Source organism: Dipteris shenzhenensis, chromosome 6, assembly GCF_047967505.1.
Source record: "Dipteris shenzhenensis isolate YYH24624 ecotype China chromosome 6, Dip_SZ_1.0, whole genome shotgun sequence".
NCBI lineage: Eukaryota > Viridiplantae > Streptophyta > Polypodiopsida > Gleicheniales > Dipteridaceae > Dipteris > Dipteris shenzhenensis.
In genome coordinates this window covers 25601321-25667101 of record NC_141601.1, presented here as the reverse complement: position 1 = coordinate 25667101, position 65781 = coordinate 25601321, and the positions used below count along the sequence as shown (strand labels likewise).

Here is a 65781-nt window from a genome sequence, read left to right as displayed (position 1 = left end):
TTACACCTAGGAAATGCAAATGAAGTACCTCTTAATGCAAAAAAAGCTATGGAAGACTATTAAGGAAGAAATACAAAATGCAACAAGTGAAATTTGCAAAGAGAAAGATGAAAAAGCATAATCACTCATTAAGCTACACTTGGGTGCTAACCTAATCCATCAAATAAAGTCTAAAGAACATGCTAAAGATGCATGGAATGAGTTGAATACTCTCTTTGGAGATAAAGCAAAAAATCATGAAATACTTCTCAAAATTGAGTTTTATAGGCTTCAAATGAACTTCAATGAATCCTTGGCACAAGTTGTGAACAGGATAAAAAGTATCATGACCCAAGTCAAAGGCATGGATTCAAAGTTAGGAGGAAAAATTGAACTTGTGATTCTCCTAAAGACCCATTGTTGGCTCGTCCAAATCATGACCTTGCTTAATAGTGCTTCGGTTTGTCTTGTTGTGGATCACCTTTGCTCCACCTTTGCTTTTGCTCTAGGTATATGAGGCAGTAGAAAGAAGAGAATATAAACACATAATGGAATTAAGGTTCTTGCATTATATGCCAAATTGGTAGTCAAGATACAAACATCACTTAAGCTACGCTCAGTGCATAGACGTTGCTCTAGAAACAAGACAAACGTCCTAGGACTCTAGGATCTTATACACATGAGCTTTTACATTTGTGGTGGGTACTACCCACATGCATTTACAATCATTCACACCTATCTATCCGATGGGTAGGTGCCATTACATCATACTCATACTGGATTTGACAGTTATGACTTCATGGAATCTATCCAACTCCTAGACATGTCTCTTAGATTTCATATGTGTACATCTCATAGCTCTTTATGTTGCATAGGCTAGTGCCAACGATGTCTTTGATGCCCATTGAATATTTTGATAGTTGTGTCTGCCTATCGTCTTGCCCTTGTAGTTAGTGCAAGAATGGCTACCCCAGATTTGGCACAATAAAGACCATGTTGACTTGTGGAAAGAATTTTATTCCCTCCCATTTTGCTTACTCTTTGCTTGCACTGGTTGTTCACTCCTCCACCTATTTGCTTTTTGCTTCCTACCCATTCATCCTTGCACTTAGATAAAATCCCCAAAATGTTGAATTAGGTGTTCAACATTCAGGCCAACTATTGCTCATGCCCCTGTAGTTAGTGCAAGAATGGCTACCCCAGATTTGGCACAATAAAGACCATGTTGACTTATGGAAAGAATTTTCTTCCCTCCCATTCTAGGCACTAGTGTGTACAACATGCTACTCGGAATTGTGAAAGTGTATCTAGTAGTGATGTCTTGCGAGTCATTGCCATCTTACTAATCTCTTAGCCTTCTTGATGCTCAGGTTTATGGCCCTCCTTTGTCACACCTGCTCGGTGTTCAATGGGAAGGTGAGGGAGATCAGGTAATCTAGTCCCCTCATCTGGACTTTGCTCTATTTTGACCAATAAGAAGCAAGTTTGTTGGCAGATCTTTGATAGTGTGGGTGGCAGCTAAAACTCAATGGGATCTCTTTTCTTTGTCACTCCTGCCCTCCACCTTGACAATTTCTTGTACTTGGTATTTTGTTGGCAGTAGTGGCCTTCAATGAAGTTACTTGTGCCATTGATGTAAACACCTTTGTTGTTATTTTCACCTCATTCACCTGAGATTATGTTCTTTTTGAGGTTTTAGGTTGGCAGCCTCTGTCGCTCGAGCAATGGTTGTAAGAGATCTTCTACCTCCACATGTGGTTTTTCTTGTTGGTGTTGAATCCCCTGAAAGATGATTGATCCTTTAGTCAGTAATAATTATTGGACCTCCATCAATTTTTATTTAGAGATTGGGATCTTGTCCAAGGTTGTATCGATTTGTGCTTCTAACATGCCACTCAAGTTTTCACTTTGATGTTCTCTTGCTCTCCTTGATAATGCTACTTTGGAACTATTGCTTCAGCACTTGCTCTCATTTTAATCTTTTTAATCTCCTCTAGAGTTTTGGGCTCCTTCCTCACTCTTTTTCCTTTGCAAATAGCTATGGCACACTTCTTGACTACCCTTTCTACTTCCATCTTCCATTGCTTTAGATCATCCTTATTAGGAGGTGCATGTTGCATGCAGCCACTCGTTCTCCTTGATCATTCACCATGCCTTGTGTGCTACCACTCTAGAAAGGAGGAATGCTTCTAGGCATGGTAGAGTAATTAAGGGCTTGTTAAGTGGTGAGGGTGAAGTCACTGCAATACTTACTAAGCTCATGTTCCATTGCAATAGTTACATCAATTTGTGGCAAGGGAGGCATCGATACTTCATATGGTAGCCACTCCTCTATGAGGAAGACTGGCGATGATTCCAAGTCTGATGGATTCTAATGTTCCTTTGATGCCCTTTGAAAATCCACATAAGTGCCAAGTATCATGAAGACACTCAAAAAATCAAGCTACAATAGGGTGGATACCTTTAGCACATGTAAATTCTTGACGGATAAGTGCACAGGGACTAGACACATCTGCTCAATAGATATCCAAAGATATGAAGAGGAAAAATTTACCCTATTTAGAGATCTAGCTTGTGCAAAAATCTAGCCTATGTAGAAATTTAACTATAACTTTCACCTTCTTGTACAATATAGTCATATTATTAATCAAAATTGTAAGAATGGCTACGGTCTACAAAACATAAGCAAAACATTTCTCCAAAAAGTGATGTATCGAAGTTGACTAGCTTTTGGAGAGTACTTCCCTTCCGTGACATATCTCCATAGCCCTTACCTCTAACATGTCCACCAAAAAGTATGTGGGGGAAAAGTTGAATCATGAAGCATACATTGTAGTAAGCCTTGCAAGCCTTTATGATCAAGAGCAAGATAGAGCATGAAGGAGAGAAATCCTTCCTCAATGTAAAAAACCCATAGTGGCAAAACACCAATTGCATACCAATCGATATGTGTGCGCCCTTCCTTGATCGTTCATTGTGAATGAGCTCATAACTTCCATTGCCTAATTATCTCCCTCTCTCACAATGTGAAATATTTAGCAGACTATGAGGCATACTACAAGAGAAGAAGAATCATGGGAGAGGTGCTCAATGACAAGGGAGAGGATGAGATGATTGCAACATCAATACTTCAAGAGTGCTCCTATTATTGCTTGCATGTCTTGTTCTAAATTCATACACTTCTCACATGTATATAGAGGGGTCCGCACGATTTTACAAGCATCTTTTTACAAAAAATGGCTCTTTAGTCTAAGATTGTTATTTCCAAAATGGGGCGCTCTAGAAAGAACCAGGTGCCCAAGATCTACCCAAAACTAGGGCCTTTCACAAAGATTTAGCCACCCAAATAATTCAACCAAGAGTCCATCTATTATTAGCCTTAGCCACTCACCCATTTTCTACATGACATAGTCGTGCGTGCAATATCACTCTTTGGAACCAATGGATTGTACATACAATGATAATCCCTACACCTAGGACCATGTGCCCAATAGAAAAAATTCACACATGCTTGGATGTAAAACGGTGTTTTGTGTCTTTAGGCTTGTGAGTTGATGGTGTTCCCATCTATGTCACAAATTGATCATATGAGATATTAGATGATAAATCCCTTGAATGACGCTAACAATGCTTTGTATTCCACAATCCTTGAGAGTTGATGATCCACAATTTGCCAACCCTAGCTTCTCATAGGATTTCCTTTGATACTTGAAATCATCTTCATCACATATGTGAGCAATAAGACCGATTGAATTTCTTTGGTTTTATGGAAGAGAGTACTCAAACTTCACACACGTGTCCCTATCACTAGATTATACCTCAATGTACCATTAATACTTTTTACTATAAGGGTTCCCTTCCAATTTCACCTTTGGGGCCTTTTCTTTCCTTCAGTTTCAAGTATGAATATTTCAATGTTTACATCCATTGTTTCTCTTCCATATATTCAACCCATGCTAGAAGGACACATAAAAAATATATCACACACAAAACACTACCGTTCAAGCTCCCATGGATTTACTTGAGCGTTCAATACTTATGTTCTCACCTTTACCTTTATGGTTTTTTGCTTATTTCATCTATGTTTACCTCTATGTTTTTGTTTTGGCTTATATTCAACCAATCACATGCTAGAAGGACACATAAAAAATAAATGACACACAAAACACTACCATTCGAGTGCCCATGGATTTACTTGAGCGTCCAATACTTAACGCTTTCCCCTTTACCTCTCTGTTTTTTTGCTTATTTCATCCATCTTTCACATTCAAGCTTCCCTTGGTCAATGCTTTTTCCTCCTATTGATCTATTGTATTTTTCAATATTTCTTTTAGTAAGTCAAAGTTTTAACTCACCTCCTCTTCCCTTTGTTGTTCTCTTGAAGCTGCCTCGTTTGCTTCTTCCTAGCTCTCTTTCCATTAAAATCTTGGCTCAAGCGCACTACACTTTGGCCCCCAGTTTCATGTCAGCCCATATAATCTTATGCATTTCAAACATGAATTGAGTATATACACATAGTCCATAATTATCCATGGTTTTGTAGAATCTTATATAAGCGCATGCTCATTATGAGAGCCATCAAAGAGAGAGAACTATGTCCCATGCCAAATGAGAAGCCTGTTGAGCTTGAAGCCACCTCTTGGGGGGTAGACTCGGCTTCCCCAAATTAAATACAATTAGGAAGTGTGTCTCTCATTGCATCCTCTATAATTCTAGAGGTAAGTGAGTGCGAAGGGGGTTTTGAGCCCTTGACTTATAGAGCCAAGGGATAAAATTTTCTTTCACAGGTGACAATGGAGAAAAAGTGTGCCAATTCTCCCCACACACGTGTGGTTACTTATTGAACTATTCATGTGATATTTATGTTGTGGAATATTAAATACTGAATTTATTATTCTAATATATATTGCATGCAACACTAGTTGAAGTATTGTATAGACTCTTCGATGTAGTAGTAGGGAAAAGGCTAAAGCATATGTCAAAGTTGTTGGATGAGATTTCCAAATCATTACTCAATAAGATAAGGAAATAAATAACTATTCAAAGTAGTTTTCTCCATGCAAGTCATTTGATTGAATAGATAGGTCCCCCCAATTTAAAAGAGTTCAAAACTCTATTAATTAATGGAAAAATGATGAGGGGATGGGTGGAAAGGCAAGGGGAGGGGTAAAGACGAGAGTGATTAATGAGATCATCCCTTTATTAATGAGGGGAGGGCCACCCTCTGCTCTTATTTATGAGGGTAAGAATTGAAAACCCTATACGCTCCTTTCACAACATCTTCATGTAGCGTATCCACCATAAAACCTCGTGAGTAGGTAGTGGATATCATGAGTTCAAGTCCCCCCTTTGTAGAAGCTATCCATTTGACCTTAGCTTAATTGGGTACTCTATGTTTTCACCCTAGAAATCAATTAAGCTTCTCAACTAAAAAATAAATACCTTCTCAATTATCTTTCTCCTTAGGTTAAGTTATATGTATGGAACATTTGGTGAGATTAAGGGCCTTTAGAATAGGTAAATGGGAAACACAGGTGAGTAGACTAACATAGGAATTGCATGAGATTCATTAGGGGGTAGGCCCCCAAATTGAAACAAATTCAAAAATGTATTCATTAGGGGGGCATGCCCCCCAATTGAAAAGAATTTAAAAATGTATTAATTAGGAGGAGGGGAGGGGGTTGTAAAGAGGAGAGTGAATAATGAGGACGTCCCTCTATTTACGAGGGAGGGGCCTCCCTCTCTCTTATTTATGAGAGTAAGAATTAAATGCCCTTTTACAATAAAGTTTTCATGACATTTCATATGGAAAGACCTAGGAGTGGATAAAGGATGTCTTGACGTTGCATGAAATTTGAAGTTGTCCCTTTGAACTTAGCTTAATTAGGCTATCTCTACCTTTTTCACTTGGGAAATCAATTGAATTTCTCGATTGAAAACAAGGCCTTTTCAATAAGGTTTTACCTCAAGTCAATTTAAATAGGTTTCTCTAGAGCTACGGTGTGAGTTTTGGCATCTCCTTTCCATTTTGACATACTATCTCAACAAAAAAGCATGAGAAGATGATCTGAAAGGTCTATGTATGGAATAATTTGTAGAGATGAAGGGGATTTAAAATATCTAGATGGGATGTATAAATTAGAAAACTTATGGAGGAATTAGGTGAGAGCCATTAGGGGGGCATTGAATATCAATTAGTGGTTTGCAGTCTTAGTTGTTCTTATCCCTTAGCACTCATATATTTCCTTTTTTCCCCATAATGCTCTCTTGAAGTTAGGAATGTAAAACAACACACTTGTAATGCTATAAATAAATTTCATTCAATTAGTATTTTGTTCCATTCTAGCCCACTTTATCTAGAATGGTAATTTTTAATTAGGTGTTCGTTTTCATTCTTCTTAAGAGTACATTTCTTATTGGTCAAGAGTTACTTTTCTAAATTTCAACCAATTTATATTCTTTTTCTCACGAGATATCCTATTGGTAGCTTGGACAGATCGATTTGATTATGTTGCTCATTCAAAATAAAAGACTGCATGATTAATTAACCCCACCATAATTCAACAAGAAAAAGTAGTTACTAGTACAAATATCATTTTCCACGGTTTCCATTAAACATCACATATTACTATAGATGCATATACAAGGAATAGTCAAAAGATGTCACAAATCTAGGTTAAAGATCCATTAGTTTTAAGGAAAGAGATTCACAAAAATAAAATGAAATGAAAAGAGGTTTATGATATTGATTAAAGGATTTGAAAATGGGGTTTACTTGACCCAGATAGTCCTAGGCTTCCTCTAAGGAAGACTATTTATAACCACCCATAGTGTGCTTTATTCAGCTATCTAAAATGACTCACCATAACACAAAGATAGGATTAAACAAAAATAATTGAGATTTCATGCAAAACAACATAGCGAATAGCTAGATAAAGATGCTTGAGTGATTCAAATACCTAGCATGTATAAGAAGACACAAATATAGGATTAAACAAAAACAATTGAGGTTCCAAGAAAACAACATAGCGAATAGCTAGATAACGTTGCTTGAGTGATTCAAATACTTAGCACGTATAGGATGACATTAAAGAGTTGAAGAGTGTTGGAAACAATAGATTGAGAACACTCCCTTGTTGATTTGGCCACACTCTCAAGATTATACAAAGTTATCAAATCATTTTGAGTTTGACCCACCTTTCTATCCTCTAATATTTTTATGCACTGCCAACCCTTTAATGTAAAAATTCCCCCAAAGCTACATATTATCAAATGATTATCATGATAACAAGCAAGTTCTTATGCTTGTGAGCATAAATGTTCTATCACAATGTGTTACAATCCTTTGGATAAATTAAAGCGAGACCTCACGTGCCTGCATAAAGTCACATATGGCAGAGTCAAATCATTTGCAAGATTAAAGACCTAGTACGTAATGCTTTTAGTTTATATTGAGAATGCAAGATTAAAAAATTAGTACGTAATGCTTTTAGTTGATATTGAGAGTGATCAACCAATACCTAGCATGTTGAAATGTTGAATACTGTGAAGTAAAAACATTGTTTATTGCTACAAAATTTAAAAGGAAACTTGCTTGCAAGTCACATATGTCCTAGTGAAGTCATCTTGCAAAATTTAAAACTCAGTATGTACTGCTTTTAGTTTATCTTGAGAGTGATCAAAACCAATACCTTTCATGTTGAATACTATCAAGTGAAAACATTGTTTATTGCTCAAAATTCAAAAAGTAACTTGCTTGCAAATCATGATTGCCACTTGCACAAACAACTTGGTATGTGAATCATAATGGCACATGGTTGTGGAGGACACCTTCAAGTAACATAATCCAAACTTTCTATGCCTAAGGACTTTAGAAGAGGCTCCCCATGGGGTATGTTCAAGTAACCAAACCAAATTTTGAGTGCCCATCTAAAATTATTAGCTGGTTTGTATCTTGAAGTTAGCTAGTGGTAGACTTAGTGTGCTTCCTAGAGGATTCATTTGTACTATAAAGGCCTTGATACATGTGTTCTTAAGATTTGAACAAAACCCTTTGTATAGGGGTGACGATGCCTATGATAAGATCTTATTTACCGTGCTCCCTACAATGCCCCTCTTTTTAGCACTAGTCCTTGTGGATAAGCTAAAGCAAGACCTCCCTTGACCTCACAAGTCACAAATGGCCTAGTCAAATCAAGTAGTCCTTGTGCAAAAAGGAATCTAGTACATAATGCTTTTAGCTTATATTGAGAGTGAACAAAACACGCATCTCACATTGAAAATCATTAAATGAAAACATTAATTAATGCTTCAAGGATGAACACGTGCAAAATTTCTTACCATGAAAAATTTACATGGTAAGTGGCCATAGAGAATACCTTCAAGTACATGTAGCTTTTTATGGAATTAGGAGTGAATCCCATGGTGTGCATGCCATTAGGAGCCACCATTCTAGGTGTAGACTTGTTTTTGTGTGACATACAAGCATTGGAGAGGCATAATTCATCCAATTCTTTACATAGTAAATTAGTTCCAAAAGCTAACTTTCCAAGAATAATAGCTACCCTTTCAAGTTCTATTACCCTAAATGTGGTGGGGAGCCATACAAAAAGAGTCCTATGAAAGGGTGTTGACAAAGCACACTCGTGGCATCCATTGGGGTGCCCAAGACCACACCCCTTGGATGGTGTCGATATCACTAACATCCTTGCACGGCTCGCCTCCTTGATCCTCAGGGGGCGTTCGCTAGTCCTAACAATGTGAACACCCTTGCATGACTTGTGCGAGCACTCAACATTGTATTTTTAAACTTGTAATCGTTGTAACCAAAAGGCCTATTTGAGTATGCTAAAGACATGATTGATGCTAAGGTGATGTGTTGTCATAGAGATTTAGAGTGAGAATGACAGGCCATACTATCAAATAGTACGTAGAGATTTAGAGCGAATGAGAGGCCATACACATGGAGATTTAGAGCGAGATTGAGAGGGGGCATCTTTACTCCTAAACAAGACCCAAAGGGTGTCCTACTTAATCGTGCCAAGTGGCATGTGACAATGACCACATGTTGAAAAAAATGTTCTAATGTACTGTGGAACTTCACAAGGTAGTCATGTTTTCCGCAATGTTTCAAAATCTATTCCAAAGGACATGGAGCATTCCATGGCTGCACTAGTTAACTATTTTGGTGCTCTTGAAAATTATTGGCCAAATTTTAACCTCCAAACCACTAAAATTTAACCTTTGTCGGCCATTTTAACCTCCAACCACTTAGACTTGCTAAAAATGCTACAAGGAATGATCGTGTTGCATTTTTTCAACCATGCAAGGCTCGATTGATACCAACAAGAGGGGACATGGGAACATAGTATTGCACAATATTAATACGAATTGTTTTTTGGCAATGCTTTATACGATGCACACATAGCAAGGAGATTTGTACTACAATGTCTTATCGAGGCTCTATTGCCTCTACCAAAATGCCCTTCTTGCAAACATGAAGTTGAGGTTCATAAATTTTTTGATCGTCCATGGTTGCATCTACAACAACAACTACAAACATTGCATCTATTCTTTCTTTGTGGAAAGATGCATTTGAAAGTTTGGAGCAGCGTTTGTAATAAGCTCAATAAACCTTTGTGTTCTAGTTTCATGTGTGTAAGGTTGGGTTCAGATGGGAACTTCATTATGGGAGACTGCCGCCTGGGTGTCATGTTTAGATGGGGTCACGGGTGGATGTTTGACAATACAAAACGGGGCACTATTGGCCAATGCTTGGGAACCAAATGTTGTAATTGGTCCAAAGGTAATTGAAAGGTGCTTGGGGGTGGGGGGCAGGGGATCTGTCAGACATGCGAAATCCCGAATTGCCTTTTGCTAGATCAACGTATGCTCTTGTGAGACGAGGAAGTCTATTCTGTTTGAAATTCCGATGGTGCATTGAATGCATCTTGGACGTAGGCTTGGACATGGGCAACGCACCTACCCTTGGTTCTATCAAGGGGCACCCGGTGGGCAGAGGGTCTATGATCTGCCCACATGCCACATGAAGGACAACAACAAAACCACTAATAAGACCGTAATACAAAGGGCGAACCTTTGAAGTTGGAACCCAAAGCTTGTCGCCCATCATCATCATCATCATCATCATCATCATCATCCATGGCACCTTCCTTCGATTCTGAGGAACCACCTCTTGCCCTCCCTCACTCTACCCAGCCATGAATCTCTGTCTCCTGGGTACGTGAAAGTGGACTTTGCGTGTGGAAATCGCAAGTCAGAGGATGATAGAGAGAGAGAGAGAGGGGTTTTGATTGAGTCGTTCAGTTCAGAACTCAGCTTCCTCGCGAGAGAGAGAGAGAGAGAGAGAGAGAGAGAGGGGGAGAGAGCGCTGTGCTGGATTGCTTGTGTGTTGGCCATGAGAGAGATGTTTTGATTGATTGTTCAGTTCAAAACTCAACTTCCTCACGAGAGAGAAAGAGAGAGAGAGAGAGAGAGCGCTGTTCTGGATTGCTTGTGTGTTGGCTATGGCGATGGCAAGCTTGAAGAAGAAGAAGAAGAAGCAGCAGCAGCAGCTATATAAGAAAAGAAGAAAAGAGAGAGAGAGAGAGAGAGAGAGAGAGAGAGAGAGATGGGTTTTGGGTTTTGGTTCTTCTCTTCTGAGTTTCCCCCTCAGTCTCCATGCTCGATACTTGCAAAATTGGCAAAACAAAACTTTCAATTACAGTAACTTAACTTCATCTCGCTAATTTCGCTATCGCATTGCATTACAGACCCGTTTCAGAGTGATTTTCCGGAAGTGATCGAGGAGTATCTGGAGCACGGGATCACCAAATGCATCGCTTTTAACCGACGGGGGACACTTCTTGCTGGTACCCTTCTTTATCAGCATAAGAACTTCACGATCTTATACTTGGTATTGGATTGGAGATTTTGTTGGACAGGGGCGGGAGTATGCTTTTAAGTTTTTCATTCGAAAATACTGATCCTGTCACGTAGCAGATGCAGTGAATCAAGCATGAAAATTTCATTGATTAGATCGTTGTTACTGCTTTGTTCCGGAGTTGGAAACAAACCTGATGGTATGGCTTCTGTATTCCTCGCAGCGGGATGCACAGATGGGACGTGCGTCATTTGGGACTTCGACACTAGAGGCGTTGCCAAGGAACTTCGGGACAAGGACTGTACCGCATCAATAACAAGCGTCAATTGGTCCAAGTCTGGGCATCATCTACTGGCTGCCTCGATCGATAAGTCTCTAGCACTATGGGACGTAACGCAGGGAGCCAGGATAGCAGCCGTGACGCTTCCGCAAGCTGCGCTTCATGCTCGCCTCGATCCTGGTTCTTCCGCTCCATCCCTCTGTTTGGCATGTCCTATGTCAAGTGCTCCTGTGCTAGTGGATTTTACCTCTGGTACGACTTCCGTACTCCCGGTGGCTGCTTCCAACGTATCTGATGTTGTTCCCGCAGCGCGAGGTAAAATTACAGAGGCTAGCATCACTTACTCCCCTGCGGCAGCGAGTTTCAGTAAAAGGGGTGATCTCATCTATGTGGGCAATTCGAAAGGGGAAATACTAATTATCGATGTGAAGACTAAGCAGGTGCAGGCCACGGTTCCAGTTCCTGGGAATGCAGTTATAAGACAGATAGTGTTTAGCCGGAGTGGGCAATATCTGCTGACGAATTCAAATGATAGAGTCATCCGAGTATACGAGAATCTCCTGCCTCGAAATAACACTGCCGAAAGTTTGGCCAACTTACTCAGCGCCTCAGAAGACGGAAACTTGGGCGATATATTGAAAAGCCGTGGTTTGGGATGTCTTCGCCTGGTTAGGGAATTTCAGGACGCTGTGAACAAAATGCATTGGAAAGCGGCGTGCTTTAATAGTGATGGGGAATTTGTTGTGGGCGCCTCTGCAAGTAAAGGAGAGCATAAAATACACATCTGGAACAGAAATGGGCAGTTGGTTAGAATATTGGAAGGCCCAAAGGAGGGACTAACGGACCTTGCTTGGCACCCTACTCGACCAGTGGTGGCATCAGTTTCCATGTCAGGAGTGGTGTACCTGTGGGCTAAGGACTACACCGAGAACTGGAGTGCATTTGCACCAGATTTCCAAGAATTGGAAGAAAATGAGGAGTACATCGAGAGAGAAGATGAGTTTGACATAGTCCCTGACATCGAAAAGGTAAGGTTTTGAAAAAGGATTTGCCTTTTCTTTTTGGTTTTTGTGGTATTGGGGTTTTGAGGCATGTCTTGGAGAAATACTCTACTCATTTGTGCAGGTTAAACCGACTGAAGTTAACCAGAACGAAGAAGTTGACATTATGACTGCAGAAAAGATTGCCGCCTACAGTGATTCAGATGTCTCTCAGGACGGATTATACTTTTTACCCACCGTGCCGTTACCTGATACACCTGAACAGCAAAACCCTTCAATGCAGTCTTTGGAAGGTCTTGGAAGGCCTCAGAACATGAGTCCATCAGGGTCCGAGAGGTCACCTGTTGCAGTTGAGGATGCCAATGCAAAGCAACCTGAGCTAGGCCACTTTCAAGATGGAAATTCTGTTGGAGGTTATTCTCTTCTCTTTGGGTCCTGTATGGGATCTGGTAGATGTCCTATAATATCACACATGTTGGATGCCAGTGGAATAAAAATGGGTTGAGTTTTTGAAAGCTGTAATGGCACAAAGCCAAAGAGTGAGCGAGCAAGAAAGGCTTAACAATCATAGGTTAAGAGTATATAGTCACACCTCCCTAGATTCGAGTTTATGCAGGCTGACGTGTTTTTTTTCAAAGTTGGGACGTACACCTTGGTCTCAAGATCATAGTATATATATTACATCATTTCATTCGTGAGAGACTCTATGATTTTTTCTTATTTTGTGTAGTTTTGGAAAGTTGTGGGCAATGTGTAAAAGGCAAGCCTTCTCCTCAAGTGATAGGCTCTGGTCTTAATTATGACTAAGTGTCTTTCAATGTTTCAAGATTCATCCAAAACTCGGCACAAAGACTTGTATACACGTAGTTTAATACTGTAAGGGTGTTTGGATATGTGTGGTGCAAGATGTAAAATCATATCTATAGCTCCATGTTATTCCTATACTTTTCTTTCTACTTATTCTCATTGCACGTGTTCACTGAGTCTGTTTGAAGTTCTTTTTCTTGATAGGACTTAGGATCCTTACACATATACATACATGTCTCGTATATGTGATTATCTTCTTCCTTGATGATAATTAGTATAGTTTTCCTGTTATTGAAGGGATCTAGGAGTAGCAGGCTCTCATAACAAAACAGAAAAACCAAGCACCAAAAACTATGGAAAAAGGATCATATAGTGGCCATTTGTAGTTTAGCACTGCATCTAAGTCCAAGTAGTAAGCATGTTTGTCTACACCACTTTAAAGCCTAGACTACCAAATGTTTTATATGTGATGGCCAGCCTACATGCTAGGACAGCAAATTAATGTTACATCTTGCAAGTCATAAGGTACTTCCACATAATAATTCTTAAGACCTGCATCATGAGCTATTTTCCTTTCTTCTGGGGTATGGACATTCCACAATCTTTTTTTGCATATGGAAAAGATTTAGACGAGTTTTAAAGTGTGATTATAAAGCAATGAATTTCTACATTATGCCAGGAGATTTTACTTGCAAATCATGCAAATAAGTTTTGTTTAGTATATGGAGTATGAGGATATTGTCAAGGCACCAATGTCATGACAGATATAGAGAGAAAAGTAGTGCAAGGTTAGAACTAAGCTTGCAAAGAGAGTGCAGAATGTGGAGCTATGGCATGCCAGATATGGACACATGAGCTATGGCAACTTGATGACACTTCAGAAGCATGCTATGGTTGATGCATTACCTCCTTTGGAGTCACCTCTTCCTCATTCTTGTGAAGGGTGCATCCTCGGTAAGATGCATAGATTTCCCTTTAAAAAGGATGGTGCAGTACAAGCTGTCCGGAAATTACAGCTCATACATAGTGATGTCCGTGGTCCAATGAGGACACCTGCTTTGGGTGGTTATGTGTATCATGTCACATTTATAGATGACTACACAAATTACATGGCTTAAAAAACAATTTAGATGTGTTTATGCATTCCAAACACTTTGTGGCCAAGGTTGAAAATGAGACAAGACTCAAGCTGCATACACTTCGCACTGACAGAGGGGGGGAGTATATGTCTCATGAATTTGAGGTATTTTTGAAGGAGAAAGGCATCACACATCAACTTACAGCGAGGCTTACCTCTCAGCAAAATGACAAAGCTGAGTGAAAAAATAGAACTCTCATGGAGATGGATAGATGCATGCTCACTAGCAAGAAGTTGCCTCAGATTCTGGCTTGAAGGGCTCATGTGTGCCAATTATGTTTTGAATCGAGCTCCCACCAAGGCTTTGAAGACAATCACTCCCTATGAGGCTTGGCATGGGAGAAAGCCTTCAGTGGATCATTTTCGTGTCTTTGGATGTGTTGCATATGCACACGTGTCTGTGGAGTTTCGACATAAGTTGTCAGATAAGGCACTAAAGTGTATCTTTGTTGGGTATAGTGTAGAAAGCAAAGGCTATCATCTCTACAATCCTGCCACACGCAAGATTTTTGTGAGTAGAGATGAAATTTTTTCAGAGAATTCAGCTCATACCCATGCTGAATTCACTATTCCAGCTTCTTCAGATGATGTTTTTGAGGGGTTCCTTCCTATTGCTTTTGGTTCCTTAGGTGATACTCGTGCTGAAAATCAGCATTTACAGTAACCTCCTCTTGATCCGCATGCCCTGATTCAGCCACCTGCTGATTTTATTCCTCCACAAGCAGTGGATGATGTTGTCAGGCAAGAGATTCAAGAGATACAAAATAGTTCCGAACTGGTTGCTACAAACTCTAGACTTGGCAAGACTCGTAATGCAGCAAGGCACGCAGGGGGGGCTCTTTTTGTTGAATCAGCTTATGCAGGTACTCTTCTTGATGAAGAAGAACCTGATACTTTCGAAGAAGCCAAGGATAATGTGCACTAGATGAATGCCATGCACAATGAATTGCAGTCCATTGAGAAAAATCAGACTCGGGATGTTGTGGATTTACCACTAGGAAAACATGCCATTGGTACGAAATGGGTTTTCAAAGTGAAAAGGAAGCCAGATGGGTCCATTGATAGGTACAAGGCACGGCTGGTTGCCAAAGGCTATGCTTAGAAAAAGGGCATAGATTATGAGGAGAGTTTTATTCCTACATCCCGGATGACAACTATCAGATCAGTTATTGCCATGGCTGCAACTTTTGTTTGGAATGTCCATGAGTTGGACATAAAAACAGCTTTCTCTAATGGAGACTTGCAGGAATAGGTTTATGTCAAACAACCTTCTGGCTTTGCACTTTCGGGCAATGCACTTCAAGTTTGCAAGCTAAATAAAGCTTTAAACAAGCCCCACGTGCATGGTATGCCAAGATTGATGCCTTCTTGGCAAGCAAGGGGTTACACAATAGTCCCATTAAAAGAATCGTCTACATCAAGAAAGATGGGGGTGAATATTTTAGTCATTCTTTATGTAGATGACATACTGCTCACAGGGTCCAAATGAGAAAATAATTGTAGATTTCAAGGTTGAATTGAAAGCTGAATTTAACATGATAGATTTGGGCATGTTAAATTTCTATTTGGGGATCCAGTTCATGTGTGTGGCATTGTTATGTCTCAATCCAAGTATGTGAAAAAGCTCTTGGATGGATTCAACATGCAAGATTATAAGCCTACAGCCACTCCCATGGAGCCAAGGCTGAAGCTTACTATGTATGATGCAGGTGAATCAGTGGATGCCACACTTTACAGCGAGGTTGTTGGATGCCTCGTTTATTTGTGCAATACACGGCCCGATATTTAGTATGCAGTATTTCAGGTGAGCAGGTATATGCACAGCCCAAAGACAACACATTGGCAGGCTGTAAAACGCATCTTTCGTTACTTGCAAAGCACAAAGTCTTATGGCTTGATGTTTCCCAGGGGGGGTGACTTGTAGATGCATGCTTACAGTGACTCAGATTGGGTTGGAGCCTATGACACTAGGCAGTCCACAAGTGGTAATTGTTTCTTTTTGAGCAAAGCTTGCATTTCTTGGTTGAGCAAGAAACAATCTACTGTGGCTACTTCCTCATGTGAAGCTGAGTACAGGGCAGCTTTCACAGTGACAGTTGAATGTGTTCGGTTGCGTCGTTTGTTTTTTGATCTTTATATCTCATAGGAGGGTCCTTCTCTGATTCTCACTGATAGTTAGCGTAATATAGTAGTGGCAAAGAATCTTGTGTTTCATGCTCGCACAAAGCACATTGAGGTTCATTATCATTATGTCAGAGAGAAGTAGCATGCAGGGGAGATAAGTATGATCTATGTGTCAACACATGACAATGTTGCAGACATCTTCACCAAAGCACACTTCCACAACATGAGAAGTTTGAGGCATTTCGCAGTGCCCTGAACTTATCTTCTTTTGGTGATTGATCACTTCCTTGTACATCATCACATTGGCACCATAGGGGGGTGTTAGAATTATTGCCATAACTCTAGGCAATGACCAATGTAATCCATAAGTGAGTTAGGGGCACTTTTCCCTCACTAGAGGTTTTTTCCCCTAACCACAATTAGTAGGTTAGTGTGGTTTTGTCACTTAGACAAAACCACCTCCACACTACTTTGTAGTAAATCTTATCTATTGCAGCTTTCACGTTTTGGGTTTCCTAGCTCTTGCTCCTAGCTTGTCTGCTTCTCTCTCTCTTTCTCACATTGTGATGCTCTGTTGTCCACATACTAGTTTTGCTTTTTCAAAAAAGTTGCAATGCTCCTGTGAGCTTCCCCTCCCTACCGCCGCTCGCTCTACCTCCCCTTAGCTCTTCCTCCCGCCGCCACCACCTCCGCTCCCTTCCCTCCCCTTCCGCCCTCGCCCCCCGCCCCCCCTCCCCCTCACCCGCCGGCCACCTCGCTGCGCCCCTCCCCTCGCCTCGCCTCGCTCTCGCCCCCCCCCCTCGCTGTTCTTTCTCGCCCCCCGCCGCTTCGCTCCAAACCGCCCCTCCCTCACTGTTCTCCCGCCCCGCCCCGCCGCGCCGCTCCATCTCCCCTCACCCCCGCCGCCCCCTCCCTTCGCCTCTAATCCCCCCTTCTCCCCCGCTCCTTCTCACCTCACCCTCGCTGCCCCCTCCTTACGCCTCCACCCCCCCCCTTCCCCTCGTCTCACCCGCCCTCTCATCCCCCCCTCCGCTCTCATCCACTCCGCCCCCCTCCGCCCCACCTCGCTTCACCCCTCCCCCCCCCTCGCTTCGCCTCACCCCCTCCCTCCCCCGCTCTGCCTCACCCGCCGTCCCCTCTCACCTCACCCGCCCCCCCGCCTCCATTTCGCTCTCCCCGCCCCCCGCTTTACCTCTCCGCCCCCGCCACCCCCCCCCCGCCCTCCCGCGCCCCCCCCGTTCCCCGCACCCCGTTCCCTTCACCCCGCCCTCCGCTCCAACCCCCCCGCCCCCTCACCCCGCCTCGCCCGCCTCACCCCCAGGCTCCACCTCCCGCTTCGTCCCCCCTTTTTTGGGGTGGCAGCCTGTTCATACTCCCCATCGGAAGCTTGCAGTTAGTCTTGGCGGTATGGCGGCCCCCTGCCCGGATCCGGAGGCCCAGTCGGACCCTCCCTCTCCAGATGCCTACCGCGTTATCCTGACAGAGCGACAGTCATCTCGTGTTCAGGAGGTTGCCATTGACTTTACGCGTACCTCTGTTTACGGTAGAGTCATTGGTCACTCCCCCTCCAGGTTAGCCATCAGGGACTGGCTCCAGTCCACTCTCCTGTTAGAGGATGGCCATATTGAGGAGGTGGCCCTTATGGGAAGGGGCATCTTCTGGCTCAAACTCTCCAGTGAGAAAGCTGCGAGCAACCTGATTGCCAGTTCCCCCACCTCGGTGGATGGGAAGATTATCATGATAGTCCCGTGGTACCGTGGATTCAGCGCAGCGGAGTTCGATGCTCGGTTCCGCATACCTCGACACCCAGTGACACTTGTTTTTCCAGGGCTTGCTGCAGAGTTGCGCCCGATTGTCAGGGACTTGGGCTCCCATTTTGGCTGGGTTATGCACGACACCTTTGCCGACGCGGTGACCACGGCAGGAGCCCCCCGAGTCCGAGTGGCGGTGGCGGATCCTGCGACTCTCCCTGCTGTGATCGAGATTGTGACAGATGTCGGCAGTATCACCCAGAGCATGATAGTCACCGGACAGCCAGGTCAGTGCCTGCGGTGCCACGGCTTTGGGCACTTGGCGGCTGCTTGTCCACGGTTCGCCAGCTCGTCTCGACCTCCCCCGCCCCCGACCCCTCCGCCCCCGCCCCCACCCCCACCCCCTGGACAGCCACGTCAGGAGGAGCCGAGACAGCAGGAGTCGGGTCCAGAGGTTGTGGGCGGTTGGACCGAGGTTAAAAGGAAAAGGGGAAAGAACAAGAAGACTTCGGATAAAGGCAAGGAGGCAGAGGTTACCCTTCCTGCAGCAGCACCCCAGAGACCTGTCAGGCAGCCGCCCCAGGGGTCTGGGAGAGCTTCTTCTTCGACGGCAGCCCGCCCTCCACAGCCTCAGTTCCCCCTCTCTCCCGTTCCCCCGCCCCTTTCCTCCCCGCCCCAGCCCCCTCCCCAGTCTCCTCCCCCCCCCCCGTCGCCCGACCCGCAGTTACAGCCCCCGCCTCCTCTTCCTCAGTCTTCTCTTCCTCCCTCTCAGCCCCAGCTCCAGCTGCACCCCCATCCCCCCCCCCCCCTGGTCCCCCTCGCCTCTCCCTCAGAGTTAGCTGCACCACCGGCTTCCCAGCCGTGTGCAGCCCCCGCTCCACCTCCTCCACCTCCTCCGCCAGTCGCCTCCGTGGAGTCAGAGCTGCCTATCCTTCAGCCTCCTCCCCCTCTCCCCTCGCTGGCAGGACACCCGGAGTCTACACCACCAGTGGAGCAGGCTTCCCTTCCCGCTAGCCCCTCAGTGGTAGACTCAGTTGGGTCTCAGCTCCATGAGAGAGAGCTTCCGCGAGACTTCTACAGATCTGGCCCCTGGGACTACCTGGATGTAGCCGACCTTGGGACCTTCCCGGCTTGTCTCGACATCAGTATTTTCCTGCTCCGCAAAGGGGCGGATGGGAGGATTGGTGCCTTGGCTCCCAGGGATGGCCCTAGCTTCGCTTTCACGTTCCTCAGTGATGGCACCGAGACCTGGACAGACGACTCGGTTTGGGAGGCTCTCAGAGAGCAGACGCACGCCCAGGTGTGTTCCTGGATAGGCCCGTCCGGTGGGCAGCTCCTCGAGACTCAGTGGTCCGAGGGCGACGTGCGCTTGCGGTGGCGTTGCGCCGCCAAACGCTTCCGACTGATAATGATCCTCCGACCTCCCCTGTCATGGCCTCTCCCCCAGGATGTCAGAGCTTGGTCCCAGCAGAAACTCCGAACCTTCTACGGGATGACCTCTTCAGAGATCTCGAGCTGGCTCGAGAAAGCATTTGTTCATGGCACCAAAGGCCTCTCGCCTTTGCTGAAGGTGTTGAAGAACGGGCAGGACGACCCCGTCTCCCCCTCCAAACCTTCTCATAAGCGGCAGCGCCTCCATTCCGATACGTCTGGTTCTTCTTCGACTTCGACCGCGAGCAGACAGTTGTTCGCAGCCCCCCCTCCCTCTCCATGAGCTTACACCTCGTATCCTGGAATGTGAACGGGTTTCACTCCTCTGGCACCCGTGGTCCCAGGAAGCTCATTTTGCGGCAGGAACTTCAGCCTGCAGTGATTGGTCGTTTGGATGTACTTCTGCTCCAGGAGCACAAGCTTTCTGTGGCTCATTCCCGTAGCTGCGGGAAGATTCTCCCTGGACGGTCCTACACTTACTGGGAGCCTTCTATCGGCGCTCAGGGGAGGAGTGGGGGTGTCTGTACTTCCGTGTGCGAGCAGTTAGCCCAGGGAGTTTTTGGTCACGGCACGTTGATTCCTGGCCGAGCCCTTTGGGTAGGCCTGGACCTGGAGGGATCCAAAATAGGCATCCTCAACATTTATGCCCCCACAGACCTCCGTTGCAGAGCCACCTTCTGGAGGACACTTACAGGGATTCTTCCAGACATGGATTCCTGGATTGTTGGAGGAGACTTCAACAACCTGGAGACCCTGGAGGACCAGCAGGGCAGAGGCCCGGAGTTCACAGGTATGGCCCAGGCAGAGCAGTCAGCTTGGGACTCTTTCATCTTCGAGACGGGAGGGAGGGACAGCTGGAGAGACCCGTCCTTCCGGCGTTGGCACGGGAGCCTGGACTTCTCCTGGGGCTTCCGCAGGGAAGGAGGCAGACTCCTGGAGAGGCTTGATAGATTTTATGTCAGTGACTGGGCCATCAGTAGAGGCGGCCAGGCGGGTATAGTTCCAGGGACGACACTCTCCGATCATGCGCCTGTGCTCCTTTCCTTAGATTCGGCAGCCCAGACCCTCCCCTCCCGATCATGCAGGATTCCCGACTCCATCTTCTCGAGGGTGGACGTGCGCAGTAGCATTTGCAGTCTTTGGGACAGAGATTGGGGGGAGGGCGTGGATCTGGTAGACTCAGTCGCACAGGCTCTGCAGGAGTCTAGCCAGATCTGCCAGCTCGCAGCTTTACAGGTTCGACAGGATTGGTGGGGCAGAGAGAGAGCTCTTCGGAGGGACCTCGCCTCCATTCAGCGACTCCAGCAGGCTTCCCCGGGGTCGGAGGAGCTGCGGATCCAGGCCCTTCGAGCCAGAGCCCTCCTGGAGGAGACTCTCCAGCGTCGCTCCGAGTTTTCCTTTCACGCCTCTCGCTCCTTTTGGGCCCGACAGGGTGACCGGATGTGCAGGGAGTTCTTTAGGACGCATGGCCAGAGAGCTGCAGGTGATCAGCTTCGGAGTCTCAGGACAGCGGAGGGTCACATCGTTACGGATTCAGGGGAGGTCCTGGGGTTGGCCACGGACTTTTACAGGACCCTCTTCCAGCAGGAGCCGCTTGCCCCTCGTGCCAGTCGGGCCCGTGAGGAGGTGTGGAGGCACATTCCATCCCTGGTCCAGCCTAGCATGCAGGCGACGTTGTTGGCGCCTTTCACCTCGGATGAGATGTTGGAGGCCTTGATGGCTATTGATGGTCAGAAGTGCCCAGGTGGATGGGCTATCCCGAGCTTTCTTCACCTCCTTCTGGGACCAGATCCATCAGCCCCTCCTTGCAGCTCTGCAGGGGATTTTCAGCAGCGGTCAGATGCCAGAGAGCCTCTCCTCGGGACTGATTTGCCTCATCCCGAAGGGAGGAGATAGACAGGAGATCCGCCAGTGGCGTCCGATCACTCTCCTTACCACTGCCTACAAAATCCTCGCCAAGATGATCAGTGCCAGAGTTCGACCTCTACTTCCAGACCTCGTCCATGACACTCAGACAGGCTTTGTCCAGGATCGTAGTATCCTGGATAATGTCTTCACCTTTTCAGAGGCGGCGGAGTGGGCTCAGTACAGCGGATCACACCTTGCCATTTTACTTCTCGACTTCGAGAAGGCCTACGATCGCGTGGATTGGTCCTTTTTGGAGGGGACTCTGGAGCGGCTAGGTTTCCCGGCAGGCTGGATTCAGGGTATCTCAGCTTTGTACAGGACAGCGTCCAGCAGGGTCATCATTGGAGGCAGGATGGGTGAGCGATTCAGCTTGGAGAGATCAGTACGTCAGGGCTGTCCCCTGGCTCCTTACCTGTTTCTCTTCTTCGCCGAGGCCATGACTTACTACCTTCGGGCGAGGTCCACAGGGCTCAGGGGTGTTCGCCTTCCACTCCGGGAGGACACGGAGCTTCTGGACTCAGAGTACGCAGATGATACAGCCCTTTATGTCCAGGACGATGAGAGGATGCTAGAGAGGGTGCGGATGGCCCTGGAGGTTTTCTGCTCGGCCGCTGGTGCGAAAATCAACTGGAACAAATCAGTTGGTTTTCTCACAGACCCGGGGGCGTGTTCTCAGTGGGGGCGATTTCTGGGCTTCAGATGGATTCCACGTGGACAGACAGCTAGATACCTTGGCTTCCAGGTTGGCCTAGACATTACGCCAGCTCAGCAGTTTCTCCCGGTGCTAGATTCCATCCGACGGAAGCTGGCTTTCTGGAGCACTGCTAAGCTTTCCCTTGCAGGTCGTGCTTTGGTAGTTAACCAGGTCCTTCTAGCCACGGCTTGGTATGTGGCTTCCTGTTGGTGCTTCTCGAGATCCAGCGTGGTACAGCTCAGGAGGTTGGTTCGGAACTTTCTTTGGTCTGGGGAGGATGGGCATAGAGATACCAGAGCCAGGGTTGCTTGGCAGACAGTCATTCTTCCGCAGGCTGAGGGTGGTCTGGGGGTCATTGATCCAGAGCTTCAGAGTCAGGCCTTGTTAGGCAAGCTTATCATCCGCGGTTTGACCCCAGGGGGGCAGACGTGGAAGATGTTACTTCAGCAGGGAGTCGGTTCTTGTGTCCCGCGCCGAGGTGGAGAGTGGCTACCGTCCTTCAGGTGGATCTTCACTTCCGCCCCGCTCACTCAGCCCCGCTCCCCACTCGTTCGTAGCCTCCTCATGGTTTGGAGGCGGCTCCGTCTCAGTCTCATTCAGTCCCAGCCCAGCTGTCAGGAGGAGATCGATCGACAGCCGCTCGTCTGGAATGGGCAGGTCAGAGACGCCGAGGGCCTTCAGTTGGGGGAGAGATCACATATCAGGTGGGACGGCTGGATGAGGGGGCCAGCCCGGTCCCTTCGAGTTTGGAGGGATACGTACAGACATCTGGAGATGGCCGATCTTGCAGACGCAGCTGGAGGTGCACGCGGAGTCCAGGCGAGACGCACAGAGATTGACGGTGCGATCCCAGCCGCTTGGTTGGCTCCACCTGAGCCTCAGGTCCTCATGCCTGGAGACACCCACTGGCTGGGACAGTTCACCCCCCGTGGCATCCCACTGGTGGTCGCAGGACGTTTGGATGACTCCTCTATTGCCTTCTTCGCGGTTTCAGGGGATGGACGACTCAGGAGAGAGGATGCGCTCATCGACCCCCTACTCCCGTGGCAGAGGGTTAGGGTCGTAGGCCTTCTGGGGAAGGTCTGGCATACCGACCCTAGTATCGAGCAGGACCAGTTGCAGCTTTGGCGTCTTTGGCTCTGGGAGGGGCGGGCCTTGTCAGAACTTGAGTGGGACCCAGGAGAGTGGTGGTGGCCAGAGATTGTGACAGGACAGGGGCCGACTTCCTTCTTCGCTTACAGTACGACTCTGGGCAGGCGAGTTCTCGGGAGGATGCAGAGCCGCCCCCCCACCCAGCGTCCTAGCTGGTACGCACAGGGTATTTCCAGGTTCTTTTTGCAGGCATTCTGGAAGGCCTTGTGGGAGAGCTGGCGGCCGCGGAAGATCTCATACTTCCTGTGGCTTCTTACCCACAAAGGTCTTCCAGTGGGGAGCTGGTTGAGGCAGATAGGCCAGGACGGTTGCTGCCAGATTTGCCATGCGGATGAGGAGTCACCAAAACACTGCCTGTGGAGCTGCACGCGCGCCCAGGAAGTGTGGAGGTGGACTTTCGGGCTTCTTGCTCGAGCAGCACCAGAGCTAGGAGTGATCACTTGGGGCGCGTTCTGTTGGTGCAGCACCGCACCTGGTCTTCATCACTTGTTCGAGGCATGCCAGCAGGACCCCACTTTCCTTATCACACAGGGGACGTGGGGGCCGCTCGAGGGTATCCCACAGCACCTAGCAGAGGCTGATACAGGAGTTCGGGAGCGGCAGCCAGTCTGGGACATTATCAGCAGCATTACAGGATGGCACATCTGGACCTCGCGCTGCGCGCAGATCCTTGGTGGCACCTCCTTCTCGACTGCCCAGATCATGGCGGAGATTTGGAGTGAGATTATTCATACCCTCAGAGGCCAGTGGGACCAGATTCAGGGAGACTCCCGGGCCGGTCAGGAGAAGCGGAGACGCTTCCTCCAGGCTTGGGACACACAGAGCCTCTTCTTCGAGCAGACTACGCAGGGCCTTCGGTGGCACTACTCACCACCCCGATGGCTGTTCATTCACACTCAGCATATCCCTCCGTGAGAGTATGATCTATTATGCTACCTTTTGGGCTGCGTCCGGTTTGTGAACGCAGCCCGTCAGCTATAAGCTGACCTCTTGTATCTTGTTTTCGAAGTAATATAATTAGCACTGTTTTTTCGGAAAAAAAACATACTAGTTTTGCTGGCCTTCAGCCACTAGGTGAGCTGAGCAATGCTCAATGATCACAGAAACTTGTCCCGTAGTCACGTTGGCTGATTCGGATTTTGACTCCTACTTGGGTTTGGCCTCTTTCCTCCTTTTCTGATCCGCTTTCTTCCTCTGATAGTCTTTTATGAAGTGGCCACGATTCTTGCAGTAGAAACACTTCTTGTCCCGGTTTCTTTTCTGCATCACTTGAGTTGTCACCCTTGGATTCATCTTTAGCCTTTCCCATGCTGGAATCGCCTTTGTCCTTTGCCAAAAATGCCTTGTCATTGTTGTTGTCGTGTTTCTCCCTAGCCTTCTCCTGCTGCAACAATGGGCTGAGCTTCTAGAAAGTTAGAGGCTTGGTCCTCTCTCTTGTTGTCATGGGGGTCACGAAGCTTTTGAAACTTCTCGGAAGCATCCTAAATACCAGCAGTGCTAGCTGGCCTGAGTCCAGTTTTCTGACCAATTGAAGCCAGCTGATCTCTCACCACCTTCACCTTCGTGAGATGGTCAAGTACCTGATCCCTTTCCTCCATGTTCATGTTGAACAACTATTGCTGGAGAGCTAGGATCGTGGATGTGTTGATGTCTCGTATAAGTCCTTTAGAGCTGACCATGCCTCACTTGATGTTTCAACAATCTGGATATGCGGAATGATAGAATCCGCCATTGTCCCTATGATCAGTGCAAGGGCTTAGCCATCTTTGTCCTCCCATGCTTTGAGCTTGTCTGGATCTACAACCATTGTAATCTTTCCTAAAGCATGCTTGATGTCCACGGGCATTGGATCTATCCCCATTGTGATCTTCCAAAGCTTCCTAGCCACCAAATGGCTATCGATCTTCACCTTCCAGATGGGATAGTTTGTCCCATCAAGTTTCCCTGCTTCTCCGAAATTTGGAATAGTCGTGAAGTAGTTTGTCCCATCAAGCTTCCCTGCTTCTCCGAAATTCGGAATAGTCGTAGGAGGAGTGGTGGTGGTGGAAGCAGTAGTACTGAAGGATTGGAAGTAGGAACGGAAGTAGACATAGCTTCTGAAAATTGCTATGAAAGAGAACTGATCTTGTTGTAGCAACCAAATAAGTGCAGCACACATCTTTGTTTGTATCAGGGCCACCTTTGAACTTGGAGGGACTCCTTCCTTCAGAGTGAAAACAAGAGTCCCAACGTTGGCTCTGATACCATGACAGCAATAGAGGTATGAATCACTCAAACCTCAGACACAACGGAATGAACTGATGAACACTTTCTAATCACTCCTAGATGCACTCACCAAAGAAAGCCTCACTTAAGGGCACAAAACAGTAATCTAGGCGATTACACTCGTGAGATCTCGCAAGTAGGTTACTCGACACTCTCTCCAATCCATGCTGCCTGTACAAAGGTCTTCAGTGAATGCTGCACTATGTGTGGAGAAGTGTAGGGGGTTTATATAGGCTGGGAACCAGCCCTGAACAGCTGACTGGTACCCGACTTGTTCTGTGGGTACCAAAGACTTAAAGAGAATCCTGCACGACCCTTGGCAGTGTCCTCCTGCTGCAGGGCATTCTTACCAGCTAGCATGATTCTTCCTGCCTATCTTCTGCAAGCTATGAAAGCCTTTAATGTGTTGATAATAAGAAAACCGTCAGGTGGATGGAATACATTCCGTTTTATTTCTTGACAAGCACGTTCTTCTCCTGAAGAGGTGATCATGCTATACCTCCTATGCAATGGTTCTTGGTGAGAAGGGCTGGGTTTCAAGTTGTGTGGATGAGAAGATAATCCGGATCCCTAACTAGGGCGGGGTTGTGATAATGCATCTCCATGCCATGATAATTGGCCAGGCATGTGGTGGATTTCATATAAAACGACTTTTGTTGCTCAAATCTCCTCTAGTGAACACAAAGTTTTTTTCAAGCAGAGTGGGTGATATAACATGAAATCTCTCTGAAATCCTGCCAGATTTTAAAACCAAATCCAGATTGCACATTAAGTCTCTTCAAAGAGTATGCCAGATTAGACAACTAAATTCATAATTTGTAACTGATTATTTGTTTCATGATATGAGGGCTATGTATGACATTCATGTGTGCACATCTTTGACAGGAGCATCGCCAGGTTCCAATGGCCGTGTCAAGAGGAAGCGCAAGCTCTCTGAAAAGGCAGCAGAGTACCAGGCAGACAAGGGTCGCAAGTATGTACAAAAGGGTCAGCTTACCAATCCCAAACAGAGGAGTCATCCAGGGGATTTTGATTCCAAAGGAAAACGATTGCTAGGTCAACCGGATGATGCTGTGTTCGACAGTATAGGAGAGGTATGGCTTTTTCAAAATTTTGATGTGCTTGTGGTAGATCATCTTTGTGGCATGTACTGCATTGAAAGATTTGGCCTCAAAAGACTTTCTGGTTTTCATGGCAGACTCACTTTGGATTTGTGTTTATGATGAATGATGAAATTTTTAAGAAGACAAAGTTTGAAATCAACATTAAAAATAGTGATACAGGCATAAATGTAGGATCCCGTAGGATAGAATAGATGCATCTTGCAAGAGGTGTGAGAGCACAATGAAAGAAAGATGATAGTTCTCTATTATGATTGTGAGAGAGAGGACTCTCTCTTATGGAAAGGGGGAGAAGGTAATACCTTCCCTACATAGTGGCAATCAGCCCCTACATCAGTGGGAATCAATCCCTACATCAGTGGGATTGCCTTTGTCTTACATCATCACTTAGGTCACACACTAGACACATCATAGCACTTGAAGTGCCTTTACAACACACACAAACACACATGTGACTCCCCTAGATGCACACATGCACCATAGAGCAAGCCCTTGATCATACTTACCCCAACAAACCCCCCTTCAAGGGATTGCCTCTTGCAGTGTCAAGGATACATCTAGTCTCATAGTTTCTCATGCCATCTCATGGTGGTCAAGGATTAATCTATGGCTAGGATCTCATGCTAGCAAGGGTTTCCAAGGGTGTGAGGTTCACAGAAATGGGATAGTCAAAACACATATCACATGGCCTACATCATATGGTGACCAGAGGTGATTTACATAACATATTCTTTTTGGAGTACTACTCCAGGCAGAGAACCTCAAAATTTGACCAAGTGATGATAAACAAAAAAGACAAAGTGCCTAAAAAGCATAGTCTTCATTTTCTTCATTTGCTGATGGAGTTCTTCCTTCAGGCATAATTGCTTTGTTGTTGAAGTAGTCCTTCTTGTCTTTAGCTTTTTCTTTTGTAGACTTCTTTCCATTCACAACATTCCATTTCTTCTTTTTCATAAGCATAAACTTGGCTTTTGTTTGCCAAGTATGAAAACTAGTTCCATCCAACTTCTAAAAAAAGGTCTTAGCTTCCATGGCAAGGTCTTACCCGAGGGCAGTGTCTAGTGCCTTACAAAATATGAGCAATAAAAAATAATCCTTCAAAGTACAAGCATTTAGTGTAGCAAAGACTTGTAACCAAATTCCATACTACAAATCAATGATGCTTTCACTTGCATGCTTCATAGAGGTGGCTAAATGAAAGTATTCCAAGCAAATCCAAGTATAGCAACTTAAAGGAAAGCTGTAGCCACAGTTGTACTGATGCTATTCAACACTTTAAAACATCAGAAATGCTAAAGTAGCATCTAATGTAGCATCAAACTCACAACATTGTCAAAACTATCCAAAACAGAGACCAGAACTTAGAGGGTGCAATTCTCACAGATCATAGCTCTATTCAAGGGGATTTTTATGCAGGAAGAAGGGCCTTATACCAGAGAAGAGCCACTGAGGAGAGAGGCGAAATGCCGCGTCACGTTGCCATAGCCAGCAGCTTGAAAGTCGATTGGTTTTTTTGCTGTTTCTCCCTCCCTGGTGGACCATTTTCCTTCAAATCTGGACAGGAGCTAGCTCATACTGTTGTGCAAGCTTGGCTTAGAGGAATTTTGGAATGGCTGCTCCAGCAAGTCGCATTGCAAGAAAAGGCGTCAGGATGAAAACGACTGTTGTGCAGTTTCGTGGGCAGCATTCTCTAATTCCTCTGACGTGGAAGTTTGCCCATATGAAGGGTCTCTCCAGCCAGAAGGACCCTGGGAATGGTTGCTTGTAGGTGGTGAACTCAGCTCTCAAAGATTTGGGGAAGAAGGAGGAAAATGGAGAAGATGAAGAAGTTTTGAGAAACTAGTAGTTTTATGCTAGAGATAGCATCTAATGCTAGGCTAGGCTGCTAGATCTAGAACCTAAAGCTCTGATACCAATTTGAGGATCCCGTAGGATAGAATAGATGCATCTTGCAAGAGGTGTGAGAGCACAATGAAAGAAAGATGATAGTTCTCTATTATGATTGTGAGAGAGAGGACTCTCTCTTATAGAAAGGGGGAGAAGGTAATACCTTCCCTACATAGTGGCAATCAGCACCTACATCAGTGGGAATCAATCCCTACATCAGTGGGATTGCCTTTGTCTTACATCATCACTTAGGTCACACACTAGACACATCATAGCACTTGATGTGCCTTTACAACACACACAAACACACATGTGACTCCCCTAGATGCACACATGCACCATAGAGCAAGCCCTTGATCATACTTACCCCAACAAAAATTGGAGGAGCAAGCAAGCAATCAAGAAAGGTTGATGAATGATCAGATTTTTAAGAAGACAAAAGATTTGCAATCAACATAAAAAAGAGTGATACAGGCATAAATTGGAGGAGCAAGCAAGAAAGCCAAAAAGCTTATTGGTTCAAAAACTGAAAAACATCATGCGATACGCTCCAGTGGGGGAACTAGAGGTGTCCATCATCCTTCTAATAGGCTACTGATGAATCTAAGAGAGAGAGAGAGAGAGAGAGAGAGAGAGAGAGAGAGAGAGAGAGAAAGAGAGAGAGATGATATGATATGATTGTATTAAAGTCGTTTTGAGCCCCTCAAGATCTATGGACTGGTGATCACTATTAAATTAAATAGTGGTCCATTACAACCATTGAAATAAAAAGTCTCCCAAATCTTTCTACATTGGGAGTATTTGCTGGTCTATTTTCTGCTCTAGTCCAAGAATTTTGCTGTGATGTTCCAAGATTTCTTTTAAGTAGCTTCCAAACTTGTGGGCTGGCTGTGGCTGTTCCAATAGATTCTTCATATTACAACTGTTGTTGCCATGGTTCTTCCTTATGTGTGCGTATGCTCGACATTTTAGGAGTATGTGTTGCTCTTCTTCTACCTCCCCTTTAGGGCAAATTTTGCGTATCCTCTCCTCCCTTGGGATCTTGGGTCGTGTCCATCTACTTTTCTCCACTAAGAGAGAGAGAGAGAGAGAGAGAGAGAATAAGATAAAAAAAGTAAACAAAAAGGAATGGTGTGAAGGAAGAGGCGATAAAGGAGAGAGAGAAGGGGGGTGTGGGAGAAAAAGTGGAGATCGTGTGTAAGAAGACTTGAGGAGATAAAGAAGGGAAGAGAGAGAGAGAGAGAGAAAGTCAACCACTTTAAAGTTTGCATTCAAGTCCAATGAAGAAGAGCCAATAGGAAAGATGCACTTCCAAAAGTTCAAAAAATGCCTAATTTTTGCTTTGCCAAAATCTGTGCCAACCCGTCCTGAACGTGTGTAATTGTAAGAGATTCTCCCAGATGATTGGGTTGAACTCCTTGCCCCGAAATGAGAAAAACGGGGCATCAATGTTGGATTGAAAGGATGGCAGCCTGTCTGTATGGAAACCTTAATGCCAACCTGTTAGAATTATTGTTATAATTTAGCAGTGATCAATGTAATGTAATAAGTAGGTTAGGGGCACTTTTCCCTCACTTAGAGGTTTTTCCCCCTAACCACAGTTAGTGAAGGATAAGGTTTTGTCACTTAGACAAAACCTATCACTCTCTTCAGTTGTAACACACTCATCTATTGCAACTATCGTTTTCAGCTCTCTCTCTCCTGCTCCTGCTCTCACACTTTGCTCTCTCCCTTCCACTCACATTTGGTATCAGAGCGGGTTGACCCTGCTCCCTAATCCAAGCTCAACAGCTTGCTGCCCATCCGTACCAGCTCCTGCACCATGCAGCTTCCGTCCGTACAGTCGTACATTTCGTACAGTATCCGTACAGTTCGCCGTCAGCCGTACAGCTCGTCGCCAGCCCGTACAGCCCCCGTACAGCTCGTCGCCAGCTCGTCCGTCAGCCCGTACAGCCCCCGTACATTCTGTCAGTCCGTATAGCTATCGTACGCTTGTCCGTACCTGCACGCGTCGACCTCATCGTCCGTACAAGCTGCTAGTCAGATCCGTACAGCTCACCATCAGATCTGTACATCCGTACAGATCCATATATGCGTACAGGTGCACGGATTTCGATCGTACAAGCTGCGCTGTACAGTTTCGTACAGCTGCATTCAACTGTACTGACAGTTCTGTACTGTTAGTCTGTACAGTTTGAAGGTGAAACATCGTTCACATTTGGTCACTTTGTAGGTGGGCTTGGAAAGTTGCATTTTTGCAGGATTTTCTTTGCTGGAGGATATTGGAAAGAGTTTCGTCAAGCTCTTGTGCATACAACCATTGTTTGGCTGTATTTTTGGGAGCACATTTGGAGCTTTGGCAGACAAATTGCAAATTTGGGACTTTCAGCTAATTTGCCCTCTTTTGGATGCAATTTCCTTGAAGAAATTTGGGGCTTTTGCAATTACACTGCAATTTTGCAGTGAAATTTGGGGCTTTTGCAGGCAGAGAGCAATTTGGGGCTTCCAGACCATTTGTCCCTTTCTGGTTGCAATTTCAAGCCACAAATTGGGGCTTTTGTGTTGGGAGAGCAATTTTACAGGTTTCAGTTCACACTGCCTTTCTGTGAGTGTTTTGAAGCACTTTTGGCAGGTTTTGGGAGAGATTGGATGCTCTGGCAGATTTCTGACAGAGACATTACAGAGATTTGAGTTGCATTTTTAGCCAGTGTTTGGCTGTATTTTTTGGGAATTGTGCACTCCATTCCCAGCAAGGGAATTCAGATTTGCATTTGCTGTATTTTCTTTCTCAGACATGGCCCAGCAAAATCAGAATGATTTCTAGTTCAGTGGTCTCTCACAAGAGGATAAGCTGGATGGTACCAACTACTCCCTCTGGAGTTTTATGGTACGCAATATTCTGATTTCCCGTAATTTGTGGGACTATGTAAATGGGGATGAGTTCCGGCCAGCAAATGTGGCACCTAATACCCCTCCCCAACAAGGAGGAGGCAGAGGTCGTGCACAGGGTATAGTTGCAGCACAAGTTATTGGTGCAGTTATACCTACCACTCCAGAGCAAAAGAGATGGGATTCACGTGATGCTATAGCTTTGTCGTGTATTTCTCTTTCAGTGAAAAGATTCATCATTCCGCATATCCGGTCGTGTAAGACCTCAAAGGCAGCATAGGATATTTTGGAGAGCATGTACGCAGCTCGGAATGATGCCAGGGTGTCTTTTTTGAAAAGAGAATTGTCTCATGCACATATGGAAGAGGGTGACTCCATGTCAGTGCACCTCACAAAGCTACAGGATTTACGAGAGCAATTGCTGAATATTGATGAGATCATTCTTGATTCAGAGATGATTACCACTGCTCTGAATTCTCTTCCTGAATCTTATCTCAGCTTTCATACCTCGCTGAATTTGTCATTGAGGGGGGGTGCAAATCCTCTCAATTTTCACGAGTTGATAGGACTTCTGTTGCAGGAAGAGCAGACCAAGAAAAACATGGCTTCACGAGCAGGTGAACATGCCATGCTTTCAAAATTCAAGCCTAAAGTAAAGGGACAGGCAAAGACATCAGCAAATCAGCCTTCCAGTGGTTCAGAACAGCCTTCTCAAAAGGCTAAGGGTGATGCAGGTAAACCCAAGAAGAAGGGAATATGTCATTACTGCAAAAAGCCAGGTCACTACATTGGAGAATGCAAGAAAAGGCTTGCAAAAGAAAAGAAAAACAGCTCCGGTATGGCTGTTTCAGATTCAGCTCCTCATGCATCTGACAATGAGCAAGCTACAGCCAACTTTGTGGAGCACGACTATGCCTTCTTGTCTTGCATTTCAAACTCTCAGTTGGCTGCTCCGGATAGTACAGCCACTTGTAATGATGACTCTTATGCTTTTCTAACATGCAGTTATGATTCTTCCAAGGATGCATCAGCTTTCAGTGTCAATGAGACACAAAATACATGGTATTTTGATAGCGGTGCCTCAAAGCATATCACTTCCAGGAAGTGTCTTTTCACATCTCTGCATCCACCTCCCGTTGGTAAAAAGTTCACATGTGCCAACAACTCCTATTCAGTTCGTGGTACAGGAGAAGTTGAACTTACAGCCATAGATGAAATTTCTGATGTCTTGTATGTGCCTGGTATCACAAAAAATCTACTTTCAGTATCCACTCTTAACAGAGCTGGATTTTAGGTCATTTTTGAAGATGACAAGTGTGCAGTCCATGACAGAGAGCATGACTATGCCTTGAGATTGTCTGGCACTTTGTTACGTGGTCTTTTTCAGCTTGACATGTATGATAAAAGACCAGCTCATGCTCTTGCAGTTTCCACTCCTACTACTATGCAGAATGCGGAGTTATGGCATGCCAGATATGGACACATGTATTATGGCAGCTTAATGACACTTCAAAAACATGCTATGGTTGATGCATTGCCTACTCTTGAAACACCTCCTCCACATGCCTGTGAAGGGTGCATTCTTGGTAAAATGCACAGATTTCCTTTTAAGAAGGATGGATCAGTAAACGCTGTTCGAAAATTACAGCTTATTCATAGTGATGTCTGTGGTCCCATGAGGACTCCATCATTGGGTGGTCATCTTTACTTTGTCACTTTTATAGATGACTACTCCAACTACACTTGGGTTTATGGGCTGAAACGCAAATTAGAAGTGTTTATGGTTTTCAAACACTTTGCAGCCATGGTGTAAAATGAATCAGGACTCAAGATATAGACATTACGCACATATAGAGGAGGGGAGTATTTGTCTGCAGATTTTGATGCATTTTTGAAAGACAAGGGCATTGCACATTAGCTTACAGTGAGGCTAACTCCTCAGCAAAATGGCAAAGCTGAGAGGAAAAATCGTACTCTTATGGAGATGGATAGATGCATGCTAAAAAGCAAAAAATTGCCTCACAAATTTTGGCTTGAAGGTCTCATGTGTGCCAATTATGTTTTGAATCGGGCACCCACAAAAGCTTTGAAGACCAAGACTCCCTATGAAGTTTGGCAAGGGAGAAAGCCTTCTGTGGATCATTTCCGTGTTTTTGGATGCCTTGCATATGCTCATGTGCCCGTTGAGTTTTGGCATAAGTTGTCTGATAAGGCAATCAAATGCATTTTTGTTGGGTACAGTGTAGAGAGCAAGGGCTACCGTCTCTACAATCCTGTCACACGCAAGATTATTGTCTGTAGAGATGTTATATTTCAGAAAATTCAGGTCACACTCAAGCTGAATTTGATTTGTCTGCTTCTTCCGATGATGTCTTTGAGGGATTACTACCCATTGCCTTGGGTTCCCCTGTTGATATATCTGATGCAAATCAAAATTTTCAGATACCTCCACATGCTCCGATTCAGCCACAGGATGTCTTACCACCTCCGCAAGCAGTGGAAGAGGTTGTTCAGCAAGAAATTGCAGATATACATGCAGCAAAAACAGTCCCAAATTGGCTGTTACAAACTCTCAGGGAGAGTAAAATTGATGCTCCATTACCTGGCAGAACTCGGAGTGCAGTACGGCATGGGGGAGGTGCTTTATCAGTTGAATCAGCTTATGCAGGTACTCTTCTTGATGAGGAGGAGCCTGAGACATTTGAAGAAGCAAAGGATAATGTGCATTGGATGAATGCCATGCACGATGAGTTGCAGTCCATTCAGAAAAATCAGACATGGGAAGTTGTCGATTTGCCACCAGGTAAACATGCCATAGGTACTTGGTGGGTTTTCAAAGTTAAAAGAAAGCCAGATGGGACCATTGATCGGTACAAGGCAAGGCTGGTTGCAAAAGGATATGCTCATAAAAAGGGCATAGACTATGAGGAGACTTTTGCTCCTACATCCAGAATGACAACCATCCGGTCAGTTATAGCTATGAACTTTGAATGGAATGTTCATCAGTTGGACATTAAAACAGCTTTCCTTAATGGAGACTTGTTGGAAGAGGTTTATGTCAAACAACCTCCAGGCTTTGAAATTTCAGGAAATGCACTTCAGGTATGCAAGCTGAATAAAGCTTTGTATGGGCTGAAACAAGCCCCACGTGCATGGTATGCAAAAATTTATGCCTTTCTGACCAGCAAGGGGCTGCACAATAGTCCAACTGAGAGCACCCTCTACATCAAGAAGGATGGGGGGGATCTTTTAGTCATCATTCTTTATGTAGATGACTTACTGCTCACAGGGTCAAATGAAGATAATATTGCAGATTTTAAAGCTGAATTGTAGACCACATGTCAGATTTGGGGCTGCTACACTTTTATTTGGGGATCCAGTTCACTCAAGAGAAAAGTGGCATCGTTATGTCTCAATCCAAGTATGTGCAGAAACTCTTGGACAGATTTAATATGCAGGATTGTAAGCCCATAGCTACTCCCATGGAGCCGGGGTTGAGGCTTACAATGCATGATGCAAGTGAATCAATTGATGTCACACTCTACAGTCAGGCTGTTGGATGCCTCATTTATCTCTGCAATACACGACTTGATATTCAGTTTGCAGTTTCTCAGGTGAGCAGATATATGCACAGCCCAAAGACTATGCATTGGCAGGCTATAAAATGCATCTTCCGTTATTTGCAAGGTACCAAGTCTTTTGGCTTGATGTTTCCCAGGGGGGGTGACTTGCAGATGCATGCCTACAGTGACTCAGATTGGGCTGGAGACTATGATACTAGGCAGTCCACAAGTGGCAATTGTTTCTTTTTGGGCAAAGCTTGTATTTCTTGGTTGAGCAAGAAACAATCTACAGTGGCTACCTCTTCATGTGAAGCTGAGTACAGGGCAGCTTTCACAGCGACAGTTGAATGTGTTTGGCTGCGTCGTTTATTTGCTGATCTCCATCTTTCATTGGAGGGTCCTTCTCTAGTTCTCACTGATAGTCAGAGTGCTATTGCAGTGGCAAAGAATCCTGTTTTTCATGCTCGCACGAAGCACATTGAGGTTCACTATCACTACGTCAGAGAGAAGTTGCATGTAGGAGAGATCAGTATGATCTATGTGTCAACACATGACAATGTTGCAGACATTTTTACCAAAGCACTTCCACGAGAAAAGTTTGAGGCATTTCGCAGTGCCCTGAACTTATCTCCTTTTGGTGATTGATCATTTCCTTGTACATGACATTGGCAATGCAGGGGGGCGTTAGAATTATTGTTATAATTTAGCAGTGACCAATGTAATGTAATAAGTAGGTTAGGGGCACTTTTCCCTCACTTAGAGGTTTTTCCCCCCAACAACCACAGTTAGTTCACTAACTACGGTTAGTGAAGGATAAGGTTTTGTCACTTAGACAAAACCTATCACTCTCTTCAGTTGTAACACACTCATCTATTGCAACTATCGTTTTCAGCTCTCTCTCTCCTGCTCCTGCTCTCACACTTTGCTCTCTCCCGTCCACTCACACAACCAAGGTAGCCTGTGTCGTCTTGCAATGCAGGAGCCATAAGCTCGAACGTGGTATAGATAAGTAATAGTTTGAAATGCCGCATCTAATTGCAATGGAGATGCTCCGAACTCAGCCTGAATGATCTGATGAGGAACAGATGGCTTGCTGCGGATCATATAACAAGAGAACCTGTAATCTCTCCACTCGAGCCCACTCTATGTCGGATAGGTCAGGCCACCCCCAACAAGTGCTGCCGTACATGCCCGCAAGTCACCAAGGAATCAAAAAGGAGAACCTTGGTCCGTGGGTCGTGAAAATGTGAATGGAAGCACTGTCTCTCTAGTCAGGCAAGGGAGGCGTATTGCCTACTGAGACGGGCGTACATTGTCGGCCTCATCGTGAAGATAGCTCCAGAGAATAGAATCCCCAGGTAAGTGTATGATGAGAAAATCTCAACTGGTGCCTCGTCAAACGTGAACTGCTCTTTGTGTGTGGCTGCCTTGGAGGTGTTGAAGATCATAACCTTGGTTTTACCTAGGTAGACTTTCAAGTCATGGGACTTGCAAAAAGCCAGTAGTGCATCTAGATGTCTCTGGAGCCCCTTAGTGGACGAGGATAAGAGTACCACATCAACAGTGTACAATAGAATTTGGAGTAGGGAGCCGGCAAGAGAGCAATCAGCTCCTCCTAGGGTCCTCATAAAAGACTCAAGCTCGTCTATATAAAGGCCAAACAAGGTCGGTGAAAGTGTGTACTCAGAGAGAGAGAGAGAGAGAGAGAGTTTTAAAACTCTTTGAAAGACCGACGGGCTATGAGACTGGAAGAACTTGCTTCAATGAGTTGAATGAGAGAGAGAGAGAGAGAGAGCATTTATCAAAAGTCTTCGAAAGACCAAAGAGTCCATGAGATTGTAAGAACCTGATACAATGAGCTGAATGGGTGAAGCCTCAAACCCAAAATATAACATAATCGTCGAAACACTAATATGGGTGTGTGTGTGTGTGTGAGAGAGAGAGAGAGAGAGAGAGAGAGAGAGAGAGAGAGAATTTATTAAAGTCTTCGAAAGACCAATGGGTCTATGAGATTGTGAAAAATTCTGATATAAACAAGCTGTGTGGGTGGAGCTAATAAACAAGCATCCACTCCAATGCAGAGTGCAAATGATAAGTGATGCGTGCTACATAGTCATGTCAGAATGAGAAGTGCTAAGTGGTGCTATAGTCATTGATCGCCTATCCAACACTAACATCCTCATCATCGGAGTGTCGAGGGGGATGAGGTTGTTAGGGCATAAAGTCATAAATAGAGTGCTCGCTGCTGCCCGTGGACGTGGTCCTATGTCGTCACCTGGTCGTAGCTCTGCGTCTGATCATGTCGGTGGAGCCCCAACTTTGAAAAGAGAATAAATCTCCCCAAGCGTAATCTGTGCATCAACCCTCTGTCTGAGGTGTCGTGTCGTTGGCTCTATGTCATGATCATGGCAGAGTCTCGTGGTGTGGGAGCCCGCATGGTCTAGTTGGAAGAACTTAGTGATCGAGCTCTGAGAAGAGTCTATCAAGGAGGTCTGCTCGTGTCTCCATGATCGAAGTAGATGCTCGAGGTGTCTGATTGCCTCGTGAATAAAGGAGGCTAAGCATCTCTGGTCTGGAAAGGAGAGAAAGTGGGACAATATCCGAGAACTGTCTCTAAAGAGGCAATAGAAGCATCCTCGGATCTCATGGGCATCTGAAAATGAAATGCTCCTCCAACTTAATCTCTTGGATGTCACATAATGTGCATATGCGCCTCTCCCTGGGCAAACCCTCAACCCTGCCACTCTCGATGTGAAGTCTATGTGAAGAGACCCGAAACTGCCCAATAGAGATCCTTAGTGAGTGGGGTAGGTGGATCTGCGTATATCCCAACAGGTCGATAAAATCCTCCACTGTGATATGTAAACAACGATCCCTGTAGAAGCTGAGCTTCACTGGAAGCTCGCTTGGTCCCAACCAGGTTCTGAATGCGTGTAGCTGCAAAAGATCCTCATGAATGACCTGATTGACCTCATGAGACAAGAGAGGGGAAAAAGGCGCTTCAATGCTATAGTGGAAGGAGGGGGAGTCTATCCACGTGGAGTCCCAAGTGCTCAAACCATTTCTCTATGCGTGCAAACCAGCATCTCTGATCACGTGCTGCTGATAGTGCCATAGAGGAGGACAATGCTAGCCACGGTAATCTGTTGCGTTTGTTCAGAAGTGCAATCTCCGTACCCCCTGACCCGATATAGGTAGGTAATAACCTGAAATGCTGCATCAAGCTGTAGTGGAGATGACCCAAACTCATCCAGAATGATCTAGTGAGGAACTAATGGCTTACTGTGAATCATCCGTGATAGCATGAGAACCTGTAGGCGCTCCACTCGAGTCTACTCTATATCTGACAGAGCCGGCTCCCAACTAGAGCTGCTATACATCCCCGTTGGGCGAACCAAGGAGTCGAAAAGCAAGCCCTTGGTCCGCGGTTCTTGAAAATGTGAGTAGAAGCACCGCCTCTCTAATCTGGCCAATGAAGTGTATCCTCTACTCAGCCGTGCGTCGCCGGTCTCATAGTAAAGATAGGTCCAGAGAAGAGAACGCCTATATATGTATATGACGAAACAACCTCAACCGGCAACCCGTCGAAAGTGAACTACTCCTGGTGCATAGCGGCTTGGGATGTGTTGAAGACCATGACCTTGGTTTTACCAAGGTTGACCTTCTCATGGGAATCACAAAAGGTTTGTAGTGCATCTAGGTGTCTTTGGAGACCCTCTACTGAGGAAGATAAGAGTTTGCATAACTGTCTCAAGTTCATCAATATATAGGCCAAACAGGGTTGGTGATAAAGGACACCCTTGTTTGACCCCAATAGTACTCGTGATCTTATTTGTCCATCTAGACCCTATCCAAACTCTGCCTAAGACCCTCTCGTAAAGTGCCATGACAGCCCAAATGATCTCCTGGTTATAACCCAAGTCTTGCGGACGCCTGATGAGGCGGGCTCTCAGGACGTATCAAAGGCTTTGCGGAAGTCCACAAAGCAGAAATAAACCCTCCATTTCCTTCCCCTTTCCTATGTCCTAAAGTCAATATATGTGAGAAGTATGTAAAGGCGAGCTGAATAAATAGGTGAGAGACTACGGTCAAAATGTATGTCATGATAGGGGTGTGAGTGATCTGCGGAGTGGGAGGTACTGCGTGATGGGGTGTAAAGATACTAAAGAAGAGGTATGTGTGATCGGCCTTGGGAGGAGAGGGTGCGACAGTGATATCAGTGATATGAGAGGCGAAGGCGGGGGATTCCATGAAGTAATCAACAACGCTAGAGCCCCCTCCATGTGGGAAGCAGGTAAAACCACCTGAGCAGGGACATCTAACAAGACCATTATAAATAATAAGATCATGCATCCTGCCTAGATCTAACAGAGCTTGCCCGTAAGATGTGACCGGAGCTCTCATCTATCAGCTGAAACTCGCAGCATACCTGCGTCCTCAAGATCAATGTTTGGCAGTAAAATGGAATCGTCTTTGAAGTCGAGAAGTGGTGCTTGACAAGCCCCCTGTCCTCGGGTTGAAGTCCCCAACTGAGAGAGAGAGAGAGAGAGAGAGAGATGACCATCAGTACAATGCATGAAACACTAGAGGGAGAGATGTGTATCTCCCACTCACAAAAACGATAAAGAGTGTGACATATACCTCTACTGAAGTGTGGTACAATGTAAATCATGTAGGCTATGGTGCGCTGCTGCCCATCTCTACTGTCCCTATTTGCTCCTTTGCACCAGATCCTTGAGCTGCTCACCTTTGCCTCAACTAATCTGACTCAATTCGCTCAACTTGAGCCCCTATCCTCCTCATCTTTTCAGGCCTCACTAGGCCTCTGTTCATGGCCTAGCTGGTTTGCCTCCTCCCCCGAGTTCCTAGACCCATTTTAGAACAGTCGTTATGCCGCGAGGTGACAATCATGGCCTCAGTTCTCCTAGCCTTTGTAATTTTCCCATCTGCTGGCAGCCTTATCATGTCCCTTGCTCCATCCTCTGCCTGGCCCGAGCATTCCCAAGGCCTTCTTTGTCCTGTTTGCAAGTTGAGACTCGCAAAGGGATTTCTTGAGACCCCTAGGTAGGCTCATGGCCCTTGCGCAACCCACTGCTTCCCTTCACTGCCCTTGAACCCCTGTATGTTCCTCCATTCCTGTACTTTACCCTTTTGCTCCAGCTTTTTGCTCTTGTTTTTTCAGCGTTTCCCTGCTCCCTCTCCTTCCCCTCTCCTTTTGCTAGTAGATTTAGGGCTACAATTTGATAGGGGAAAGACTTGACGGTGACCATTGTGTCTGGCAAGAGAAGCTCTCCTAAGATTTCTGGATCCCCACCACCTTCTGGATATCACTTTCCTCCAAGGACAAACAATAGCTTCAATTGACATCGCATGAGTGGGACGCATTGTGTCTGTCTCACACAACACAATGACAGATACAGATTGAATTCTGGTGAGTTCGATACTTGAGGGTGACCCAATATCTGTGGGAGGGGGGTATTTCCTTCTTCAGCTTACTTCTTGAGAGATCACACTGGTCCTATCGAGTAGAGCCTTGTCTATTTGGGTCCACATTTGATCTTCCTCATCCCATGGTAGTCAACTCATTACGCGCTGAGGTTCTTGATTACTCTTTATTTTCCAGATTTGCCTGATTGTGGAGTCCTTCCAGAGAAGGTGATGTTGGAGACTCTCAGTGAAAGTGTATTTCACCAGAGAGTGGAGGTTTCAGGACTGCCAAGACAATGCCTACTGGGCCACCTAGCCAAGGCTTGCCCATGCTTCTTTGGCGGCGCTATCTCAGACAGATGACATAGCTGTGATTGCCAGTGTAACAGATTCATTTTCATGATTATTAATTTCTCCATGTTAAAATACAAAATTTAAATTATTGATTATTTATGTACATGCATACTGATTACATGTGCGAGCGTTGTGTGAGTTCATGTTAGGACTTAACACACCTACGGGTTTTATTTAGCAAATCCAACACATTCGTCTGCATTGCCTTGCTATGGCTTGCTTTGCACCATTGTCGTTGGCATAGTCAAATTGAAATGTATTTCAGCCATTGAAACTTTCAGACGTTTCATGCATCAAATGTTTCATTGAAATGGCTAAAATGCACGCGTTTTGCCCCCAAAAACCCCTTTTTTATTGCCTGTAGCATGATGTTAGAACTTAGTCTTTAGAATTTTGGAAGCTATTGAGGTTTCAACTTTCAGTTCTATAGAGTATTGCATATTTGATGTTTTATCAAGTTTCAGAGTTTGAAACAAGTTTCAATGCTTATATATTTCACATAATAGACGTTTCATAGTGAAACATTTCAAGGTTTTCTTGAAACGCTTGAGAAACCTTGAAGCCGTTTCATGGAAACATTTCAATGTGACTATGCTTCTTGGTGACACAATGCCCCCTGTGCGAGTGATATTGTTGCCCACAATATTCAGGCTCGAGGGCAAGAGAACCCTCCCTAGCATGTTCCCATACGTTCAACTTGAGGTCTCAAGAACAAGAACAACTGAAGTTTAGGAAAAGAGGGCAATAGAACCCTCCCTAGCATGTTCCCATACGTCCAACTTGAGGTCTTAAGAACAAGGACAAGAACAACTGAAGTTTAGGAAAAGACACCCAAACTGTAGATCTCTTCTGATGTTCAATAAAGTCTGCGTTATGAAGAAGCCAATAGAACTCTACTAGCGATCTTCACAAACCCTATAAGCAAAATACCTGAGCAGAATCTGCCCAAGCAGAGAAGAAACCCCGCCAAAAAGACAGTATTTCATGTAAACCAAAGGAGTTCACCAAGCATCCTAATTGTATTCGTTGCTGTTGGAGCTTGATGTACTTCTCTAACATTGCATGTGCAGACAATTTTGCGGGTTCGAGTGCACTCTTTTCATTCTCAATAATTCAGTTTGCTCAGCCCCTTTCCCCTTGCTACGACTAACAAGGGTATGTCCTCCTCAAGGCTGTATGCTTCATCCATCCCCCTTCTGGAGGAGCTAAGAAGTGCCAACATTAGACCTTGGGGATTCTAGACCTCCCTTGCCTACCTTTCTAACCCTAATCTTAGCTCTCCCCGGTGGTCTTGCCTTTCTCCTCCCCATCCTTGAGGTTCCTACCCACTTGATCTGGTTCTTAGGGGAAGATTTCAATGAAACTTTTGCACCAGTTGCAAGGTCTGTACTATTAAACAGTGCTTTCTATGGCAACACAATTCTAATGGCCCCTTCAGCCTTTTTGAAGGGCATTTGCGCCGTCATTGCGTACTCTTGTCTTTGCTTGACACACTAGAGGTGGGGTGTGGACTTAACTCCTTTACAATTTAACTTTTTCACAAGGATGGCAATGTTCACGCTCTCGTTTCTAAGACATGCTTTGTGGAGACATTTTACCATTTTCCACATTAGTTAATTGAGACTTTACATCATGAGCCTCCCATAGCTCAACAGGACCTTTTGCAACTCAGCTAGTTTTTTGGGTCAGGTAATGGAATCTTTATGGCATGGGCCTCCAATTGGCTTGAGGTTTTTGAGATGTTCTCCTTTTGATGCCTTGAAGATTTCTCCCCAAGCCTTAACCATTTTCCCATTTGGGTATCGCTCTGGCACTCTCCTATTGTTAGTAGAGAGATCGATTACATTTCCAAGTTTTAGTTTTGTACACTGCACACTTAATCTATGCCTACATGTACAACCAAACAATTGTATTTTCGTTTTTTTAAAGGGGGGGACGGGGGGAGAGAGAGGGAGAGAGAGAGAGAGAGAGAGGTGGTCTTCCAAGTCTGAGTCAAAAGAACACCCTTGGCCTTTTTTGTTAATCCAATTTGTAGACAATGGTACAGTAATCAATCAAATTCCTTCTGAGAGTATGCGAGTTAATCTGCGGTATACTATTGCCATTGCTATATTATGTTCATTGAAATTAAGTGATCTATTAACCTCTACAGTAGGCCCAACAGTGTGTATGGAAAAGACTGACATACCCAAATGGACACCTTTATGGTAGCTGAGAGTTCTTAGCTAGCCTTACCTACTTGAATCTCTCTCTCTCTCACTCTCACTCTCACTCTCTCTCTCTCAGCTTCCTCCTTAAGAGACTACCTTTAAAGAAAATAAAATTCGTATCAGGTGTTTTGACATCTCAAAGAGTTTTGGAGTTTCATTTGGTGGAGTGTGGAGAGAGAGAGAGAGAGAGAGAGAGAGAGAGGTTTCAACTTCATGTCTGTTGCAAGAGAGAATACTGATGCCAAGTTGTGTGTTCTTGCATTAGGACCCAAGCGTATTGAAGAAAGGGGAAAGAAGATCTTTGACTGTGAAAGTATTACCTACTTTTTCAACGTCTCATGAATCTCCACCCTCAACTCCTCATAGTGAAAGCAATGGATATAATTACAGACGGCATATATAAAAAGGGGATTGCTGCATTGGATTATTTGCAGCATCTTCTGTTCTTAATGTTCGACACTATACACTCTGCTCATTCTGTATGTGGGCCACAAAAGCTGTAGCTTTCAATCAAACTATACTCGGGACATCTGGGGATCTCACACATTTTTGTAAGTTTTTGTGCATGATGTATAATTATTACGATTTCATAGTCCACAATGTCCCAGGTTGATGTTGGGTAGTGTTTTGAAAACATTGGCCTGCATGGCAACAATCTACTTGCATAAAGGTCACACAACACAACTTTGCCATTAGAAAGAAAGAATGAGTATAGGATGAATGTCATTGTAACATGCAAATTTGATCGTGTAATTACAGTAAGACCTTTAAACCTTTAGCGAGGGATTAGCATTATGCACCATAGAGAGAGAAAGGAGATGAGGGTAGAGAGAGAATGGAGTCGACAACCGATTGGGTCCTTGTATCCATTGAGGCCCCCCTCCCCCAATCAGGGGAGAATTTGCTTTATACTTGGGAGAACTGAAAAATACAAATAACATTCTTTGAGAGTGCACGGAAACACGCCTTTGAAGATATATTGTGCACACGTATATTATTGCAGACCCAAAGACTTGAGAGGCAACATTGACCAATACCGAGACCTTGATGCTGTCCACACTGAAAATGTAGGGCACTTTTGCAAGGCAAGGAAGATACTTGTGTTAACCAGGATGCAGGGTTACTGCGCGAGTGAGAGAGTGAAAGCTAGGAGTAATAGATTCTAAAGAGAGATGAGAGATGATTGAAATATAGAGCTGAGAAGTGAGCCGTGCAAAACTGTAAAGAAAGCTGTAAAGAGCTGCTGAAACAGTACCCTAACCTTATTCCGTTTGCTGTTTCGAATCCTCAACTGTGGTGTTGCGTATACACCTTTTGAACAGGCTGGGCCGAAGGACAAAGGTTGAGGTTGTGATCAGGGCTAACTCTGGAGGTGTTTAGGGTTGCACACAAGAGGCTGGAGGGGAGCTATTGGAGTGAGGAATGAGGACAAGTATGGCCCCTATTTATAGGGCTGGAGGGCTGAGCCAACCAGCCCAAAATGGCCGACTTTTTAGTCGGTTATTATGGGTGGTTGGCTGGTCCCTTGGCTCCATAAAAGGCAGCCCTAGGCTCCATAAAAGGTGGCCTAGAGAGGGGTGTAGGGTAGCCTATAAAGGCATCCCTTCCCTTGCCATTCCCCTTCACTTGTTGTGTCCCTTTACCCACTGAGTGCCCCCTCCCCCAATCAAGGGAGGATTTGCTTTATACTTGGAGAACTCAGAAATACAAATCAGTGGGTACAAGGGATCCCTGTACCCACTGTGGGTCCCCTCCCCCAATCAGGGGAGAATTCGCTTTATACTTGGAGAACTAAGAAATACAAATAACACTCTTCGAGAGAGCATGGAAACACGCTTCTGAAGAGTAGACTGTTCACACGTATTGTAGACCCAAAGCCCAGAGAGGCAACGCTGACCAATAGCGATACCTTCATGCTATCCACACTGACAATGTAGGGCACTTCTACAAGGCAAAGAAGAGACTTGTGCTGTCCATCGGGATGCAGGGTTACTATGTGAATGAGAGTGAAAGCTAGGAGTAATAGATTCTAAAGAAAGCTGAGAGTCATAACTCAAATATAGAGATGAGAAGTGAGCTGTGTAAATTGCTAAAATAGTACCCTAACCTTATTCCATTTGTTGGTTCGAATCCTTAACTGTGCTGTTGCGTATACACCTTCCAAACAGGTTGAACTGAAGGCCAAAGGATGAGGCTGATCAAGGCCAACATGGAGGTGTTCACAGCTACACACACGAGGATGGAGGGGAGCTATTGGAGTGTTGAAGGCTTGGGGAGTTGAGTGAGTAATGAGGGTAGGATGGACCTTATTTATAGGGCTTGAGGGCAGAGCCAACTAGCCCAAAATGGCCAACTTTTTAGTCGGTTATTTTGGTTGGGTTGGTCCCTTGCCCCCATAAAAGGCAGCCCTAGGCCCCATAAAAGGTGGCCTAGGGAGGGGTCTAGGGTAGCCTATAAAGGCAGCCCTTCCCCTACCATACATCTTCACTTGTTCCAGCCCTGAGGGGGCCCAAAAGGGCTCCTATCCTAGGCTGGACCTAAACCTATCTCTAAACCTAAGATGGAAACACTACCCTACTATTCTCCGGTGGGTACCAATGAACAAGGTCTGATTTATCTAACTCGACCTAAGGTTGAGAGATTGAATTACGTAGCTTCTGCCTAATTGTCCTTGGACATCCCGCAGTTGGGCATCATAGCCTCAGAATAGCAGTAGCAGCAAGGTCTCCCCACAGTTCACTAGCAGGCTAGCCTCAGCCTCTTTAGGGATCTAGTGAGGATTCACCTCCTAGTTTCTTTCCGGTTTTGCAATTGAGGGTTTCGGCCCCTCCATATAGTTGTATTCAGCCCTTTGGGCATTCATACATTTCAGTTCTATTCTCTCCCTCTGATTCTCTCACTCACATCCACTGCATCACTTTGTGTGTTGAGTGCATCATCTTGCAGTTTGTACTTAGTGAGTAGGGTGGAGATTGAGGATACTCGCTACATCAATATCAAAGCTTTAATTTTCTTTCCTTGAGATATGGAGGGTTAGTTTGGGGGCAACTCTATTGTTTTATGGCACAGACAAGATTCGGCAAGGACACCATGAGCACCAGTGAGGAGTCCAACACAGGGGTAGATTAGTGCCTCAAACCGCCACCACCACCCCCACCCCCACCACATAATCCTACAGACACTTCCATGTTTGCCATGACAATCATGCTACAAGCTATGATGCAAATGCAGCAACAATAGTCCGAGGCGCTTCATCCACATGACCACTGGCTTCAAGAGATGCGGGATGATCGTGAGCAGGCCGCCAAAGAGCGTGAAAGGCTAGATCAGGAGAGGTAAAAGAAGAACGTGATCGGGAGGCTCGAGAAGCAAAAGAATAAGTGAGCGAGAAGCTCAAGAAGCTAAAAGGGTAGTTGGGGAAGCAAAAGAAGAACGTGATCGTGAAGCTTGAGAAGCCAAAAGCGCATTGAATTAGGTTCGTGAAAGACCTCAGATCACGATTCCTGCCACGGCAGTACCTAGACAGCCTCCAAAGTCAGTTCTACGAGCTATGCTAGAGAGACACCGAGATGGTGAATCATTATGCCAATAAGTTCACTCAAGTGTTTATACAGTTGTAGCTAGAGGACAATTATAAGCTGAATAAATTTCTCCATGGGCTGCGTACAGTCATCTAGTGGTATGTCAGAAGTTTCAGGCCACGGGTTTATCAATGTGCAAACGAGCTTTCTCAGAATTTTGAGCTCATGCACAATGGTGAAGGATCCAACTAGGTCAATAGTAAGAAGTCCCAAGATTCCACACCAAGTGATGGTGGGAATGGGCAGCAGAAGAAGAGCTGGATGGCAAAGGATAGAAATGGCTATGGTGGGTACTTGGATACAGTAACATGAGCCAAGGAGAATCGATGCTTCCATTGTCATGTGATGGGCCATAATAAGAAATATTGCCCACATTACCGGAAGCTTCTAATAGCAAGAGCCACGTCAAGTGGTTTAGCAATAGCTTCAACAACCTCAGTAGTCAATGAGGAGCTTGATGAACAGGCAGACTACATGGACAACCTCAGTAGTCATCTAGGAGCTTGAAGCTCAGCAAAAGGGGGAGCCTCGTGAGTTTCCCGATATGTTTCAATTTTATGGGCAAGTCGGTGGTCAGAATGTCCTTATCCTGACAGACTCAGGTACTTTTGAGGACATCATCTCCACCAAAGCAGCTCAAAAGACTCAGTTGCCTCTCACGCCAATGGAACCGATGACCATGAATGGCGCATTTCCAGGGCAACAGATAAAGACCAACATGTAGGTAGCTTCAACCACTCTGAAGATCTCAGGGTGGGTACACAGTCTGCCACTCAAGGTTAGACCTACTCAAGCAGCGGATGTCATCTTGGGAGCACGATGGTGGCACCGGTTTGGAGTTCGACCAGATTATCAACACCAAGGCTTGGATGTCAAAATCCTAGGCCATGGGTCCAAGTTCATCTTTTGGAATAAGAGTGTTCCACCTCGACCTTTGATATTCAAGGAGTTCGCAGTGGCCTCATATAAGCTTATGTATCAAGGAGTTCGCAGTGGCCTCATATAAGCTTATGTATCAAGCATATCATGAGGAGCCCTCATGCTTGAGTGCTTAGTCTTTGGTATCCTTAGCCCTCAGTTATTCAAGGAGTTCGCAGTGGCCTCATATAAGCTTATGTATCAAGCATATCATGAGGAGCCCTCATGCTTGAGTGCTTAGTCTTTGGTATCCTTATGTTGTTGCCATGAATGCACCCCCCTATTAGGAAACTTGTATCCCACCATGCCAATCACGTCTCAAGGGTAGGTAACTCACCATCCTTCACATTTAGAGGTGTCCATCACTTCTTTAGAGCTACTTTATAAATCTTTGCACTAGCATCCCTCACATATTTTGATCCTTTTGGTTCTTATAGATCACTTGATAGAAAATAAAATTTCCATAGGGCAAGACCTTGTTGATATAGCTCATCATTCATGCAAAGAAAGTTCACAATAACTTTCTACATGGTTCCATTGTTGAAATGTCCTCAATCATATGCATATTGGGAAGGTCTTACCACTAATGTGGCAGTGTCTAGTCCCTTACAAAGAAGTCTCCTTCTCCCCAAGTATAATTGGTTGGAGAGATAGTTAGATACCCCAAACTCTTAGCATAAAGGAAATACAGTGTTTATTGCTTCAAAAAATAGCATTCAAGCATATTCAAATCATAAATGTATTATGAACATTTACCAAAATAGACAAACTGCAGGACAGTGCTCCAAAAATAAGACTAAAAAATGCCTCAGATCACTTCCACATCCACATTGGAAGAGTCTACACCATCAATTTCATCTGACTCCACTCATATGCGCCCTTCTCTGTGATGGGTCGCACGCCACCTTGCATGATTTTGTCTTGGATTTGATGAATTGTATATTCTTCTTCTACGTTCAGCATTGACGTCTCAAACTGCATGGGATACTAAGGACTCTTTGAATGCTAGTGTTCTCCTAGTATTGCAGTTGCTCTTATTTCGATATGCCTATACCACCTTTGAACCAATTGAACCATCGGGCTTGACTTACTTCTACCACACCCATGTTGGGTCACTATGTTATAGGCACAACGTGCTTGCCAATGCAATCTTTCCATGCCTTGAGTGGACCACACTCTAGTGCTTCCATAATGCCATGCATGTATGGTGCATGGGCATATAAAATGTGCTGCCAAACAAAAAAACCAATTAATAAGTATGGGACCAATCAATATGTACATCTTAATATGTAAGTTAGGGTTACCATGTACTGTGTGAAATGATTCTTTTCCCAAGCGATCTCCATAGTCTAGTTAAAGTCATTCACATCATTGATCAAACAGTGCACCTCATCATCGTTGAATCTTTTCTTTTGTAGCAAAGGTACCAAGCTATCAAGAGCTAACCAAATTTGTGTTTTTTCCACATACAAAATCCCCTTCCCCCCTTGTTCACAATAGGTACTGTGTAACTTTCGCCATACATCAAACTCATCACGTTTCAGCCTATCATTCTTTTCTTTTCAAAAAGAAAATTTAAAGCCTTGACATGTCCGAAACTTGGCTTACAAGGAATATTGCCTACTTTCCATATCTTTTCTCATCTTGACTTCCCCAAAGTGTAGTCCCATTTCTGAAAGCACCTTTTCAATTCTTGTAATCATCCTCTCACTTTCTTATTGGGGGCTTTAAGTTATATGCATCTATGATATATAAGTGCACGAGCTTTTCAATTATTCTGACAATAGCATGAAGTGCACAAATGTGTACTCTATCAAGAGGAATTTCAAGAATTGGCCTCCATGATGGATCTTTCCCTGGAACATCATGATCCAGTGCCTTAGTGTGATCGATCTTTGCCAGCTCACAAGCCCATTGCTTTTGGTTCTTTTTACCTGCCTACAATGGTACTCTCTTTTCTGTGTACAACGGACAAGGATGGATGCATTTTCTCCATGTGCCACATCAAACATACAGTTAATAGTCTTGAGGTCAACAACTAGATACCATTCCACGTTGTAGGATCCATAGCCCTCAACTTCAACTAGCTCACCATTGTTATAACCTTTGATCACACTTGGGATATCGATTTAGTCAAAGAACCACTTCAAAATTGAATGTGATTTCTTTGGCACCTACAAAACCAACTCGGGTTCTATTTCAAAATATTGTAAGCATTTTTCATTACTTTATTAAAATTCAAATTTCCATGGTACCTTAAATGTAGCCAGCCACCAAAACTCCTGTTCTGACTGCACACTGATCTACCTTGAATCATCAAGCTCAACTTGAAGGTCATGTATTCTATTCATAAATGTCAAATCGACTCTTTCTAATTTTTGACCTTTGACAACCTCACTTTCATCAAGCTTCAGTATGATCTTTAGTCAACCATTGCATTCTTCCACAAGCGTATCATTAAACTTCACCATCACCTGCAAAACTCTTCGAACATCCATCACAAAGTTGTTATTGACTATTAGTTCTAGTTCTTTGGACTCTCTAGCCTTCCCTTTCACAATTAACATACTACATACATGCTGAGGCTCGCCAACTAAATCAAGTACACCCAAATTGAGAGCATGCCTTGCCTTATTGACATCGGTTGGTTTTGCAAGTGGTGCTTTAACTTTTGTTCCTACAGAAAGGCATGCTTTCTTTAAGATCATAAATATGAGATGATATGCACTCGTACTTATCCCTATAGTATCATAGGTGCCCTGTGCGTTAGTTATATTAAAATGTCGACATTTGCTCATTGACGCAGATGTTATCTCTTATTTTAGACTTTTGAATTTGAAATGTTGAATAGCAGACTCCAACATTTTTTTTGTAAACACTTCACCATAGCACCAGATTGTTCATCATGGACGTACATGCGTTCTGAAACAGTCCTCCAAGCTCTCACTTGACGCTTCCAATGACCACTTTTTTTGGATATTTCATCCATTGGACACAATTTCCTCTTACGAAGTGTTGGACCCATAGGAGTATCCTTCATGAATGCTAATGTTTTCTCCAATTTCTTGGTCTCATCTTTAAGATATGTGTTTTGCATCTATAAGTGAATTACATTTAAAGTGTGCTCTCCTAACTGAGCGTCTAATGTTTGAACCTTTTCCTATAATTCCTGATTTTTATTCTTTGTGCCATCATACCATTTTTCTTTCGCAGCCATCTGAATAGTTGTAGCTTGCATAGATGATACCAATGTTGATTCCAAGACTTTAACATTGCAATCCTTTTCTCTCTTTTGTTAAGCAAAGATTCATAGTGGGTGTGAAGGCTCCTTGCTCCATCATGAGCAATCAACCTTTTCCGATATCCTAACAAATCATTCTCACCCTTACATAGAAGATTTATTAAGATGGTAAACCCAGGGAATTGAGGGCCCTGACAAGTTTGTGGATCTACTGGATATATCTCCCATCTAACCACAAATCCATATGTGTTTTTCCTTGATTTCAAAGAGCTACCAAATCACGTTCACTTGCCAAGGAGAATTCATTCCTCTTTAGAATGGTGCATTTTCAGCATCAATTTGAAAATGGATGTCCATCTTTTTCTTTTTTCTGAGGGCCTCCATGGTTTCATACACTTTACACTTAACATAATATAATATTGACATCAACAAACAACATATATATTTAACACACAAAACTAATACCACATACACAGATCAAGTAAATAATAAAGAAAATGACCTTGCCTTAGAAAAACATAGTAAGACACTTAACTTAGTAAATTACATAGAATAACACATAATACAATTAAATATCATAAACATACTTAAACTGTTGCATGTAAAATAGATTAGAATTTAAAACAAACTATATCAAACATGCTTTATAAAATAATAAATATCAATAACATCAACACATATACATTGTAAAGTGATAGAAAACAAAACTAATCTCACATACAAAGATATCACACAAACAATAAATAAATTGACTTGCATTTAGCAAATTTAGAGGCGCACTTGACTTTGTAAATCAAGAATAAATCACATCTAAATACTACAAGCATTGTTAAACTATCAAATATAAAATAAATCCAAAACTTTTGAATGAACAGTACCTGATTCTTAGTGACACCTCTTATATTTTCAGGAGGTTGAAGTTAAGGGATGTTGATCCAAAACAAATTATATTGTCCCAAACATCTTGAAACCTATTTCAAACTATCTTTTGCATAAAACTACACATAGAAAGAGTGGTGTGACTGCTCTTTCTGGTAAGAAAGCCTCTATAAGCTCACTTTTCATGAAATTTCTTTCAAAACAAACAAATCTTTCAATATTTTCAAACAATGTAGTAAAAGAAAACAACACAACTACACAAAATGAAGTATAAACTAATCATTTCTTAAAATTTACATCATTTCCATTGTCTTGCATTGTTCCAAAGGATATCTCACCTCAACCTCCATGGAAGCTGCTTGGATAGATCCCAAAACTTCACAAGCTCTTCGAAAAAATGTCCCTTTTAAATAGTGTTGAGAGATGGACAAATGAAAGATTGATTTTCATGCATAGCCAAGTGTAATGCCTAAAAATCAATCTTCTTTCAACCTTTTTCAAAGAATCTCGTCTAGTAGCTCCTCCTGCATCATTCATGGTCATCTAGAATATTGATTTTCTTGAGTTTCTACACAAAAATGATTTGAGATCGCAAGAGAATCTAAGATCAGAGAAGAAGTGGCAAGATTTGAAAGAAAAATGCCCAAGATAGAGCAAGAAGAAGGAAAAGTGAATCTCATTTAAATAAGAGTGAAATGGGAGAGAAATGCAACTAAAGAAGGGAAATGATGAGATTTTGGTGTGAGATTCCATCCCATGAAAGGACAACAGAGAGAGGAGCTTCCAGCTCAAAAGAAATGAACAGATTTGAAAATAAGGTTGAAGCAAGAAAAATTCAAAATAGAGCTCAAAAATGAGGGAGAGGGAAGAGAAATGAGAGTGAATGAGAGGAGTGTGGTGGTTGGATTTAGATTCAGGACCAATGGTGCAAGTTTGGGTGAGAAACTTGGTTTTCCAGTTTCATAACAATTCAAAAACGTGATGGGAGAGTGTGGTAGCGAGTGGGAGCTCTACATCAAACTTTGGAGGAAAGTCAGGCCTTTTCCAATATTCTATTGCCCTCCACTAGCCAAAATTATACTCAGTTTTACATACCTTATTCTTCCATGTCACAAGCCCAAGGGCTCTCTTACAAGATCCCTTTTTTAGTCCAAAATTTGTGTTATGCATGAACCAGACAAGATCTTAGTTAACCAATATTCAGATATAAGCATGGATTTTAAAAAGTCTTAGGTCTTATATGTACACCTACACCATTGATAAGGGGAGGATATCATAATAATCTCAATCAAAGAAGAAATGAGAGGGTATAAAAAACATCGTGATCTAGGTGGAGAGTACAAGTTGATATAGCATTTTAAGGGATAGGCCAATAGCGGCCTTGTTCTATACCCCATGTGGCTCTAGATTTCCAAAGACCATTGGCACCATAAAATGCTCATAACAAAAGAGCATTGTGATGTTGCATGAGCTCCTACATAGCAAATTGGAATACTCATTGACATATCTCTGTCTTATTGATTGATTGCTTCTTTTTTGAAGAATTGTACATTTATCTTGTATGCTCATATTGTTTTGGGAGAATTGTGATTTATATTGTATTATATGAAGTATCCAAAACAGATTTTTCTCAAAGAAAGAAAACCCAAGCATGAGTATTAGTACCTCCCACATGGGGAGATATAGAAGTAGATAGATATAAGAAATTAAACTAATCCACAATGTTTTCCACCACATCACATAGCAAGTTCCAAGAGGTTCTTTGATTCTTCTAGGGGGTCTTTGACCAAGGAAAACCCTTTTGAGACATTGGTCCAACAAATATTCATGTGCCACCACCTTTTTATTTCTAACTTGTGTGGATCAACCGCCAGATGAGTATGCATAATAACAAATTTTCTTGGCACATCACCCAGAAGGAGGAAAGCATGATTGAAAAAAAAGATCCTATCCTTTCTTTTACAAGCTCCCGAATCCTCTTGGATTGTTTGTAGTTCATGAAGAGGTGAGGAATATCTTCAATAGAAAAATCCAAAGCATCTGCCATCACCATGACCAATAACAATAGCCTTGCTTATCATCCAAATAGTCTTGTACACAATCAACCACAATAGAAAAAACTTCTTTTCAAGAATCCCTCCATCCTAGATTCTAGAAAATCTACCTACCTAACCATGTCAAGACAAAGTCCCTTCTTAAACACTTGCATTGAGTGAGTCTATTAGTTTGTTAAACCTCTATAAGAAGACTGGTAGCTGTAGAAGTTTCTAGTGTGATATTCATTTGGTTTCCCTAACAAAGTATATAGTCTTCCTCCCATCTAGGGAAGTGTATTTCTATCTTAAAGCATCATTCTCACAGGAAAAAGACGAACATCAAAACTTGTCGAGCTTAAGGAATATTCTACGTTCATCATCCAGTTTTGGTTTCAAAGCTAAGGTCTCCCCAAATCCTTAGTACTTTTTTGTTTAGTCTCAATACATCTTGATGCCATAGTTTCTTAACACATTCTCCTCCAATGATGACTAAAAACCGTATGGAGTCATGAGCAGTGAAGCTCCCCATCTTCCTAGAAAAACCCTTTCAACTTAATGTAGGGCTTGAGGGACTCTATGTTCTCCGCATAGACTTCGATAGCTCTTATCATTTAGTGGAATAGGGTTCTTTGCCAAAGAGGGAGGGTACTTCAGGCAACATATCCATGGTTTGCATCTCAAGATCTAACATTAGCAAGATTTCTTCTCAGAAGATAAGCCCATAATCTGTCACTTCTATGGCATTGATAATCCACTTACCCATATACCTTGCCTGCTGATCTTTCTACATTCCACAATACCCAAACCTCCTTTCTTTGGGTCAATGCCAAATTCCCACCTTACTTTGTCCATATTTTTGTGATCAAGACCACATAAAAACCCTCATAGAAGGAATTGAGGCCACTTTCGGAGAAATAACAACACGAAGTAAGTATATAACTTAAGGGTGGATCGAACAATTTAGGGCAAAAAAAATTCTCACCTGTGAGGGTTGGAGGCCCTACCAATTTTGATATTCTCTTTTAATCTTTGAAGCACCTACCCCCCACTTGTCCATAAGAGAGCAGTGGAACACCATTGGGATACCTAAAAGTTAGAAGGGGATAGCTTCCTACAACACTTTCTTCCTATAACCATCCTCATTATATGAGGTGGGTTACTTTTAGTGCCACATACCTTGTTTTGTTGTGGTTTAGCTTAGCACCATAAGCTACACATAAGAGATGCAAAATCAATCAATGTTGGCACTTTTATGGTGATCACCCACTTGATTGTTACTCTAACTAAGTATCCTTAGAAGAAAGATCTAGGGATGTCCTTATTAGAGGGGAGCTAACAACTTGGCCATCTTTCTAGATGTTGGGCTCATATACTCAGTAAGAACCTTTGCATGGTCTGTTAAGCAACAGACCTTGACTTCACCATCACCACCACCTCCTCCCTCTTTCCACTTACCTGAGGTGCTTCCACCACGATGAAGTCTCCCACAAAGGATGACATAGTCCCACAACAATCTTATATCCCTTACCGAGTCCCACAACAATTTTATATCCCTTACCAAGTCAAGAGAATAAATGGAAGGAACCAATTCTATTAATTACAAATAGAGGAAAAGGTCTAAGAGATTGCAACCCCTTACCTACCCTTACCATAATCAATGAAAAAACATTATCTATCCTTATCCAACTTGTGAATATATGCTAGCTCAACTTGTACCCCTACCTTGAGGTCCTACAAATTTAGGAAATCAAGTTTGGTCCTCCACATGCTCTAAGCCATTTCTTGAGATGATCAAGCTTGAACTCATTTGTCATTCTTTGAGCGTTTTCTTTGTTGTGTATCATCATTGTCCTGTTCTTTTAAAACTACTCAAGGTACAACCTCTCTTGAGAGTCTCTTCTTAACAACTTCTTGGATACTAGGCCATTATTTTGAGCTATGCATTTATTTAGAAAAAAACTACTGCTTGTGAAGATTCTACGATTTCATTTTAGCCTCTTCATTCAAGCTACAACTGCTTGTGAAGGCTAAACCATTTCATTTTAATCCCTCCCAAAAGAATCTAAGCAAACCAATGCTTGGACTGTTCTCTAGTTGCCCTAACAGCACGTCCAAGATGGCCCGCGAGAGTGAATAACACAAACCCCCCAGCGATGGCCGCCTCACTGGCCCCCCTCCCCTTCTCTCTCTCTCTCTCTCTCTCTCTCAGGGGCAACAGCCTCTCTCTCTCTCTCTCTCTCTCTCTCTCAAATAATAATCCCTTGTGGAACTCCCTGGTAGTAGAAGTGACTCTTTCACTCCAACAACAGGCTTCAGATCCTGGGTGTAGAATACTGTATGCATGTATGCATAGCACTTGATGGCCTCCAAGGTAGCTCATGCAGAAAAACAGTAAAGTTCGTTTTAAGTTGGCCACCACAAAGAAAAACTAAAGACAATTACGCCGTCAATAATAATTTAATTTTCAAGTTAAAGCCTGAGAAGCAGATATGAAGTTGAAACACTGAAAAAATCTCAACAGACAGTGCAAGCTGTTCATAAAGACTTTTCACAGTTGAAACCATTCACAACGTTTTATGTTAGGAGGGAGAGCATCTCAACTCTGACAGCCTTTCTCCACTGAAGTGATACATTTTTTGCATCCTCAGAACTCATGGAAATGTAGTCTAAACAGAATCTGAACTTCTATCCAAAAGCCTGAACAGTGAAGTAGAGGGCAACAGTTCTTTTCCCCTGGAAGTTGAAGATTTCATCCTGGGTCACAAAACTAAGTAGGCTCATTCTGTGTGACCAAAAAATCCTCCTGACCATTTACCATTATGCAATGCTTGTAGCCTTGCAGATGACACCATTGCTTTGAATCTTGTGTGACAAAAACCCTAACACACCATTATGCATTACTAGAGATGCATGCGGAATTGCAGATGACACCATTTCTTTCTTTACGTTTTCCTTTTTCCTTCACCAATATGACAAGGTTTAGAAGAGGACTGCAAAAAAACTACAATAGGAAAGGCCTCAACACGAGAGGGGGGGAAAGAGAGAAGCGCTGCACATTTAGCACACACCTAGATGAATCCAGGAACATTCCCAAACTCATCCTCTAAAAACACAACATAGTGCAGTTTCAATCTCACGATAGTCACTCATAAGATTGAAAACCATAAACTCCATCACGCATAGCAAGGACTAGCTACTATGACATTCCCACTGACGTCATCAGCACCCAACAGTGGGTGTAGACCATAGTATAAAAGTATGCTCTCACACACACAAATCCACACACCCACACATACTTGAGCATCCATTTATACAAAGTCTTCCTACTGAGTTTCTGTCGGCACTCCGGAGGTGAAGGGCAAACTCAGCCATGGCGAAGGCTAGCACTAAAGGAGAAGGCTCATACTTTTGCAGATGCTAGCACTGTTTTCTCACAGAAAGGGAAGAATAGGGAATGAGAGGACATTCGCATAATCTTGCCAACGTTGAAATCTAGATTCCTTTTATGCAGTCATTATCTAGAACGTCTAATGCTTATGTCTTAACCGCGAATGAAGCCTCGAAGCATCATTCAGACAGGAATCAGAAATCCTTTGCAAAGGTGGCATTCCATGTTCCAAACACATATAAAGCTTTGAGCTTTCAAAACAGTCTGCTAAAAAGAGTAGGGCTCAGGCTGAAACATCAAATTCCTGAGTACTTTTTGGTAATCAGCACAAGTATGATCCCTGATAAGGGCCTGCATTATATTGATAGGTGCCATAAGAAAAGGATGGGTTACCATAGAGAGACCCCAGCCCATCTCCTGAATAAGCATAGGCACCTGCAGCAGAACGTGGACTTCTGGCCCCTCCATAACCTGGACCATAGCTGCGAGATGCCAAGCCATAAGATGAGGCAGCCCCCCCACCATACTGCTGCCTTTCAGAGAGCCTGAAGGAGGCAGATCCACCATGAGCACCATTTGCACGGGGCTTCTTTGAGTGAAACCTAGCTGCATCCGCAGTCCGTTTCTTTTCAAACTTTGTTTTCTCCAACTGGGCAACCCTCTTCTGGAGACTCTCTGATGGATATTCGGCCTCAAGCTTATATTCATCAATGCACTTCAAAACAGCTCTTAAAGCTGAAAGCTCTTTCATTAGGTGTTCATTCTGTAAAGAAGCCACGATATCCATTCAAATTACAGAAAGCAAACCTTAGTATAGTGCATACTAGAGAGATCACAGGATCCAGTGGGTGTACCTGTGCGGCCGGAGACTGGTTGCCATTTTTCAAGATGGCCTGCGCAGTCTTCCGTGCTTCTTTGAGGTAGGCCTTCAGTAAAGGCACAGGTGGAAACTGCTCGAACAGCCCAAATTCATGGGCAAACGAAATAGCATCAATTTGCTTACCATCTTTGATCAATTGTTCCACCACATCTGCCCATCATGCGAAAGAGAACGAGTTAAATTGGAGAATCAAATACGATAAAATTTGAGAGACCCCTTAAGGAGTCTGCTACCAAAAAAGTGCACAATGTACGAGCAGGAAGCCATAAAACCTAACTAGTAGCTAAGGGGTTTTCGATTGCATCTCCAAGGCAGAGCAGGGTTCTAGAAAGGACCAACAACCTTTCTCATGCAGCATATGTTCGTCTAAATAAATGCAAGGTCAAGAGAATTCGAAGTCAAGCCCTCGGCTATTCCAGAGGTGTGCATAATAACGTGAGTGATCCATTCTCCATAGAACGAGGATCAATCTCAACCGAGTCTTGGGAGATGGCATCTTCGTTACACAGCGAAGACTCAACCTGAACCGAAACGGAATCAAAGGACACACGAACCTGGAACCTTGGCAGCCAGACCAAGGGAACGACACAGAGCGGGCGTCTGCTTGCGCCGGGATATGAAGGCAACAAGCTTGCAAAGCTCATCCTCGTCAAAATCAGATGCAATTCCGAACGTTGCAAGGAGTTGGAGGAAACTCTGAGCATCCAACAACGCCAATGCATCCTTTCCTTCTAGGTTAAGTTTCGACTTCCAAAGGTCAGCAACCTCTTTGGCTGAAACCTTGATGTTGGAAGGGACTACGGGGGGATCCGTTCCGAGCAAAGGATCGGCTAAAACATCCGCAAGGGCCTCCAGAAGAAGGATGCAAGCCCGGCGATTGGAAGGGGGACCTGCTTCTCTCTTGCTCCCATTGACGGAGATGATTTCACTGGAGTGATAACCCTCCAGGGCTTTAAGGACTACGCGAGCAGAGTCTATGGCGCACCTCAGTGCAGATGGCAACTCTGCGCGGAGAGCATTGATCTCCTTCTTCTGCTCGCCGAGATACTTGCGCAAACCAGCACCATCCATGTTCTCACACAGAGATTTCAGTTGAGGCCGTGCTGTAACTGCAGGCTTAGAAGAATCATCATCTTTGTGTTCTTCCTCTTCGTCCTTCATCTCAGCAGTAGTAGCTTCCTCGCCAGCGGTTTCCTCTTCCGCAGGCTTCGATCCTGCTCTTTCTATCTCCATAGCCTGTACAACAGAACCTTTCTCTGCCTTTCTTTCGGTCTCTTGCCTAGACTCTACCTTGGTCGCCGCGTCGACGTTGGCCTTGGCTCCGCCCCCCTCGCTCTCCAACCGCTGCCTCTCTTCGTTCCACTTCCGCTTCTGCTCCAGTATGGCCGCAATGGCCGCATCCTTCTGCTCCTGCACGCGGGCCAGCGACGCCTGCTCGCGGGCGGAGACAGCAGCGTCCCTCCTGTCGAGGGCCGCCTGCCCCTCTTTCATCCGGGCCTCCAAGGCCCTATCGTTCTCCACGATAGCATCGAATTTCTGCTGCAGGGCGGACTCGATCTCGGAGAAATGCTGCTCGAGGTCCTTCCAAGAGGTGGAGCAAAGGGCGAGGGCAGCGCGATGGGACTCGAGGTCAAGGAAGGCGTTACGGAGGAGGTCTTTTTTGAGGGGGATGGAGGAGAGGGAGGAGGCGAGGTCAGGGGAGGGGGAAGGGGAAGCCATGGGAATGAGAAGAAAGGGAAGGTTTTGGAAGGAAGGAAGGGATGAAGGGTATTAGGCTACCGCCATAGCCAAAAGCTTGAAGCTCAGACAGCACAAAAGAGCTTGCTTTAACTTGTTTGCCAAGAAAAACAAGTTTTTGCAACCGCAAAGAAGATGCTCCTCCCTTGCTGCTGCTGACTCCGCCTGCTGACTTGGACCCCCTTCCCCATCTGGCATCTGCCATGTCGGACTCGCACCCTCTCCTTGAGGGTGTGTTCGGACGAAGCCGCTTCTGCCTCGAAAGGGTTTCGGGAGCTATTGCCGCTAGCTTCCGACATCCTTGCCCGCCCAACCTTTTCAAGTCATCCATAGAATGCCGGAAGATCATATGATGGCAGGGACCAACAGAACGATGTGACTCGACCTGCATAGAGCATCCCGAGGATGGGAGAACATGCCCAGTCGGAAGGGAAGCGGTTAGGTCGTTGTCTAGATCAACCATGGCTCGTCGAATGGTGTGAATGGCCATCTCTAGCTCATTGCACCACTAGGTTGCTCTTAACCCTACCTAACCTGGCCTGTGTTGTATATCTGCCATGTCGGAGGCAAAGTCAAGTCGACAAATCAACTTGTCCTTCACATATGCACGTGCACACACTTTTTGGTGAAATGCACGCACATACATGCACGCATGCGCATCGCACACACACACTTTTTTTTTTTTTTTGGGGTAAGCACCGCACACACACACACACACAAAGGTAATACACACACTACTTTCCTACGTGGTGGTCTATTTTTATGTCTCATTCAAATACGAACCTAAAGCAACACCCCATGTAAAAGAAGAGGATGAAACCTACAACATCAAGCTTTCCTGCCATGCATTTAGGGTGGTATCATCCCTCCAGTTGCCAACAAATAGGAGTCCCGAATAACACCTATTGACCCTCACATACCATGTTAGTTGTGCACTAACACTCGGTTAGGCCTAATGTCAAAGTCCAGTGTCTCTTGGCACCTCTTTGATTCTGGGCCAACGGCATCTAAAGATCAGAAGTCATCCATCAAATAGCCAAACTCAAGGTGACTTGCAACATACCTCCTCGAGGCTTGGACCCAAAACAAAGACAAGAGTTTAAAACCACGTCAGCTACAATTTGGCGTGGTGTTGAGAGGTAACATATTGAGAAGCACTAGTAAGCCAAGCACTTAAAGTATTTTGAGGAAAGGAGGCAGCCTTTTGAAAATTTACTACCACATGCAAAATCCAAGTTTAGAACAAGAATATTTCAGTTCAATGGAAATCGAATTTAATATGCATTTACAAAAGAGCTAGTCAAATACTCCAAGCAAGGCACTAGCTATTTTGGTAGCATGTTGCTATTTCCACATCATTGCATCTACTTAGGTTGCACACTCCTCCAATGCACATTCCTACCATAGATTCCCTACGCAAGTGTCTCCTGGTCTCATGCACAAGCCTTGAATTAGCCATATTGGAGATAAAGGGCTTATCTTCATAGGCCTCTAGCACTGATCAATAGCACCGGCAACCCACCACTTGAGCTACTATAGCTAGTGTGGCTATAGGGGTTGCTTGTAGTAAGGCTATATTGGCAACCCTAGACTAGGGTTGAGTTTGGAGTGCTTCATCAAGAACACTAGCACATTGGAGCTTGTCAAATTTGTCAATCCAATCACGAATGTCATTGCCAACACCCTAATTGCCCAATATCCCACTAGAGGATGTGTCCTAGATGCTACAACCTTGAGAGTATCATATAAATCCAAAGCACCGCACTAACAAAAATGCATCCTTTTAAAAATCAATCAATAAAGGCATGCTCACAACCATCCGATGTGTTAAAGCCACAAATTGTGTCTCAACATTTCTATCCTTAGGCACATCACCATTTATTTAGAAAGTGACATTATCCTTAATGCGCTTTGGAAGATCATCATAATGTATATTGTATTCTTTGAGTTTACTCTCTTTCTCCAAGTTCGTCTTTGGATTAGCTACTCTACCTGAAGAGGGCGTTCAAGACAATATATAATACTATTGTGGGGTAACATACCATTGTCACATGAGCCTTAAGGTTGAAGTAAAAGTCAAACTTTTAGCAAGTCCAAGTACACCTTATCTTCTAGAATAGAACCTTACAATTTAAGTTGTAAAATAGACTACACTAATTGGGGGGCCCTATTTGTAAGCAGGGTGCATAGCACTTGCTTTTAAGCAATTCGTAACGTACTTTAGCAGGGCATGTTTTTTTGCTATTAATCTCCATACATAAAAGATCAATCATAAATAATCACCTTACACTTTGAGATCGTTCATCCATTATATGATGAGTTAAACAAATTTATACTACTAAATGTGCATAATTAAGATAGCATTGTTCTTTAAGGTGACGTAATTACGCACTTTAATGCATTAGACATGTATGTCATAATCTATGGGCACAATAAAGTTAGTGATGTAATATTATGCTACCATATTAATCGAAGAAAATCTCTTCTCTATTTACATCTATCTTATGTTGTAATGAAAGTAGCATAAAATATTATTCATGCATGAGGCGACCAGATGAGAAGGGTTTTGAAGGTTTTGAAGGAGTATTGGTATTAGAAGGGTTTGATTGAGAGGTGAGCTATAATTCAAAGAGTATCCACTAAGAAAGTCAACTTGAAGTACAAAATCTTAGTAAACAAGGTGGCAAACCAATATGGCCCTACTTTTAACAAGGTGGCACAATCTATGAGTCCCCATTTAGAGAAAATGTACAATAACTTGGATAACAATTACAAAAATTTTTTACAATAAGGGTGTAAATTGGAACGAGAGGTAAAGAGAAGAAAGCAAGTGAAGGTGAATAAATATGAGGAAAGGTAAATGAGTGAAAAGAGAGGAGAGGAGAGAAGTGAAACAGGGGATGGGCAATTAAGTATGAGTTGGACTAAGAAGTTGAAACAGAATTTGTTTGCTAGAATGCCCGCTTCTTGGTTATTCATTACATCCTAGCTGCTTCGACTACTTGTAGCCTCCATCTGGAACTTTAGCAAATGGAATTGGTAGGAAATAGAATGGCTACCCAAAGCCTTCCTCTGGGCTGAGGAGGCAGGCAAATGCATAATGCATCATATTCCTTGGGAGGCTCTCAAGGCTCCTAAGCTACAAGGAGGACTCAACCTCTCATATATGGGTCTCAAGAATGTCGCCTTAGTGAGTAAGTGGCTGCGGCAAAAGTCTTCAAAAGCAACATGCCGTGGGTGGAGATAGTGAAAGCTTGAATCATCAGTGGCAAGAGCTAGGGAGCTGGATCATGCCCCAACGTCTCAATGTATGATACGCGTATCTCTTTATTCCCTCTCAAAAAAATTTGGATTTAGTATCGTGTCTTGTTACAGCAGCGTGAAAAAATGCACAGGTTTGCTCATGTGTAATGGTCGAAATGGGTTTCAAGAGGGAGCTAAACGAATACGATGGAGCTCAACGATCGGAAGAGGTGACACCCCCTTTGCAGAGCATGATATGGTTCATGCTTGCAACTCAATCAGGAAAGGGATCAAAAGGTGGTCTAACAGTTGGGATCATCCACGATGCATTGGATCCCATTAGATGAAATCAGGTGCCGGTCTGCCTTGAATGATGGAGAAACCAATTGAATTCGGGCAGTGTGATGAGTGAAGCAATGGAAGCTAGGCTGAACAGGATTTAAAAAAATCTCCGTGAGATTAGCGTGCCACCACCTACAATCTCTAGTGTCCGATCTAAACGGGAAGTGGATTTTGATAAGAGGCACTACAAGGTAGGGAAAGCTAGATTTCAACTCTCGAAGATTAATCATCAATGGCTTCCTATCAAAGTAAGTTGGCCAAAATATTTTCCGCTAATTCTGTATGCCCAACTGTGTGGTAAGTCCATGGAGGTCATTCGTCATCACTTATTATATGTAGTCTCTAGGGAGGTCTAGCTCCAACTTGAGGATGCAGTTTGTTGCTCCAAGCTAATGGCCTGTTCTCACCTTGGATCCCAGTTGTTGTCTCTGTGCTAACATGGACTTAAGTAGAACAGAATGTGTGTGTAGAGTAGCGGCAAAGCTCCGCTTGTACTTGCATAAGGCTAGAAATAATCCCTCTTAGAAATCCAACTTGCATGTTCTACATGCAAGTTCTACATACGATTCCTACATGCAACTCCTACATGCAAGTTCTACATGCGAGTTCTACTTGCAACTTCTACTTGCAACTCCTACATGCGAGTCCTACATGCAACTCCTACATGTGAGTTCTACGTGCAACTCCTACATGTGAGTTCTACTTGCAACTTCTACTTGCAACTCCTACATGCAAGTTCTACTTGCAACTCCTACATGCAAGTCCTATATGCAACTCCTACATGCAAGTCCTACATGCGATTCCTACATGCATGTTCTACATGCGAGTTCTACATGCAACTCCTATATGCAACATGCAACATGCGAGTTCTACGTGCAACTTATATATGCAAGTTCTACATGTAGAGAGAGAATGTCTCACAATTCCTACATGCAGAGAGAGAAGCTCTCCAACTTGTATAAATACCCATAATGGAATGAAGCCCACAATCTTTGGGGCATTGTGTTGAGTTCTACTTTGGTATTCCAAGCAATTGTCTCAAGTGTCCATGCTTCCTTGCACTCCACGTCCAAAAGCATGTCCTAACCTTGCAACTCCTCCTCCCCTCTCCTCCAACCTTGCAACCCATCCTCTCCCTCTCCTCCGCCTTCCTTCTCCTCCTCCCTCCTCCTCCTCCTCCTCCTCCGCCTCCTTCCCCCTCCTCTCTCTTGTTTCCCCCATGCTCTTACACCTTCTTCCTCTCCCACTCCTATGCTCCCCCTAAACCCTTAGTTCCTCAACCCTTAACCTCCATGATCTACAAGGGAGATGAGTTCTCCACCATGTACTCCACCCTGAACCTTGGATCCTCCTTCTAACCCTGGAACCTCTTCTAAACTCTGGAACCTCCTTCTAAACTCTGGAATCTCTTTCTAAACCTTGGAACCTCCTTCTAAACCTTGGAACCTCCTTCTAAACCCCGAACTTCCCTCTAACCCTTAAACTCCTCCTAAACCCCACAACCCCCAATGAAGGCAAAAGCCTTCAATACCTCAACCATGATGATACACGTTCCTTTTACACATGCATGCACTATGCTTACCACACTTAAGCCTATGTCTCTCATCGGAATACGATTCGAGGTCCTAAGCTACACGCATACTACAAACGACAACCCTGATATATCTATAGGTGACAAAAAGCCTCAGAACCCTGCATACTGAGAATCCCAGCTCTTTCTACGGAAGCCATGGGAAAGAGCCAACATTTGGCGCCACTGTCGAGGAGACTAGCATCTCAAGTAACGAGTAAACATACACAACTATGTGTAAAAAAATAAACTACTTTGAACTTTCATGAACATATCACTCTTAAGAGCTAGGAGAGCTAAAATTTTTCCATCAAGTTTATTAAAAAAAAAATCATAGCTGAAACTCTTCGTTACCGGGCAATCAATGATTAAAGGTTCTAGATGCCATAACACAAAAGAAAAATTAAAACCACCTCCCTAGTCAAACATGGACAAATTCAAAACTACACATGTATTTGACTACTCAAACGTGGAAAAATTCAAAGGTGCACATGTGTTTGACTAAAACCAGAGCTCTCCCTCCTTCCCTATAAAAGAGCACCCATCCCTCTCATACTTTTTCTTTCACATCTTGTGTCCATCCTCTTCCCCATTCCGAGCCCTACGCAAGACACTTCTTCCTCTCCATTGACAAGCACCCTACTCCCATCCTCACATGGTGAGTTACTTCGAGCCCATCTCGCAGCAATAACCTAGCCATCCATCCATCGTCCATTGGTCCTCAACAATCCTGTTACATCGAGAAAGACTTGGAGAGCGTTCAGGTGACCATCTCTTCCTCCCTTTGGATTTCCGTCAAAGTTTTTCGTCCGTCAAGTTTTCCTTTTTTCGTTTTTCCCCTCCCCCTCCACCATTCCCCCCTCCACCGCCATCCCCTCCACTTCCCCCCCCTCCTTCCCCCCACCCCCCTCCTCCATCTCCACCCCCCCCCCCCCCCCCCCCCCCTCCATCTCCCCCTCTACCACCGAGGTACCCCCTCCACCTTCCCCCCTCCATCTCCACCACCCCCTTCCATCTCGACTACCCCTTCCCCCCCCCACCCTTTCCCCCCCCCCCCCCCCCCCCCCTTCCCTCCATTCTTCCCCCCCCCCCTTCCCTCTACC

The 65781-nt window shown here is 44.3% G+C and overlaps 2 protein-coding genes across 2 annotated transcripts; one reads left to right on the top strand and one right to left on the bottom strand.

Moving 5' to 3' along the window:
* The first annotated feature begins 10007 nt into the window (after window positions 1-10007).
* On the top strand, window positions 10008-43441 carry LOC147900972 (protein RBL-like). The gene is made up of 6 exons (XM_087376089.1): window positions 10008-10218; window positions 10752-10850; window positions 11085-12169; window positions 12267-12555; window positions 26298-26506; window positions 43129-43441. The coding sequence occupies exons 1-6, from the start codon at window positions 10200-10202 to the stop codon at window positions 43264-43266; spliced, it is 1839 nt and encodes a 612-aa protein (XP_087232215.1). The 5' UTR covers window positions 10008-10199; the 3' UTR covers window positions 43267-43441.
* Window positions 43442-56852: 13411 nt separating this feature from the next.
* LOC147900971 (uncharacterized) lies at window positions 56853-59640 on the bottom strand. The gene is made up of 3 exons (XM_087375862.1): window positions 58341-59640; window positions 57761-57936; window positions 56853-57669 (listed from the first exon to the last, which is right to left on the bottom strand). Exons 1-3 carry the CDS (start codon window positions 59503-59505, stop codon window positions 57229-57231), a joined length of 1782 nt encoding a protein of 593 aa, XP_087231988.1. The 5' UTR covers window positions 59506-59640; the 3' UTR covers window positions 56853-57228.
* Between the last annotated feature and the right edge of the window lie 6141 nt (window positions 59641-65781).

Bases quoted from the DNA above. Each gene is read 5' to 3' on its own strand.
- LOC147900972 (XM_087376089.1), top strand. The intron at 10,851-11,084 runs GTACCCTTCTTT...TATTCCTCGCAG, and splicing joins ACGGGGGACACTTCTTGCTG to CGGGATGCACAGATGGGACG. The intron at 12,556-26,297 runs GTTATTCTCTTC...CATCTTTGACAG, and splicing joins AGATGGAAATTCTGTTGGAG to GAGCATCGCCAGGTTCCAAT.
- LOC147900971 (XM_087375862.1), bottom strand. From the start codon at position 59,505: ATGGCTTCCCCTTCCCCCTCCCCTGACCTCGCCTCCTCCCTCTCCTCC. The intron at 57,937-58,340 runs GTTCGTGTGTCC...CATGATGGGCAG, and splicing joins TCTGGCTGCCAAGGTTCCAG to ATGTGGTGGAACAATTGATC. The intron at 57,670-57,760 runs GTACACCCACTG...GCTTCTTTACAG, and splicing joins ACCAGTCTCCGGCCGCACAG to AATGAACACCTAATGAAAGA.